The sequence below is a fragment of the Micrasema longulum genome, unplaced genomic scaffold, assembly GCF_059751315.1.
Source record: "Micrasema longulum isolate JH-2025_06_02 unplaced genomic scaffold, ASM5975131v1 h1tg000772l, whole genome shotgun sequence".
In the NCBI taxonomy this organism is placed as follows: domain Eukaryota; kingdom Metazoa; phylum Arthropoda; class Insecta; order Trichoptera; family Brachycentridae; genus Micrasema; species Micrasema longulum.
Genome location: NW_028277966.1, coordinates 12209 through 72354, shown reverse-complemented (window position 1 = coordinate 72354; position 60146 = coordinate 12209). Strand labels below are relative to the sequence as shown.

At 32.7% G+C, this 60146-nt stretch overlaps 3 protein-coding genes and 1 long non-coding RNA gene across 8 annotated transcripts in view; 3 read left to right on the top strand and 1 right to left on the bottom strand.

Annotated features, from left to right (window-relative positions):
• The first annotated feature begins 10987 nt into the window (after window positions 1–10987).
• On the top strand, window positions 10988–15552 carry LOC148279068 (uncharacterized). 2 transcript variants are annotated; one of them, XR_015822991.1, is made up of 3 exons: window positions 10988–11078; window positions 12987–13857; window positions 14578–15552. It is a non-coding gene; the product is annotated as an uncharacterized LOC148279068 (long non-coding RNA). The 2 variants fall into 2 exon arrangements; XR_015822990.1 differs by lacking the exon at window positions 10988–11078 and having other exon boundaries at window positions 13768–13857.
• Window positions 15553–22799: 7247 nt separating this feature from the next.
• Window positions 22800–48321, bottom strand: l(3)76BDm (trafficking protein particle complex subunit 8 homolog l(3)76BDm). 2 transcript variants are annotated; one of them, XM_088230484.1, is made up of 17 exons: window positions 47961–48321; window positions 47717–47878; window positions 45733–46021; window positions 43395–43545; window positions 41549–41761; window positions 37800–38006; window positions 37105–37205; window positions 36244–36492; window positions 35449–35722; window positions 33778–33969; window positions 31680–31983; window positions 30935–31235; window positions 28758–28944; window positions 27018–27222; window positions 25981–26210; window positions 24285–25126; window positions 22800–23221 (listed from the first exon to the last, which is right to left on the bottom strand). In XM_088230484.1, the coding sequence occupies exons 1-17, from the start codon at window positions 48115–48117 to the stop codon at window positions 22975–22977; spliced, it is 4311 nt and encodes a 1436-aa protein (XP_088086610.1). In that variant the 5' UTR covers window positions 48118–48321; the 3' UTR covers window positions 22800–22974. The 2 variants fall into 2 exon arrangements, with proteins under 2 accessions (XP_088086610.1, XP_088086611.1); XM_088230485.1 differs by having other exon boundaries at window positions 41612–41761.
• A 1995-nt stretch (window positions 48322–50316) lies between these two features.
• Window positions 50317–52078, top strand: LOC148279066 (ribosome assembly protein METTL17, mitochondrial). The gene has a single exon (XM_088230478.1). The coding sequence runs from the start codon at window positions 50573–50575 to the stop codon at window positions 51983–51985; it is 1413 nt and encodes a 470-aa protein (XP_088086604.1). The 5' UTR covers window positions 50317–50572; the 3' UTR covers window positions 51986–52078.
• A 2870-nt stretch (window positions 52079–54948) lies between these two features.
• The window catches only part of LOC148279065 (uncharacterized), a 9114-nt gene continuing 3916 nt past the window's right edge, over window positions 54949–60146 (top strand). For 2 of the 3 annotated variants that reach the window (XR_015822989.1, XM_088230479.1), the window contains exons 1-6: window positions 54949–55178; window positions 55669–55823; window positions 56002–56131; window positions 56221–56484; window positions 57573–57743; window positions 58409–59818. Coding sequence is in view for 2 of the 3 variants with exons in the window: in XM_088230479.1 (XP_088086605.1) it covers window positions 56045–56131; window positions 56221–56484; window positions 57573–57743; window positions 58409–59818 (1932 nt within the window). In the remaining variant the exon portion in view is untranslated. Of the gene's footprint in view, window positions 55179–55668; window positions 55824–56001; window positions 56132–56220; window positions 56485–57509; window positions 57744–58408; window positions 59819–60146 lie in introns of those variants that run through there. The other variant, XM_088230480.1, reaches the window with a different exon arrangement.

The window sequence follows — 60146 nt, the reverse complement described above, 5'->3', positions numbered from 1 at the left end:
GCTTATTATGTTATGTTTTGAAAATTAATTAATCCAAGGTGTGTATTTATCGTCTATTTTGTTGCTTCCTTATAGTCTGTGATCGTGATTATTACACCTTCAATCTTCAATTCTATCTTCTCAAATTCTTCCGGCACCGTGGCGTGGATGGATTTATAAACGGTTCCTTGTTAAATTATTACGGTTCGATCTTAGAGTAATAATACACAACTAGCTAAAAGAGTCGCCCATTCGGACAAAAACTATTCTATGATTATCAACGACGACGTTGTTAGCTGCAATTTACAGCTACTCGGGTCGTCTACAGTGGGACTCAGGTCGAGAATACGGAAATATCGCATACTACGAATACTGATTAAAATATATTAAATGGATTCAGGATAATTAATTGTATTTTCGAAATCAATGTAGATATTGTGGAAAAACGTTTTCATACATAAATATAAAAAAGAAATTCAATACAAATACGTTCGTAGAAAAACGCGACGGGTTGTGACTTGGTTGTTGTGACGTCAAGATTCGTGATACTGATTTAAACAAAATTCAATGGCTAGGAACAAATAAACATGAATCGTGACGTATTGGGGGCGTGGTCGAAGGAATGACCGTTTTTGCGGGAATTAAAAATTATAAATTTAAAAATATCTTTTCTACTACTAATAATTATAAAAAAACGTAATATTTCCCTATTGCAACTGAAAACCGAAAGCATCCTTCACTTTTTTTTTTATTTATTTATTTACTGACTTATTCAGTCCAACAATTATAAATACATTAACATGGGCAGAATGGTGAATGTTACACAGTGTGTAAAGTGGCCAATTAAACCAGCCAACGATAGGCCATAAGCCCTGTAGATGCCTAGACTTTTATATGACCTTCTCTTGAATGTTCTTCATCTCCGTTGGAATATGCCAATAGTAAATACATTTGTTTATGATATATACAGGTACAACTGAAATAAAATACAACTAAAGAAAATTGAAGCCAGGAAATGTTTGTTCAGCCCATCACCTTTCAGGCTTTTTTACATTGATAACAGAAGGAATATTGTGGACTGTATAGAAATTGTAGTCACGTTTAAAATTCCCTTTTACTATTGCAAGGATACCGGTATCGTGTAGATTTTGATGAGATGTATATTTTAAGCTGTTTATTTAACACTAGTTTCACTTTGTCAGAAGTATGCAGATGCAGGTATATAATAAGGATTTATCATAGTAACAATTTTCACAATGTGACTTGCTCACAGGAAGGTGGGTATTTGTTGTTAAACTAAAGCCAAAACAGACATTTGAAACGCTTTTGGTCTATGCAATGGAGCTAAAGGGCTTATATTTAAGCAGGGGCGAGTTATTACTCTGAGGGTTTGATGCTGTACGTAGGTTGAACCACACATTGAATAATAAAATGATGCAATGTTGAATTTAATAGGTAATTCAGAAATGTGAAAAAATAACGTCTACCTTTCATTTAATTATCGTCATCATCATAATCCGCACCTGATGTTGCATAGGATACTGTATTTCTACACCAAATATAGCGAATCTCGATCATACATTATTGCCTAAAGGAAAGCTGATCGTTCTTATGCTCTAGGTCGCATTCTAGAAACAGTAAAATGTTGTGATGTAAAACCACCTTTCAAATAAATATATAACGTCGATCTTGCCAGGAATCGAACCCGGAACTTCAAGCATGGCAGGCAAACCTACACATCACGAGACATATGAATCTGCAATCGATTGCGTTTTTCAGAATTTTTACCTGAGGGTAGCCAGCAAGTCGAACATTCGTCCAGGGTTCTGGCTCTTTTTTAAACACAAAATTCTATTTTTCGTTCGCCTGGATACGAAACTATGTAAAAAAAATAAATTATAAAATGTATATCGTATTGTAATATACATTATATTATTTAGAGACGAGTAAAAGTAAAATGGATTGTTTGATTCGACCAAACCATTTCTCTACTCCCGTTAAATTAAGTTTTACTTTTGATTGATTTCTTTTTCCAATTTTTCTAAATTATATTAAATAATTGTTTGTAACACATTGAATGCTGTGAAAGGGTGATGGATCTAGCAACATATATACGGATATGTCTTCTATGCATGTATGTCCAGCTGTCGGTCATTGTTCCATTTTAAAATAAATAAATTAATGATTTTTTTTATTGAATCGGGTTGTGGTCCCGTGGCTAGTGTTGTGGTCTCACGGATCAAAGCTCCGAGGGTCGAATCCGATTCCATCCCAACTTAATTTCCATTTTCTAATAGTGAATTATTTACAACTCGTTGAAAATGGCGCCAAAATGGAAAATTCGCACAAATCATAAGAACGCAAATATTTATTTTAACTCTAAAAAAATGTATAGTTATAAAAAAAATTTTTAATACTGTAAATCACATTTTTAAAGATTTTTTTTTTATATGTTTACAGTTTCAAAACAATATTATTAAATATTTTTTTTTGCAAAGTTACTTTACTGTCGTAGGTCTCTTGTAAGAAAATAAATATATTATAAAGTATCCTCGGCACGGGTTACTTCTGTAAGGGGGCACGTTATTTATTTATTTGTTTATTTATACATAAACGGCATAAAATAATTTTGACACATACTACATTGAACATAAATATATAGAAAAAAAAATACATTTGTACATATAATAATTATAAAACATATAATACAAATAGTACATATTATACTCCCAGGAGTTATTTTAAAAAAAACTCATTTGGGAGCGTACATGTAAAGAAAACATTTTTGTGACAACACATAATATCATACATAGTTAATATATCCGAAATAGTAAGAAAACATTATACAAGAAACAAAACACAGTACTTTACACCATCTATATAAATTACATCAATAATTACCACTATCAAAAGATTTAAGTAATATTTTTTAATTGCGTCACTTTTGGATTTTCTATTCGACTTTTCGTATTTTAGCTCATCGGGCAGTTTATGAAATTCGGAATGGCCAATATTTTCTTAAAACCTTCTGCCGAACTTCGTTGAGTGAAACTTAGACATCAAAGACATAAAAATTCCCCAAGTAACGCGTATTGTAATTGTAAATATCATAACCAAATATGTATTTTAAATTTGCGTGAGCAGAAAACTTAATTATATTCAAAATAGTATGGGTTATGTTATGCAGTGACTTCGCCATCATATTATATAAATGATAAAATTGCATAACTGTAACAATAGTATCAAGTAAATACACATAAGTAACCAAAAATATTAACGAAATGTATACATAAATATGAAAAAGCAGAAAAGAAAAACAATTTTAAACAGAGAGAAAAGTTTATGAATATTACAAGAGAAAAAAAGAAATAAGACTTGTTTTATAACTATTAAGTTCAGAACCAAATATATCAGCCTCAGTTATTCTTTTTCTTTGTGTTCTATATTTTTTTAATATATATTATAAGATATATCTAATATGAAATATTTTTTTTGTGAAAATATGCGTACGTTGGTCATTTTATTTTTATTTAGGTGTAACGATGACGTGTAAATATTAGTAACGATTATTGTAATATCGTGTAGCATACTTGACACCAGTGTTAAATGTTTTGGTGACATAACAAAAAGAAATACACACTGTTTTTCCTCCTTATTCAATCCAAGGTGCAAGTTCTTCAATCAAATGATGATGGTACTAGCTACAATGTTCCGCATTGTAGCCAAATTACCACATTATATCAGCCAACCAGAGCTCGTAAACGAGAAATAAAATACAATAAACTTAAAATAAGTCTAGGCATCCACAGAGCTTATGACCTGTCATTGGCTGGTTTGAGTGGCCACTTTACAAACTGTGTAACATTCACAATTCTGCCTATATTTACAAAGTATAAAATAATATTGAAAAACAATTATAATGAAACCAAACACCCGTACCCAAGTAAAGAAAATATAGATAAGTACATAAAATAAAATCATCAGAAAATAAAGAAATAATAAAGGAAAATGAAATAAGAAATTATACCATAGGTATGCAGCAAATTGACAATAAATAAAGAGTTTTAATATAAAAAGTATTGAAGTAACAGAGGCGATGTATCATAGTATAAACAGTAAAACAAGTATAACACTTGGAACATTTTTATAATTTAGAAAAAAAGTGATGAAAAAGTGATGATTTTAATTTGTATAAAGATAAATAAAATAAATCTAAGTTTCCATGTTTGTTTGCTAACATGTGGAGCCGTGGAGTCGGTGAGTGGAACATTTATATTCCTTCTATTCTTCCATCTATGTATTGACGTTTGTGAAGTTAAATATCTGAAACCTTTGCTGTTGCGGGTGAGATTCATATGATTGAATGTTTTCAATCATATGAATCTCACCCGCAGTTGGATTGAAAAAAAAATTGCTAAGGACCACTTACACCAAAAAATAATTTAAATATTCAAGTCAAATTTTATTGTTGCGTTTTCTTAAAAATCGACTAAATTAATTGCATGAAAAAAGTATAACAAACTGCCGATTTTTATATTATTCAACAGCAACTTTTAAAAAATTCACTGCAACTGGCCCTAATGCAACCCATTTTGATGAAAACTTAACTATTGTACTACCCCTTATTTTTTTTAAAATTTTTGTTTTTTGGAAGGAAATTTGATGTACCTACACTTGGTAAATTAGAATTACTTTTTTTTTTACGAAAAATGTTAAAAACGGTTGACAATACATGTGAACACAAATATTATTTTCTTGAACAGAGAAATATTGTATTACTTAATGACCATCTAGAAACACAAAAATGTTATAAAAACGCTTGGAATGTTTAATTTATATATACATAAATTGATTGAATAAAAGCAATGAGACACAAACTGGTGAGTGAAATTTCAATTAAATACGTAGATAAGTTACATTATTATTCCATAATTTTTATCATCATGATCTATCTGCACCCAGTGGTGCAAACGGTACTGAATTGGTATTTAAATTACAACGTATGCTTTGATGATCAGTTTTATGCTCCAGTTCCAATCCAGCGACTTTAATTCTGCTGAGATAGTTTTAATATATTTTTTAATATGAACGATTTATTATTTTATTTGTTTTTTATATTTACGGTGTTTCAGGTCCAGATCTTGAAATTTCAGAGGTTCATTCCTCATGATGATAAATTTTAAGAATCCAAAAAATTTTATTTTCCAAAAATTCCTACGTTTTTTTAATTAAAAAAAACTATTATTATAATTTGAGAGGGGAGACAATCCTTTATGTCACGGACTAGCATCCCTTTCACACACACCCCCCCCTCTCCCGCCAGGCCCCTTCCCTATATCCTTTGCGTATCACCTTGCTGGTTAAATACGTTTTTAATCTAAATTTAAAAATTCGAACGAAAAAAAAACAATTTATCAACAATTCATTAGGATATAATCATAAAAAAAGTTCCTCTGAAGTTTTGTAACATGAATGTAATAACTCATTTCAAATGTAAAAAAAAATATCGAAGAATTTTTTTTCGTTTGATTTTATTAATTAATAATATGTGTATAGGATATAGGTATATATCCGAAAATATATTAAATTCAAATTACAACAAGGATGGAGAACATTTTAGAGAAGGGAATATGGAAGTCTAGGCATTTACTCAAAAATTTTGTCCATCTCTGTTGTAATTTGTTAATTTTAATAACTCCCTAATCTCTAAGACTCTCCACGCTGATAATACGATTCATAAAAAAAAAATGGCTTAGTTTCATAGGCATTTAACAAATAATAAAAAACCCACTAAACTTCCTCATTGCGACAACAGGCATATTTTTTTAAGTTGCATGTAAAAAAAACCATTATTATTGTACATTAGATCGCAATAAAAAAAAGCTTGGCAGAGACGTTGTATTTTTATGTACAACTAGGTACATTGATTTTGGCAAAAAAGTTGTTTGTATTAGTACTACTAATACTAGTACTAATACTAATACTAGTACTACCAATACAGAGAGGATAGACCCTCACACACGTCTATCCTGACATACATTCCTACATCTTGTCATACATGCCCTTCACTTGTTTCTGTTTTTGACATAACCAGACATGAGATTTTAATTTATCTGATCATGCCACGTCTTTCACGGGAATCAATTTTTTTAGTAGTTATATTATTATTTTAATAAATTATGAAAAATAGATTATTCAACATTTATGTGTTAAATTTTTGTTTCTAAATAACTGCATTTCAAAAAATCTCTTATTTTGCTCATATATATATATTAGGGTGTCCCAGACTATAAGGGCAATTTTTTTTTTACAGATTGAGACACGCATACCCTCTTATTTTGTTCCATTTGACCTTAATAACTGAAATAATAAATATTATTGAAATCGGATAGCGATAACCCGTGCCGACTTGATGTCAAACTTTGAATATAAAAGTTTGTATGGAAACCATAGGGGAATATTTTAACTTAATATTTATTTTGTAAATAAAACAATGGTACTTTGATTATTGTATCATATTTATTAGGTATTATACATATTAATTATTTAAAGGACATTATTAATTAAATTTTCTTTTTAAGGTTTGTTTTTTACAGTCAGGATATACTTTTCTGTGTTCTTGTACGCAACGTAATAAATATTGTTTTTGTTCCTCGTCCACTGTGATTAACTGCTTTTAGTGACTGCACCTTCATTTTAGCGTGTTGAAACGAAGCATTAGCAGGCCACGAAGTAGGACACTCCATGAGAAAACTGTCATCAATTTTGAGTCTCCTGAAAAAGAATCTGCTGTTCATGGAAACAAAGTCATCGATGTTTTTTTCGAAAAGAGGCCCACTAAGTTCTTCTCTCGATGGAATGTAGCGTTTATTGTGGACCGATGGATTTTCTTTGGCCAAATTAGCAACTATTTTTACCTTACTTTCTTGATTAATATCATCGTCAAATAGAGACAAGATAGACACTTCATCTGCTAAAAACCATGTCGACCATTTTGTATGCCTTCACAGCCTTCAAAAAGCATAAGTCCTGGTAGGGCGCTTTTACCGCTAAAGTGCATTGCAGCCAAGGCTTGACATAGGATGTCGCGATAAACAGGCAGACGTCTAATAGAGCTGTTTTGTTCTTATTTGACATTTTGAATTGAGAGCTAAACAACGATATTTTTAATGAATAAATAGCTCTCGCCATCCATCTTGCTTGGTGCATGGCGCCTGGAGGCCGAATTTTAAATTCATTAACTTTATCTCCACCAAGAAATATTATGCAGAGCTCTATTAACTCTCGATAGTCATCTCTTACAATTTCTTTGGTCAATTCAGTTCTGTAATACTCTAAAAGTTTATCAATATTAGAATCGTTCAGACATAATAGCGTTTCTTTGTGGCTTTGTATCTTCTCTACATTGATGTTTTTCCCGTTTGATCGAAAATTTTTGAATAAAGGGATATCGGGACTTGTAGTGACTTGGCTGATTTTGGCCTCAAACACAGCTTTTAGTACCAATTCGTAGATGTGATGGCGGCAAGCAAAAATCAACATTTCTCTGTTCAATTTCTTTTCGAGAAGCACACATGCACCATTAATTCGGCCTGTGTTAGAAGCAGTAGTATCACAACAGAGAATCTGTGCTTTATCTTCAAGATTCCAGTCAACAATAGCATTCCAAACTGCTTGTGCCTGTTCGCTTCCCGATGAGTTTTCTAATTTTGGCACAGCAATAAGTTGTTCTTTATTATCGTCTGAAATAACGATTGGTAGACGTTTCTTTTTTAGATTTGCGTACATCTAAAGCCGGCAACAGTTTTGCATCTCAGTGGACAGTTACAGTATCCGGTACATCGTTTTGAAAATTAAGTTTTATAGCTTCTGCGCGCTGTTTTCGCTTTTCTGTACGAATTCTTCGGCTGGAGGACTTGCCTATAGGAAATTCGTCAGTGTTGTGGCCAAGTGCTTCAATAGTTGCTTCAATAATAAAGACAGAATCTCTCATACTTAATTGACACCTGTCTAATGCCGCCACCAGTTTCGGAGTAACGAAATTTTTCTTCACAGAAGTTTTAATAGTATCGGGCTGTTTCCTCTCAATTGGAATGGACAAATCTTCTTGTAAGTCCGTTACTTCAGAGTCAGAAGATGAAGTTTCTTGTAATGGCTCATGAGAAGACGTAGAGGGTGTTATGGATGCCAAATAAGTGGCCAGCCGCTTTTGCTCCTGGATATTTCCAAGACCCTTTTCCTCCTTTTTTGTCCACTCCAGCTAAATGACCGGGTCGTCCTGGCTCTCTCTGATTTTGTAGGAAAATCTTATCTTCATTTATCTTTATTAATTGAAACGCATCAGCATGTGCAATATCAAACAATTTTTTTGTATTTGTAACAAACTCCTGTCGACGCTGCTCAAACACACCTTGAGTTTTGTTTGCATCTTTTTGCAAATTTCTCTAATCTTGGTATAAGGCTACAAGTTTCTTAACACAGTTAGGTAAAGATTTAGTCAGTATACGTGCCTTTTCCCAATAAATAATGCACTCACAAATAGTAAGATTTGCACTTTCATGAGACGCTTAAATTGACTTTGCGAATATTATAAAATAAAACCGCCAGCACTTGTCCATTAGAGAGAAGTTTAGAACCTGTAATTTGATGTTTTATATCCCCAACCAAAAATATTTCCTTTTTAGAACTGCGTAACTCCACAGACATGTTGACACAACGAAAACAATGCGTTCACTTATAAAAACAAACACGACATAACAAGCACATTAACACTTAGTTCGCGCGCGCCGTACTATGTAAGTTCTGACAAGTTCCGATGCAAGTCGGCACGGGTTGCCGTGATTCAATTTACGTGAAATTTTATTTATAAGTGTTTTGACATCATTCAAACAAAATTAGAGGGTATGCTTTAAAAAAATAAAACTTAAATTTTTCTGGGACACCCTAATATATATTATATTATACTCATAACTTTTTCAGATTGTCTATTTCTTCGTGTGCTTTGTGATGGGATCCATGGCTGCACCCTTCCTCGACTTGGGATTCGAAAACTCTGATGATGAAGAGAATGATAATGAACCTGCCAGCGCCATACCGCAATATTCATCCGATATTGAACCTTTTAAGATTTTAAAACTCATTTTCTTAAAGAAACTATTCTTCGGATAGGAATTCAAAGCAAACTTATTCAAAATAAAATTACTGCTGTGCTCAATAAGGTAAAAAAAATATATTAACTAATATCTCAACAGATATGATGAAATTATAATTCATATCAGGAATTATTAAAAATGTGAAAATCTGGGCATTTATGAACTGTTATTGGTTGTTCAACTTACATACTATGCCACATTCGCCATTTTGGCTAATGTTTGTGATTTTCATGTCTCTTATCATGTAACTATCATCATCATCATACTTCTATCCACATCCAATGATGCATAGGGCACTGCATTGATAAACTAAGTGCAGCGTATCTCGACCATCTGTTATGGAAAGGTAAGGTGGCCAGTCTTTCGCTTCAGGTACCAGACCAAGGACAATGAAATATTTTACGATAAAATCACTTAAATGTTTCTCATTGTTAATATTTTTTTTGCTGTGCTTTTTTATAATTCAGGATGAAAAATAAGTATCCTATTTTACTTAATGTTATTAAATATCTGTATATAATCACTGACCAACTTTTCAATGTCTACTGGTTTCGAAGCGTACTCATCTCTCCGTCAGGATACCAATTAAACCAACATGCAAAACCCACTACATGAGATGTCTTCGCAATAAAAGTTTATCCGAATTCGCAAATCACCCAATGAATTTCAATCATGACTTTAATAAAGACATAGGAGTTGAAATCTTACATACAAATAATAAAGGGTTGAAAGTAAATAATATGAAAACATTTCACATTAAAGAAGCTTTAAAAAAGAATGTTCCTTAGATCAATAATTAAACAACCTTTCAATATAGCCCTTTATACGATGTTCCATTGTAAGGGTTACCCTATACCTATTAAACTCACACCTCTCCCTCTATATTCAACTATTTCTCCCACAACATAAAATGTTTTCATAACCTGATCAGTGCTTGTAGGGGTTGCCTATTAAAATGCACGGCATGTTGGTTTTATACTTTTGTGCTACAACTACGGTGAAGGTTTATAGTGGGTTTTGCATGTTGATTTAATTGGTGTCTTGACGAAGAGACGGGTACGCCTCGAAACCGGTAGACATAGAAAAATCGGTAAGTGGTTGCCTATAAATATTTTATAACATTTAGTAAAATGTTTGATCACAAAGTTAATTCTTTAAATATGTATTAATAATATCCTATTTTACTTCTCACCTCTCCGGCCATCCCTATGCAAAAACTATATCAATCGGTCACTCTGTTGAGACGTGAAGGAAATACAAACAAACACTTTCGCATTTATAATATCAGTATAGATAGAAAATAATATTTTCAAGTTGTAAAAAGTGAATAAAAAATACAAAACTTGTATATGAAAGTGAAAAATTACATTATTTAACAACATTAACAAATTACAACAGAGATGGGGAACATTTTAGAGAAGAAAATATGGAAGTCTAGGCATTTACAGGAATTATAATCTGTCATTATGTAATATTAAATGTATGTGAAAGGTTGGCTTTACATATAATAAGTACATAATTACATACAAAAATAACATGGTGGTGAAAATAACAGGCACAATTCTGGTGATGTCACAAATGTGATGAAACTGGTTAGCAGGATAAGAGTTCATTTTGAAAATAAAATATTCTAGATTTAAAATCAAGAAACTGCGTGGACTCATTGACACATTTTTCATAGATACATTTTCTCCGTTTACTGTCAGCAATTATTTATTTTAAACTTTCATCAACTTGTGATAATTACAAAGACTGCAAATTAACATCGCTACTCAAATACTCCCTCTTATCTTGACACACTGACAATATATTAAACTATATAAAAGACCAAAGTGATCTCATGTTACTTTCCAAAAGCTTGTCATAATTCTATTAATTAATAATTATAATTACCTTGTGCTAATACAAAATCAAATAAAAATGAAATTACATCAGGAATTATTATTGGTATGTTATTTTAATCATTGTTTTTTTATTCAGAAACCCAAATTTCTTATTATTTACAATTACATTTAATATTTTGTGGATGTAGTCACTCCACTGACCCATAGGCAAGTTCTGAAGTGTCTGTGTATTTCTATCCATATAAAAAACTTTGTTAACCTTATTAATTATGCATTAATTTGATTGATCTTGACGTATCGGTAGTCAGAATGTTTAGGGCTACGGGAAATTGGATATTGAAAAAAATCACACGGGGTAAAAATAAGAGCATTTAATTATATGCCGAAGTTTCTTAAAACTAAGTACTTTGAATGACGACACAAGTTCTTGTGAACCAGCCAATCAATTACAGCGTTTATGTGTGTTGTGATAGATTTCTGGGAAGCGATTTATTTCAAGGCTTAGTATATATATTTTGATGGCTACGGGGCTCTACTTTTAAATGTCGCAATAACTTACCGACTAGAGCCAATGAGATCACGGGCGGAATAATTTCAAAATTCCATAACTTTAAAATATCAGAGCAATGAGAATATGATGCATGAATTTTTAAATTTTTTTTTGGCTTAGTTTGAAAGTCTATTAACAAATTCTTTTAAAAAAAAAAACCGCTGAAATTCCTCATTAAATAAAGGAAAAATAAAATAATAGGCATTGTAGAGCATTTTTTTATATTGTTTTGCATAAAATCATAATGCATAAATGCTTTGGTACAGTAAGCGCATCGTATTATAATAATTTGTTTTATGAGGGCAAGATGATCAGTCTTATGCTTTACGGGCCACTCCATGAACTATGTAATATTGCAGTCCTAAAATCAAAGGAGTTTTATGTGAGAAAAATCAGGTTGCAACTTCAAGTAACAACTTTTATAATTATTTATAAAAGTTAATTCCAGAATTTAAAATATTAAATTGATCCTATTTTTTTGATCTTGACGTATTATATTTTCCTGTTTTTAATTTCACCCATTTTTTTTTTTTATTCGTCACTTTTCAACGTATGTGTTACTTTTTTACATTAAAGATTGTTACATCTATTTCACAATTAACTACTATTTTATACTAGGTATTCGAACCCAGTTGGAAATACTCGTACCTTGCAGCTTATGCATTGTTGTAAAATGTGCAAACTGCTATACTACGAGAGCTGGACCAACAATTGGTGTTTTTTCAAATATAAGTGGAAATATAACATTACATTAAAAATGGGCTTTATTTGCAAACAAGCAACAAAAATAAATAAGTATTTTTGTGCTGATTTGGACCAAAATAAAATAGAAAACATAGTATTTTTTTAAAGGGGAAATTGGTAGTTTCGTCTTTCCTTTCTCCATATTTTATATAGTTTAATTGTAATTCATTTATATTGTCGATAATTTATTTTTCATATGGGGAAATTGGCAGCCCCCCTTCAGCCATTTTATTGTAATTTAGTATGTAATTGGTTACAGTGACAACTGCCTTGTCTGCATATTGGTTATTGTGTAATATTCATTAACCCTTTGTTTAACGTACTTCTTCTGGTTTCCTTTCTCTTGTTTACCTCTCTGCTTTCTCAATCTATGTCCGCTGTTTAGATGGACCATACAGTATCCACAAAATCTCCCCTGGCCACTTTGTCAGGTGGCAACTCTAGCGCAACCCCGAGACAAGGTTATGTCCTGTAGTTTAGAGGCGAACTAAGGACGAACTATCAGCCATGTGCTGTGGTTTAACATTGTTAGAAAGCAACCTCTGGTGACGACTGTCATCGAGCAAAGACGATACGTCTGGTTGGGCCAAATACTGCAGATGCCTCCCTCGTGTCTACTTTACAAGGCAACAGGTTCTCACGGTCCTGGACGTCCCTTAATTTAAACATCCATATAAAAAAATGCAAAAAATAAATACAACTTTAAAATCTTTACAGGTCATTCTGGCAACAGTGTACCTGTCAGTGCTGGTTTTGGGAGCTCCATTAGAAGATAGTGATGCCACACAAATAGGCCAACCTCACCCTGACCATACAAGGCCTCAAGATGATGCTCCTTTTATATTCTACAAATTCTTGGGAAAATTTTTCTTTGGATAAACTTGTATAAAATCATTCAAATCAAATATTATTCATTATTATGTAATAAACATATAAAAAATCATCATTCCATGTCCGCTCCCTAGTTGGAGCATATGGTGTTCACGAAGATCCTCCAAGCATCTCTGTCGGCTGCCAGCTCCAGTACATCCTCCCAAGTCAGGTTCGCGTCCCAAAGTTCTGAAAGCGCTGGAGTTCCTACAATTTTCCTCTTTTTTCAACACTTTAAACGGTAGTAGGTACTAACCGCATATTTAAAGTTTTAATGAAAGAAATTTTGATTTGTAATAAAAATTATATTCAAATGTATTTATTTTAAAGTACCTATGTCACTGAAAAAATTTGTTTTATTTTAAATATTTTTTTAAATACTTACCAAAACACATGGAAAAGATAATACGGGTATTATTATATCTGGTTTTATGTTGTAGGTGCTAAGATTTATATTATCTAATATGTAGAAGTTTTTCCAGTATCCTTAGTAAATGTTTGTCTTCATGCCTAGTTTTATTAGTTGTGAACTTTTGTGGGAAGTAAACACTCAAATTCAAATATTGTCACACAAATACTCCCTCTTCTCTACCAACTGCAACAATATATAAAAGAGATTCAAATAGATGTTATGTTACATTAAATACAGTTTTCTTGTTAATAACTCTCTGCTAATACAAAAGTTTTATCATAAAGCTCAATCATGAAGTTTCAATTGGTAAGCGTCTTATTATTTTTTAATTACTTTACTGTAGACTATCAATTTACCTATAAAGACATATACTAAAAAGGGGAAACAAGTACTACAAAAATACATAAATAAACTAACATAATACTAAACTATTAAGTATTTCATATCCGGGCGGATGAAGAACACAGCTCTCTGTGTGAAATAGAGCCAGAATCCTACATAGTGTTTTCGACTCGGTGACTACTTTTAAATAAAAATCCGGAAAAAGAAAATTGAGTTGAGATAAGCATACTTAGTAGCGTAGCTGTTGGCGCTTTTGCAAATCATACTAGAGGTCACGGTTTATAATGTTGCCACATGTGATGAGAGAACAGTAATCCAATTTATTGAATAAGTAGATAGGATTTTTCACAATTTTATTAAGTACATGAATAACAAAACTAACAGCAGCCGGTTAGTACTGTGGATATTTACGGTAACGAGTTACAGAGAAATAAATAATTCTCTATGTGTATCGTGATTTCTCTTTTTTAAAATATTATTGTTAAGGGAAACTATAGGGCAAGGCTTAATATTTGCCATATTTTTTGTGTAGCTAGAATAGAAATATCGTGTTGACATATTATACGTTAGTGCATATTATGATTATTATTTTTTTACATAATACATGATATTTTCATAAACAGTTTTTTTTTTGTGAATACCAAACACTTGAAATTATTTCACATTTTTGTTTTTGTCAAACAGATGATCCTGGCTTTGGTATGTTTTTCTGTTGTGGTGTTAGGAGCCCCCTCAGAGGACACAGACCCTACAAAGTTTGGGCAAGCTTATCCTGACAGCACCAAACCTCAAGATGACAGTTCTCTCGCTTTCCTGAAATTATTATTTGCCAAACTCTTAGGATGATGTCAATTTAGAATGTATATATATATATATATGTGCAATTAGTAATATTTAGGAAGATCAAATTATTATAATATGATGATATATTTACAGGTATAATTAGTCAGTGAAAGAGTTTGAGTTAATAATATTGAGCAAATATGGATTTTGGTGCTCCTTTCTATCAAAATAAATTTAAAATAATAAATATGTGTAACGAAACAAAGTGTTTTAAATCATTTAAAGAATTATTTTCCATCATTTTTTCACACTGAATATGAACATATTATAACAGAGATGAAAAACATGTAATACAAGGGCAATAGAAGTCTAGGCATTGACAGGACTTATGACCTGTTATTGGCTGGTTTAAGTGGCCACTTTACACACTGTAACATCCACCATTCTGCCTATGTTTGAACATCTGTATTCCTTCAATACTTCCATCTGTTGATCTTTGTGAAGTTAAAGAGCTGAAACCCTTATTGATGCAGGTGAAATTCTGACCTAATTATTTCACCTACAGACTAGGCAATGCCTGAAAATATTTTTCATTTTTATACTTCTTCTTGGACCAGCTGGTTTTATCAACAATATTTTGGGTCTGTCCAAATTTTCGCAGGCATGAACTGGATTCAAACTCCCTCAGAAGTTATTAATATGTAATATTACAACCGAGATTATATTGAGTATGTTCTAATGTTTGCAGACAGGTATCGGTTTTCAGCATTAGGGAGTTTATTAAGTTTGATTATAAAATACATAAACGGAGTACATCTTAAATCTGAATTGAAGAAATATGGATATTCAACATAGACAGAATGGTGAATATTACACAATGTGTAAAATGATCACTAATACTGCTGTCGTAAACAAAAAGGCAGATATTTGCAAAAGTCAATTTTGAGATATGACACTTTTTAGTATTTATCAACTGTGCAATTTTAAAAATCTGTGAATAATCATAAATAAAAATACAGTATGTCAATAAGGATGCTCAAAAGTTTTTTTTTTATTTCTTAATAGACTATTTAACTAAGCCAAACTTTTTAAAAATTATTTTTATGTACATATTATTAGCGCTGTGATTTTTTAAAGTTTTGTATTTTTGAAATTACTTCGCGTGTGACATCTTAAGTTCTCTTTCCCTTCTTCACGGTGAGTTCTGTTGATTCGTCAGTTGACTTAACGTAAACGGGAAAATCTATTACAACTCTCTTATCATTGGTTGATTCGGAATAACTAGTGGCATCATGTAAAGTAATTTGTTTTTACTAAAATAATTTTGATTGTTTTTTTCATATATTTTTAAGAAACTTCGCTGTACAATTTAATGCTCTAATTTTTACTGCACGTAAGAATACATTTTTATACCTAATTTCCCATAGGGCTTTGACCTCTTCGTTCTAATTCTCAAAGCACCCTCTTAATAACCATCCACAATTCCTCTTTTTTCTCTAACTCATATAGTGTCCATGCCGCTCAACTGTGGAATCATCTCCCATCCACCATCAAAGATGTTACTACAGTATCTCTGTTTAAATCACATCTCCTTTCTCTTCCTTAATCTCTCCTCCTTTCCTCTTTCCTCTTTTTTCCTTTTCCCTATTGTGTAATGGTATTGATTTCAGGTAATTTATTTACAAATAGAGTTATTTCTATTTTTAGATACGAGTATCTTATTTTCATTTTTTATTGAATATGTTTTGTAACTTCAATTATAAAAATTTTATTTTATCGGTTGGTTGGAATAAATTGGTATTTGGCAATAAGCTCGCCAACGTACAATCAGCATTATGTACAAAAAGTAAAATAAATTTTTAAAAACCTGTATGTGTCATATCTACACTGTGTTTTTGCTTATAAATCTCTGGATATTGTGTTATTACAAAATCTTTAAAACCATTATATCATTTATGTACCTACTGAAATATTTTTTTAATGTTTTTTGCTTTATATCAAATGATTTGAAATTTCATGTAGAACATTGTCAAATATTTATTTCTTTTGTGATTTTTGTCGAAAAGCTGCCCTTGCGCTTTTCTGGGCAGTATACCAGCTATTAAGATGTAGATCATTCTCAAAAATGGTATCGATATCTCGATCCAACATACTATTTAATTAACTTTTAACTAGATTTTAGAGAAATATTATTTTCCTTGAGACTATTTCGTTCCCATTGTTACAATATTTGAACTTACAAAGTTTACTCAAAACTTGTTACAAAAACAAATACTAAAACTCCCAGCAATATTATTTATTTACCAGATATCAGTCATGGTTCACTCAAATATTTATTCTTACACCTTTCTTAGTATACTGATATAACTAGAATGACAATAATAGCTAAAATGATTCATCAATGTTTGCAGCACCCATCTTTAATAGCAAACATTTCAGGAATCCGGCCAGTGCGACGTTTTGATCTGTCCCGCGGAAACGTGGAGTTTTGATCATACCAAAACAAAACTCATTAACATTAACTCAAAACATTGAATGTGTGTGTGATTTATTGATTTTTTCATGATACCAAGATAAGTAATATTATCAACAAGCTTGGGTTAATTTTTCACAAATATGGTTCTTAATAAATTATCCTTTATTATTATCATCAAAAGATACCATATCATATTCAATAAAAACAAGATACAGCTTTTAACTAAGGGCCTCAGAGAGTGTCAGTATGTGTGATGTTAAATATAATTTTACTGAACTAGGACTGCAGTATCAAGAAAATGATTTCAATCATGTGAGCGTGTCATGTCTTTTTAATTTTTGTTAAACCTTTCCCTTACCCTTTTAAAAACATCCGTGCGTTACGGTGCCGTGTAGTCATTACACATGCAAAAAATGAGAGATTCTAAATATATATTAGGATTTCTCTTTTAGTACATACCCAACATGCGACACATTGGTAAACTTTCTATTGCATTGGTGATTTATGTCTGATTTTCGACAAAATACTTTTTCTGTTCACAATTGGCATTAATTAGTTTATAAAAAAATATTTTAACTGTTACGTAAATGTATAATGGAGAAGTACCAAAAATCTTAACCCATAATTTATTATATTTATGGCGATGTACATGTTTTTTTTGTGTGCATGGTTATTTTGATATTCCAGCCCGCGACTCAAAGAAAAACTAGCAATCTGGACCGGAGCCCAGACTAGAGAAAAGTTTCCCACGCCTGCTCTAAAGGGTGGAATCCAGTCTTATTATTATTATTATATTCATTTTAAGCGAGCAACTTTGCTTAAGGTGATATGCTTAAATCTATTTTAACGAGAGTTAGTTGCTGGCGCTCTTTAACTTTTCCGAAACAAATCTAGTCCATTTTTGAACCCATTGAGATCAGCTCCTGTGGCAGCTTATTCCAACCATCAACAACCCTATTTCTCAGGAAATGCTTCCATGGATTTAGATTGAATTTAGTTATCTCCAGCCTGAGACTGTAGCCTCGAAGACGAGCGTCTTGTTTAGGCCTGACAATGAAATCCAAATTCGGGCAGCTATAACTGTTGAGTATCTTGTATGTCTCTATCAGGTCACTCCTTTCTCGCCACTCCTGCAGCGTTGTGAGACTGAGAGTTTCCAGTCTCTCCACATATGGAAGCCGTTTCAGGCTTGACTACAACTTTGTAGCTCGTCTTTTAACTCTTTCCAACAAGTTGATATTCATAACAAAGTATGGATTCTATATCTGAAACCCATATTCGAGAGTAGGTTTTTTTTATCAAGTAGATAATTGAATTGGATTTTTTGTAATGTTTAATATGTGACATTCCCATTCCTTGTTATTGTTATTCCGAGGTCTTTTTGGTGTTTCACAGCTTTCAAATCTAGACACCATTTAGACTATATATAAGTTTGGGGTTTTTCGAGCCAATACGAAGAACTGTAGATTTGTTAACATTGAGTGTGAGAAGCCATTTCTTGGTCCATTCATGAATACTGTCCAGGTCTTGCTGTAGTTAAGTTGAGCGAGTAAGTGGGTTAGCATACAGCTTTGTATCATCTGCAAAAATTTTGGACTTTGATTGGTCTGCAAACGTTTGGACATACTCGAAATAATGTATTTTTTTGGCATGTCGGACTCCTCAATTATTTTTTATTTAATGAATGAATGCATACATATTAATTTGTCACTTAATGTTTAATTGATTTATAATATAATCGCAATTGCCGACATAAAAATGTATAAAAATTTATTTATTCTTAAAACTATACATTCCTTATATTTTTTAATACCTACCAAATGACTACCAAAAAAATTACATTAAAATGGAGTCACACAATAAATTTCTAGAGCTTAATAGGCATTGCATGAACTATTATCATAATCATAGATATAGTTATAATACAGAAGAAAAAAAATCAATAAATGAATTTATTTATTATACATAATTAATATTTATTTTACAGATTTGTTAATTAAAATTTATGGTATGATAAGACAGTAACTGCCTAATATGTTAGTTGATTTCACATAACATTATGTTAATTAATTTGCTATGTTTTATAATACATTAAATACAAGAAACAATAATATTGCATTGAATTTTTTACTTAACTCACTAAAAAGCCTTTACAAGGCACGTCTTTGCTTTTAAGGTATGTCATATTTATTTTGGAAAAATTTATTATGCTAGATAATTTGTAAAAAAAATCTGATTATTTTGGTAATCGCGGAACAAGATGCAAAATAAAATTATTTATACAATCTGATAATTAAAATGTTATTAATTGAGTTTCTCAATACGTGTGATAATAATGTATCAATAAAAGCCTAGCAGGTGCGTAGTACAAAAACTTAGAGATAGTGGACGAAATTAATTATTGACTTAGAAGGTACATCATTTATCTGCCTCGTGTTATCTGCATTTGCCCACGATTCCTGACATGGCTTAATAAACTAAGTTAAACATAGTATAGTTTCATTTTTGTATTTTTTAACTTAGTTTATTAAATGGCCTCACGTTTACGTGAAATATTTATTTGAATAGGTGTTTTTACACCGCAATATTTTGTAGTCTCTGGACTGACCCCAGAAACATAAAACTGATCACAACAAAAAAATGATCGAGCATGCTGGGATTGGTGTGCCAATTCAGTACCCTATGCACCATTAGGTACGGATAAGGGGATGATGATGACATCGAAGTTGTTAAAAAGGGTGAATAAATACCCACCAAACTTCATAATGTAGATGTGTACCTATGCAATACCTACACATTAAATTTGTCCCAAAGCCCATTTTACAATGGAAAGATAATGTGCTTCTTCAATTTTATCTATAAAGTAAAATTAAGTTTTCTGTATGAGAAATATAATACGCATACATTTTTTTTTCTAAACGTGTTCAATTACAGGTTACCGGCGAAGATACTTAAATTTTCATACAAATACACACATTTTCGTATGTAAAGATCAATTGTACTTTATACCGTCTCGATATGTGCCGATGAAGATAGCGTTTGTAATTGCAGCCCAGGTTTCTCTTGCTCTTAAAAAAACTATAAAAAAAACAGACAATAAAATATGTTTGTTGGTCATAACTAATAATAGAAATAATATTAAACAAATTGATACATGAATCATATTGACAATCTTTACATGTTTCCTCATCTAATTAATTTCAAATTCAATATACTAATACTATATGGAACCATTAACATAGCACCTATTTAAATATTTAAAAATACAATAATGAAAAAAAAAGAAATAAAATAAACATTTCTTACATTTAAATAACAATAAATAAATAAAAAAAAGTGAGGGTATTTTAATTGAAGGGTTTACAATAACACTAATGAATTGTGAAATAATGTGATGCTAATAACGCATATTAGGACCTTAGTCCGGTGTTTTTAAAGTTTTTTTTTCTCAATCTGTAATTTAAAACAATAGGTCCCTTTTAAAAATGAAAATGTAAACATTTATCTGATAGTCAAAGTGCACATATTGCATTAATGAATAAATGCAGTTCATTTTGGAAGTAAAAAAAAAACACTACCTACTTACAATATTTTTCATATTTAAAAAAGTACATTCGAAAGATTAAATATCTATTAATTCTAGATAAATAATTACAATAACGAGAAGTAATTAATTATTGGTAACCTAGGTATTCATTATAAAACAAAAGAGTAAATGAATGAACTGTATGGAGCGTAAAAATTTCCGCTGAATACTTTACAAGTTAAGAGAGTTGCAGTTGTACAAAGGGCTCCAGACTGATGATGGATATTCCGGCTGTGATCGCATCAGAGTACAACACAGGGATTTTATTGAAACAAATTCTGTTGAAAAATCATCGCTAACACGCTGTGATTAGAGCCCGATTAGGTGCGGATAAGAGAACGGATGATGACACTGATTACTAACTAAATATATAGTAATTGTAACGGGGTTCCTAAATAATTTTACTCTAAGTGTGCACATCCGGAGCAATCATATTTGTACACATATAAAATTTAGACAATATATAGATATTACTGATGCAATGAAAATAAACATAAATATTTATTATCTTAGCTAAAGAAAACCGTCATGTTGAGGATGTGATAATTTTTCTAAAAACCTTATTCAAATTAAATTAATTTAAAAAAACACTTGACACCAATATAATTCACAGCACTTGTAGCACAGTGGTTTAAACAATGTAAATAATTTAACTTTGGTTCATTTTCAGCAACAAAATTAATATTTCCGCTTAGTTGATGAAAAATTAAGTGACTTGCATTTAGTCAAAGAAACTAATATCTGTTTAACGGGCGATTATCCCATAGTTAAAATGGTACCTTGAATTGGCACCTGTGGAGTAAGCATAATCAAGATGATGCACCATTATAATATTATGTTAAAAGAAAATAGGAATTCTTATTTGACATAAATTTAGTGATATATGTTAATAAAAATAATATAATATATAACTACTTGAGGGCTGAGTTATAGGGGATAATATCAAAAGTGGGGATAATCAGTGTGCGTGTATTAGGACTTTCAGTCTCGACACAAATTTAAGTCTCGAGACCGAGACTGGCTCGAAATCATGAGACTTTTCTAGACTACGAGACTATTCGATACTAACGATAATTTGTATAAAAAATAGTAAATGTAGTTCATCATACCTCATACCATACTAATCACATCATACCATACTATTAATCAAACTTTTTATTAAAATGAATACAAAACATACCAAAAAACTATCCCGTATCACCAAACACACATAGATCACAATAGCCTAGCTAAAATAATATAACAGAAACATTTTATCAAATCAACAACTAGTTACGGGTGAAGTCGGCTAGCAGCCAGCAACCATCGTTCTCCAGACAGAGCTACGAGATCTAGCCCCATCATCATCTTCATTATTCCCTTTCCGCACCTAATGGTGCATAGGGCACTGCATTAGTGCAACAATAGCGGCATATCTTGATCATTTTTGTTACATGATGGCAAGATGATCAGTCTTACGCTTCAGGTGCCAGTCCAAGGACTATGATTCTAGTGTGAAAACACCCTTTTAAATCAATATTTCCAACCATGTCAGGAATCGAACCCGAGACCTCTCTCATGGTGGCAAACGCGCTGGCCATTACACCACGAGGCCGATCTAGCCTCAGTCTAATTAAAATATTGCACTAAAATAGCAAATGCGTGAGTTAAAAAAATTCACAAAAACACTTACTCGTCAGAGGTACCGTTTATAGATAATTTGATCTACGTTATGTAGACCTATCTAGCTAAACTATTAGTTTTGCCATGAAGATGGCTCCTGCAATGGTAACCGAAACATCGGAACGAGTCCAACTTATACGGAATAACCCGAAAAAGAAGATAAATATTGATAGAAATGCGTTTTCTACCCTCTAGAGGCGTTCAGAATCGTACTGCCGGTCTCGAAATTTGTATACTAGCATCTCGCAAGTCTCAATATCGAAAATGTCTCGAGACTTAGGGAGCCCTAGCGTGTATGTTTGAAGAATAAAGATAAAGTGGGAAGGTGTTCTTTTCTCTCTGTTTACCCCGGCTAAAGAGAGACGGTGCTAACAAGATGGCTATTAAATCAACATATTATTTTACTTTGACAAACTGGTAACGACTTATTGAAGAAACCACAGAGGAATTGCGAGTTCTATGCCTAGTAGATAGGTTTACCTCAACCAATCTCTTAAAAATAAAATCATGTAATCAGTTATTTTGAATTCTCACTTTATTTTTCATCAACGTTTGCGGAGTGGAGTGTCTAGGATTAATTTCCTTGTATGACTATAGTAGATGTAGCGATGTGTGTTTGTAAGATGGGAGTTGTCTCCTGCGCCTGCTGCAGCCGGCAGGAGACTCGCAGAATATTCCCGAGAGAGAATGTGCCGGGGTTGGTGCAGGCCATTTGCAGGCTGACAGAGCCACTCTGGAGAGCCCCCAAGGACACCTCGACTCCTCCAGACTCATTCCCGCCCGCGCCCACCCAAGACATCCCGGAATACTTAGATGAAGAACTGGAAAAAAACAATATATATAACATGCTCACCAATTTTGTTTACATACACAAACTTCCTTAGTGATTTCTTTAGAAAATGGTACTTTACAAACTAAGTGAAAAAGAGAGATCTATGCTGAGGATCTGGGTTATAGAACATACATTTTTATTTAGATATTTCAAGGTCTTTTAGAGAATTTTTTTTCTTTTAATTTTACTATTCACATTAAACGTATTAGTGAGTAAGAGACTGTTAAAAATTGTATAAGTTCTGAATATGTATACCTATATTTTATTTTTATTTTATCTTGAAGTAGGGTGAACTAACGAACTAAAAATACGCAGTGCAGTAGGACTTTAATAAAAAATTGTTAATATGCATACATTATTTACAAAACTCTCCTCAGACCGATCATTGCATATGGTGCCGAATGTTGGGTTACGGGAATTTTGAATTTTTCAGTACATTAAAAACACAGTTTTACGTTTTTTCTTGCAATTAACGTCAGAGAAATTTGTCATCCGCACTGAAAACTGACAGCTCAAGAGTCTGAAGTTGGTCTCTAATCATTATACCAACTTTTTGGTCGGAAAAATATGCAATCTCCACTGAAAACTGACAGCACAAGAGTCTAAAATTAGTCCGTATAATTTATTTCACTATACCAACTTGGTAAGTTAAATCAATAATCTAAATTGTTGCCGCCATTTTCGTGTTTTTTTTTATTGTAATTTTGCAAACAGTTTATTGTGTTTTACAAATATTTATTGTCGCCATTTTCATGTTTGGATTGTAATTTTAAAGATGGTTTATTATGTTCTACAAACATTTATTATTTATAAATATGATGTTCAAAAAGTCGCAATAAAAAAATGGTCCAAACATTGCTACATAATTTTTTTAATAAAAAATAATTTGCTGAATTAATTTTCTTCACTACCCTCCATTTACATTTTTTTATGTCGGTCCCTTAAAAAACGTAATTTAGGGGTTATACTGTATATTACTATTATTAAAATAGCATGACAATTTGAATGTCAAATAACAAAAATTAAAATAAGTAAAAAATTATCCAACTTACTTTTTAGGACTAGAAGTATTTATAATAGCTATGACATCTCTCGTAGAACAATTGACTAAATGCATTTTCACTGGTACAATACACACATATATCTTCTTAAAGTCATGTGTCACTTCTAACTGATGCTCCAAACGAAAAGTAACCAACTTCTCGCTTTCCATACTTATCCCACGATTCGTACTGGTTCCACCACTTGCTAAGGATTCACTTCCAAACTTGATGGGTTGGCTCTCTACTCCTCTTGAGAAGTCTGCTACACCGATACTGGATACTTTAACATTCAATTTATCTAAATTTAAATGGTGTTGTCCTATTGCTGCTCTCCGGCTGCCGCCGATTTCTACAATGTCTGCCTTCCATCTGATAACAAGTGTGGAGTTGATGGATTGGGTATCTACTGAGACACTATTGTCGTAATTTGATATTTCACTCGGTGAATCGCTGTCATCGAAAATAGAAGAATAGTCGGTTACAAAGCACGAGTAAGGTTTTTCTCTCACAGAAACAATTTTATCAGAATCCGTTGAATTTATTTTAATATCAGAGGCTACAATATCTTGCGTTTTATCCTTAACGGCACTTCTCCGAGCTCGCATTATAAAGTGTAATGTTTCTTGTCGCTGCAGAACTTTTTTATCTAGGTGGATGGGAACTAAGTCCTGTAGAGTCCAAGATTGACTTAGTAAAGACACCTGCTGTACTTCGATGGCTGTCGTAATTCCATGATGTACTTGATTGCTGTTTTTGACCTCAATAGCCAAGTTCAAGGCTTCCTCGAACTCTTCGCAATTTTGTTTCGGTCTTAATGTGCGTCTCGCCACAGTTGAAAGTTGGACCGAATCCTGAAACATATAATGCACATATTAGACTTCGATTTTTTAGCAAAGTTCAAGTTTATTTATAAGCATAGTGTAAATTAATTTATGTAATACTTTATCGAACGTTTGACCTTCATGCTTTTGGGAATATTTTAAGAAACCCTTGAAGAGTGTTTTCAACTCAACGGCTACTCTAAGGTATAAATCCTGAAAAAGAAAATTGAGTGGAGATTCAAGATTAAGTTTGCCTTTAGGTGTATTGGTTAGGGAGTTTTCCTACCGTGCTTGAAGCCTCAGATTCGATTCCTAGCAGGGTCAACATGGTATAATTTTTAATGATGATTTTCACAGTAATGCTTCATGTTCCATGGAAACGATGAAGAAGTACATATTGTATTTATTGTAAATGCAGTGAGTTGATAGAATAATATACAAGAGAATATTATGATGTGGTGTGTTTTGTCTTATAAGGACATTGTCAAACTGTTGTCTTATTAGAAAATTATCAAAATGTCTTCTCATAGGACACTATCAAAATGTTTGAAAGTGTCCTTATAACATAAAACGCAATTCTAAATTCTCACCCCAGTGAAACTTTATTTTGGAAACCTTACCAATAGATAAAATGTATTGTTACACTATCTTGCAATAAATAAGGATGTCAACCAGACAATGAAAACCGGGTTGTGGTCCCGTGGCTAGTGTCGCAGACTCATGCATTAAAGGTCCTACCGCAACTAAATAAATAAACTTGATTTCCATTTTCTAATAGCGAGTTATTTACAACTTGTTAAAAATGGCTGCAAAAATTGAAATGTTTGAGAAAATCATAAAGACGCAAATACATACTTATTTTATAAAAAAAAAAAATATTTTACCTGCACTGATATGGTCCAGGAATGGCGCAGCAAACGGTGTGCAGGGGGAGTGTCAGGCTGCGTGTGCTGGTAGTAGCAGAGTGCGTGCATGCCGTGTACGCCCGCTGCTCCAGGAGCACGCAGCCACAGCACGCCCGAGTGCGCTTGTCCCACGTCCAAACTATCCAGCACGCGCACACAGTGACGGTCTCTTACACGACGCTCCTTATCTAAACGAAGTTGTCGCTCGTCTGTAATGCATAATATCCTATTTATAATTTGCGCAATTAAAATTTCACTGCCCCAAAGTCACTAATATAATGCTGCCAATGAAATAACGACAAAATATCTACAAAATAAAATTTAAAAAAAAAACAAGATTTTCGTAATAACAAGAAGACCCAAAAAAAATGTCTCATTACTCATTACTGTAGTATATTATGGATAGACAAGGTTAGACCAAGAAATTTTAGAATGCATAAAATGGTAAGAATGAAGTGTACAAAGTATATGAGTACATAATATAATATGTACAAAATAAGTGAAATCTCTTTAAAAGTCAACTGCCATATTTGTAATATTCGATAATCGTCACTTCTATGACAATTTTTTTCCATATATTTGTCAGTATTTTCCGTATTTGTCGTCACTTTCACTACCAGCACTGGCGCTGCGACCCCATGATCAGAATTGTAATTACTATTAGCTGTTTTGTTTTAATTGATAGCAACTCTTGTTCTTACCTTCTATTTCTTCCAGTATTTTTATTATAATTACTGTGGATAATTTCAAAAAAATCACCTCAAGGGCGCTGTAAAATAAAAATCCCAAAATAAGAAAAAATATATCTATTTAGTACAATAAAGTCAAAGTTTAAATAAAAAAGTTGTACTATTTTTGGAAATAGATTAATTGAATTTCAGTAATTTCCTATTGGAAAAAATATTTATATATTTGCTAGACCACCAGAAACAGATTAATGGCGAATATAGAGGTTCCACTGTATCAATAATAAATACATACAATACACAAGAATTGAGTTAATTAAAAATGCCAACCTTGAATTACTTGCGGCTCGAGATACTTTGTGTCTAGTAGGGCAGTAAAGGGGTTAGCCGCGTCCACCGCCAGACACAAGTACTGCGGGTGGGACACGGCCATATACAGGGACTGGAGGGGAACCCGCCCCACATTGCGGAACTCTACCTTCACCTTCTGCATCTCCCCACACACTAGCACCGGACTCACATCTGTGAATTGCACCTGCAAACAAATCAAATAAAATTGTCACAAATTTACCTGTGAACTTACCCCTCTTAAAATAAATTGTTAGCTTAATCTGTTATGTACAAGTTGTATCCCGTATTTTAATGTTCTCTCCTCATATTTTAGCTAGTAAATAAAACTTGATCTCAATTTAGTGCAAATTTTGAGAGAAATGAAAATGAAATTTGAAATGAAAGAAGTGAATCGGGCTGTGATTCCGTAGCTAGTGTCGCGGACTTGTGGATCAGAAGTCCAACGATTTAACCCTACTCTATCAAAACTTGATTTCCATTTTCTAATAGTGAGTTATTTACCACTCATTGAAAATGGCCCCCAAAATTAAAATATCTAGGTAAGTAATGAGACCCCAAATACAGTAAAACCTCATTTTTACGTTCCTCAATTATACGTTTTTCCGCTTCTTACGCCGAAATGTTTAGGTCCCATTTTTTCCCATACTTTCTTATTCAAATATCCCCCCAATTAACGTTTTACATTGAAAATTTTTCGGAACTTCTTCGATCTGTCAAAAGACGCCGAGCCGCGCGCCGCCGCGTTTGCCCAAAATGGTGAATAATATCAAGGTAAATAAAAAAATGTGTAAATTATTGTCTCAAACTAAATTCAGTAGTAGGTTCAGTGCATTGACCTTTTTGTTTAAGTGTCTAATTTTGACCTTTTACTAAATTGTGACATGCGGTTGACACATGTTTAGGAAGAATAAAGTCTTACATCAATAAATTACGATGCAGAAAGTTGAAAAATTTGGCAATAGAAATATTATTTGAAGTTATAAACATAATATGGAAAGAAGATAGTTTAAACAGTTATCGTAAGGTGTGAAACAGTTTTGCCGCGATGTAAATGACAGTTGAAATTCTGTGGTGCCATACTAAAAAAAGTGATACGATATAAATAAAATTTCCCAATATTTAGGGAAAAAATCATTACATGCATTTTATGCAAATTCAAAACTTTATTTTTGTGTTTTTAAGGTTAAGTACCTACATAAAATTATTTAAGCATGTTTTTTTTTTTATTTAATAAAAAAAACACATTGTGGTATTGATTGAAAAAATACCAAATATTTTTAATGAAATCATAGGTAAATATGAATAATACTCAATTATGGCAGTTTTTACAATTTTTCTGTAGTTTTTCATTTCCTCACATTTAGCGTTTAGCGTTTTCCTCAGTTTAACACTTTTTTTGCCGCTCCCTTAAAAAACGTAAAACAGGGGTTTTACTGCATTTCATTTTTAAATAAAAATATTGATTCATTAATTATTCCCTTTCCGCATCTAACGGTGCATACAGCACTGCATTGTTACACCAACTGCAGAACTTGATCATTTTTACTACATGAAGATAAAATGTTAAGCCTTGCGCTTCAGATACTAGTCCTGAGACTGAAATATTCTAGTGTAAACGCCTTTTAAAAAAAAAAATACTTGTCGACATTGCCGATGTTTAAAAAAGTGAAAAAGAGAAGGAATAAATAAAGTATTGAGAACATTTGAATGATTAATTACCTGTAAACACGGTGCAGGGGGAACAACAATAATGTTAAGTCTCTTGTCCACTCCAAACTGAGGCTCTCCGCCCACTTCCTTCACTCCCTTTAGTTTGGGCCCTCGAATTTCAAACATCTGCTTTCCCAAAACTGATAACCTCTCCACGGGATTGGATTTTTCACTTGCCGGAACTGGGTTGCATAACCTAGATGACACATTAATCTATATAGCGGGTAAAGATTATGCAGAAACCATCAACAAATTAAATGACGACTTAAACAGCATATCAAAATGGCTTAAAATCAACAAGCTAAAACTGAATGTCGGAAAAACGAAATACATGGAAACAGAAAGAAAAAAATCCAAGCATAATGATGAATGTATGATGGTGAACTATTGAGAAAGTGGATGAAATGAAGTATTTGGGTATAATATTAGACTCAAAATTAACTATGAATGCTAACTTTGAACATGTTTTTAAAAAAATATTTAAAAAAAAAATATTTTTAGGAAGATTGAGAAATAAATTAGATAGAAATACTGCAGAACTCATATATAAAACTATAATCATTCCACATATAGATTACTGCTCAACAGTATTTTTTTTAGCCAATCATGGAAATTGAAATAAATTGGAAATACTTCAAAACAGAGCCATGAGAATAGTGCTAAAGAAAAGTAGGTACAATAAAATAGAAAAAATGTGAGAAGATCTTAATTGGATAACAATAAAAAAGAGACTGATATACTTTATGCTTGTTTTTATATTTCAATTCTTAAACAATCAAATGCCCAAATACTTCATTAATAAGATAGTGCTAAATAAACATATCCATAATTATATTACTAGAAATAAGGATAGAATATGGCTGCCATTTAGAAAAAAACAGAATCTTAAAATTGTATTATGTATAAAGGTTTGAAAATGTATGAAAAGATGCCTGAATGTATGAAGACTGAAAAAAGTTTGAATGAATTTAAAAAGAAATGTTATGTGTACTGTAAAATGATGTAAATAGATATGTAAGTAAAATAAGCGTAAATTATAGTTTATATACTATGTATTGTAATAAAAGCTAACTTAAGAAAGAAATAAATAAAATATTATAGAGAAATTATTAGTTCAAGATGTGTAGTTCAAAAATAAATATTGCAACCAGAGGTAGTTCATTAGTATGTGCATAACTGCAGTGCGCTGCCAAGTACGTGCATAACTGCAGTGCGCTGCCAAGTAAAAACATGTGTAAACAAATTATTAACAAATAGTAAAAATATGTGATACAAAGAAACAGGGATTTATTGCACCATTAATGATCTCAAAACAGTCGTAAAATCTCAATCGAGTATCTTTGCAGATGACACCAAACTGTTTGCAAACCCCTTTCTATACTCTGGACAACTTTTTCAGGATTTGGACCACATCAATGAATGGACCAAAAACTGGCTAATCTCGCCAAACGCTGAAAAATGTACCGTTCTTCACATAGGCAAAAACAACTCTATGTATACTTATACTTTGGGTGGTGTCCAAATCAAACCCGTAAAGCATCAAAAAGATCTCGGCATAATCATATCAATGTATTTAAAATGGGAAGCTCACATCACATCTATTGCCAAGAAAGCCAAGTCAATAATTTATTTGATTAAAAAGGCATTCCAAAATATTACTCCAGAGATATTTCTTAAAATATACAAGACCTATGTGAGACCTTTATTGGATTATGGCTATCAAGTATGGAGCCCCTACTTTATTAAAGACATCGAGCTATTGGAAAAAGTCCAAAGATGTGCTACAAAAATCCCTAAATTACTCAAAAGGGTGCCTTACCACGGTAGATTAAAAGCACTAGGACTTACATCATTGGAAGAACGACGGGAGAGGGGACTTAATAGAAACTTATAAGACACTCAATAATTTTCTGTCGCAGTTCTGTGGATGCGTGCCAGGGGAAAACGGTGGGTGAAGTTTGTCCTATTGTATTCACACTATGTGATATCATAGCCACACAAGAGTTAAAACAACGATAGCAAGAATCAAATCAGGGACATTTACTAATTAAGATAAGAGGGAAAACATTTTTTCCCTTTTTCTATAAAATTAGATGAATGTGGATTACAGCATATTGCATTACAACTGTCGAAATGGAAATCACATTGTGAGAAGTTTTAAAATGCGCGTTAATAAAATGATTTACCTGTAAGCCACGCCAGCGAGCGTCAATTCTCCCGGATGTAGCGGTGTAAGGCCAAGTGACACATCGGTGATCCTGTCGCTGTGCAGCACTACTAGGGGAACCTTCTGCGTGACCACAATGGACTTATCATACTCCCTGTTGGTGGTGACACAGCTCTCGTTGGAGAATACGGGCTCCTCACCGCTGGGCCCCCCTGCCAGTTGCGACGACTGGGATTTGAAGTGCCACAGGAGCTGAACATCCAAGATGGTAACATCGATCAGAAGCGGGTTCTGAAGGGACACCACTACTTTAATAGGTTCTGAAAAGAAAAATCACTTATAATAAATTATTGAGTACAAAAATATTCAACAAAAGATATCTTGCACTGGAAAAAATTTATGTAAATATATTTTAAGACAATTTATAACAGCCTCCCTGGTGTAATGGCTAAGACATTTTACTTTTTGCATCACAGGCAAAGAGGCCCAATTACAGCACAAAACACCCAGGCCTGAGAAAAACCACAAGTAATATTGTTTGCAGATTAAGCCATCGATGTTAGACTTTATGATAAAATAATTGTCTTTTGGCTTTATAATAAAATAAAATGGTAATTTTTTTCAAAAAATTCATGCAATTAGCAAGTTCACAGGCATAAGCCGGTCCTGGCTGTGTCACTACAAGCTTTACATTGTTTGTATTTTTGTCATCTTGTGCTAATACATATAAATTTTTAAATGTTTTTAAATAAAATAAAAATTACCTCCTTGCGGACTGATAGGATTAGCGGAATTATCCGAAGTATCGCAGAAGATGGAGAGTGTTGGCTTGAACAACATAGGGGCCTTGCCCTTGGCCTTGTGGAGCAGCATTTCTTCCAACGGGGCCCAGAGGTTGGCCTGGGGAGCCCCAGCCGCCGGTCGGTTTCCCGGCGGCTCGGTCCCGAGCGTGGAGGGAGAGGCGCCGTGTGTGGCCCCACACCACACCACAGTGGAGTTTCCCAGCACAATGGGAACTGGCAGAATGGGAAGGATGTTTTGCTGCTCTGGGTCATTGACCAACCATTGCTTGAAAACATAATCAAAATATTTTTTTATAAATCATTACATAACGAAATTTCAAAAAAAATCTTCGTCAGGATAGGGCTAAATATTTTACCACTTATGTATTGAATTATTTAAATATATATCTATACCTTAAAGCTGAAATGCTGGAAGTCTCATTTGGTAAATTGTTCAGGAGAGCAATTTAAAGCTGTAAAACTGTTAAATGTATTTCTTAAAGTTTGCCTAGCTTGGAATGGGGTATGTACCCTTGTTAGCTGGGCAAAGTGAACATAAAATTGTATTTATGATAAAATATATAAATAAATAAATAAATAAAAAAACAATTTATTGTTGTTTTTTTGGATTCATAGGCTTTTGATAAGAAAATTTAAAGAAAAAAAACATTTAAAATATGGACTATAAAATAACTATGGGACTTCAATGTTTTATGTTCTAACCGCCCAGCCCGCGCCTTGATTCCTCCTCAGACTTTAGTATAAAAAGTAATGTAGAATATTGAATGAAAAACAATGCATTTATAAAACTTTCTTCAGGCAAAAACATTAAATTACGTGCCATTAATTGAAACATTAATTATTTATGAAAATAACAGGTAAATATAAACTAAATGACATGATATAAATAGCAATAAAACAGTAATTGAAAGTAAACAGTGTGTGAAAAAAACCAAAGTAAAATAATGAAATTAACGGCAAAAGAAATGACATAATGGTTAAGTATGGTCGATTATGACAATAAGACTTAATCTTACGCAAAATCTTTCGCTGCGTCAGGGGTAGTTTGTTATAAAAATTGTGGAATTTATTCGGTATCCACTGCTTTAATACCAGCAAACTGTTGAATTTTGTTGAAAGCATGAGTATTATTACTGCACTACTGGTGTTTTAGAACAAACTATTTCGGTAGTGGTATACCGGAGGACTCCAATATTTTAAGCATTAATAGAATCTGAATGTATGAACAAATGACATTCATAACTCAATTTCGCAAAAAATATTACTTCCGGCCTTTCAGCTTTAAGGTACAGATATTATTCTATTGAATATATTATTATTACATCACTTTTATTTCAGTTTATTTTAGTTTTAATTTTCAAATTAGATAGTTTAATATGTTATGCTAGTTTTATGTAGTTAGAATGTAAGTTTTATATTGAAGTATAAAATTACAGATAAAAATACCCTTGAGGTGATTTTTCAAATCGAACTTTAATTATTAATTAAGGCCATGTTATGATGTAATAACTTATATTTACATATAAGTTACTAATTAAAAATACTTTACATACTGTAAATATTCAGATTTCCTTTCCAAAAATGTTCTTCGTCATAAGTTGGTTGAACCAGAGATCATTTTGAACAATTTTCGCTTGGGGGATTTTCGACAGGAAAAATTACTTTTTAAATATATCAAAATAATGCTACCAGGGTAGGTCCAAAAAAATCATGGAATAGAAGGGTTGCCAGGGGGGTGTCAGCAATTTCAGCCTATTTTTAAGACAAACACAAAACATTTATTTTTTTTGACATTATAAATAAATGAATTCAAAGATCTTAGGTACTTAAGAGGTTATTTTGAAAAGGAAAAATCCCATGCTTTTTCATCCACCTCATTCCACAAAATTATGGACCGCCCCTCGTATGCTAAGCCTTTACGGATAAATAATGTACAACTTAAGAGTTCTGTAAAAGTATTTCCGATGTAAAAAATAATTTATGGTGTTTAAAAAAAAATCCACATTGAAATGGGTTGCTGATAATAAGACTTGAACATATAAAAGACATTGTTGACTACCTGTCGCACATTGAGGTACTCTCTAAGGAAAGCGTGTTGCTGCGCGGGGCTCTGCAGCGAGCGCGGCGCCAGGAGCGATGACAGGGCAGAGCACGCCGCGCTCCACCAGCCGGGGCCCGCCTGGCCGGCCAAGCGCCCCACTGCAAACTCTATGTGATCGCTGGCTAGTCTCCACCCGCCGCCTCGGTACACCTGACAAGCAATCAGAAATACTTTAAATATTATCTAGTCACAATTACATACAAAAATTAATTGTAGACAATCTTCATAACCCATTTTCGGGTAATATTTATTTTATTATTTATTTGGTGTTAACACAAGTTGTCTGCTTTTTTTTTCAAATTTAAAAAAGTATAACAAAATGGTTAAAGTCATTCAAAATAAAATGTTTTGTCCTACGATATATCGTGTTCGCTTTTAAGTTACATATATTTGATTACAAGCCTTCAAGTTGGGATGCCAAGTAGACGAATGTGAGGATTTTGGATACCTTGTTCTGTTCACGTTCAATTTATTTATTTATTCATTCAAAATTACTCTAGTTTAAATATAAATGAACTTATTAAGGCTTTTTAGACTATGCCTGTGTCAAGCCATAATAATTAACAATAAAGATACAGAGTAAAAATCAATTAGATTAAATTTTAATGACATGTGATGCAATAGAATAACAATCTAGAAAAAAAGGTATAAGTAATAAATAATAAAATTCCAAAGAATACAATGCAAACAAGATAATCAGAAATAATTTTTAAAATATAAATTATACAAATTTAGATTCACACATAATCAAATATACAAAATAATGATATCATTAAAATCAACGAAATTGAGGGAATAAAGGAAAAAACAAATAAGGAGAATACATTATTGGCTAATTTCTTGTAAAATAATCAAGTATAACAGGTGCCATGGCGCAGTTGGTTATAATAATTATCATTGTTGATAATTTACATAGCCTGATTTTTGTCCAAATTGTCTGGTACGTTTGTCTGTCTGGTTAGACGGCTAACTGTGAAACTGGCGTCCCGGGTTCAATCCCCGCCAGTTGCAAGAAAGAAATTCAAGAAATATTTTTTTGACATTCGGTCTGGGTGTTGTGGTGTATTTTTCATAACTTCCTTCCATATCCTCTCTTTCCCACCTACCAACAAGCCTCTAAAATAGAGGCATAGCGTGCTATTCTATTTTTTTTTAAATATTATTTAATATTTAACAAAAGCCGTGTGTTGAATTGGGATACAACATAATGGAAAAAGAAAGCATACATCGGTAATCAGTTTTTCCATTTTTAGTTTTCAATAATTTGAATAAATATTTCAGTAAATGCACATATTAAAAAAAAGAAGAAAAAAAACGACAACAATATATATATTTTTTTTATTAATTATTGAAAACTAGACAAAACACTAAGGTATTTTAGTTTGTATATTTATTCAAGGTTTTATTTCAGCTCTCCTGAACATTTTCAAAATACAGATGTTACCTTCTGCCATCTGACTATTGAGTCATATTCACAGCAAATCAAACAGATAATTCTACTCGGAAGCTATATTAATGTTGGAGCATCGCAGGATGCATACAAGTCCAGGTAGACTATGCATAAAATAAGGAAGAAAAACTCTTTCTCATTACAGTTGTTTCTTAAGCCTAAAATATTTTTAGTTATACCTGGTACGCTTGTCTGTAGCACCGCAGCGAGTGCCTCCTCTGGCCGGCCTTGGAGTAGCGGTGGCCGGCCAGCACCATGTGGAAGGCGTACTTTCGCGGCAGGGTGCGGCCCTGCAGGAAGCAGAGCGCCGCCTGCTCGAGCAGCAGGGCGCTGCGGAGGTCGCACTCCTCCGACGTCATGCGGATCAGCTGGCGGGCCGCCTCGCCGTGCAGACCGCGCCCCGACAGGCACTGCGAGGACAGCAGGCTCGCTCGCACGGCGTACACTGGCATTCTGGAAAGTCATTTGCAAAAATCAACAGATGGAAATATAAAATATATATGTTTAAGATATCTTATAGAGGTACATTTATTATTGATGATACTATTAGATACTATTCATTAGGAAAGTGATTTGAAGTGTATGTCCTGTTAATGCGTTCAAAAACCGACTGGACGAACACATACATTCATCATATTTTCTATCGTATAGTACAGGATGTTCGAAAATCGTTAGTATTTGTAATATTAGCAGCTTTATGAATTTTATGTGAAAGATTTATAACTCATTTGAGATTTAAAGAAATGTGTTTTATTGGCATGTAGAAAGAGATATCTTTAAACTAAACAATCACATAAACTGGTTGGCATAGGGATGTCACCTGTCCATCAAATGTCTGGCGTCCATAGGGTTTAATACTATTTAAGTACCAATCAAACCTCTCGGTTGAGTATTACTATTTGTTACTTACCATCGAGGGTTTTCATATGAACAAGCAACTTTATGAAAGTTCACAGGTCTGACAGAGTTCTCACCTGCAGGAGTTGAGGTAGGTAAGGATGCTCTCCTCCATGTAGTCCAGAGTCTTGCGTGACGCCTCCCCGGCCATGAAGGCGCTGAGGGCGGCCATCTCCAGCGCTCCGGCGTACAACAGCCACGCGCCGTCCGCGCTGTAATCACGCTTGGCCGTGTGGTAGGTCTGGTAGGCCTGGCCCCACTGGCCTAGCATGAACCACACATCCGCCAGCCGCCGCAGCTGCAGCTCCGGGCAGTCTCCCGAGTAACTGTAAATGTCGATAAGTAAGTTAACTACTCCCTGAACTAAGTTTGGGTGCGCGTTTATTTAAAAACTTTCAATACAATGAGATCTACAGTGAATATATATATAAAGGCAAGTATATTGCCTTAAGCGGCTCGCGAGCCGCATGAAGCTCTTTGCATTGACGTTTGTGGCTCTTCAGACATAAACTCCTATTTAACCTCACCTCAAGAGCTAAAAGTATGACAGGCATAAACAAAGGAGTAGTTTTAATTATGGGGAGAAAAATTGACCACAAAATCCTCACGTTCCACTGCATAAACATTTCCTGAAGAATTGGTTACGATAATGAACTTCATTATTAAAGTGACAAACAGCATCTTGGCCAAACCACTCTATCATCGTCAATATAAGGTACACTCGGACGAAATGAAACGCTATGTGTTATTTACACTTTGGCAGAATATTAACTGTCATTTCATGCCTAATGGTGGAACTTCATGAAGTTGGCTATAGTATTACCCGATGTAAAAAGGTTAAGTTAACACCATCTGTTGGGAAACAGCGAGAACTTATTCAAGTCCCTATTAATAATAATGATATACAATTTCAAACTATTCTACATATTTTAACTTACACGACAGAGTTGACGGGAGCATTGGTCCCCGGTTTATTTGTTCCGAACCACCGTTTTGTAGCACTCAATAATGATCTACTAACACCTTTTTTATTTGATACCTGTAAAAATAGCACATTTATAAATATAGGTTTTAATAAGAGAATAAAAGAATTTCAAATACATTAGAAAAAAAATCATACAATTTAAATAATTTAATTTGGAGGCTGTTTTGAAATTAACTACTGTTTATATGTTTTTATTTATTCAATTAAAAAAGAAAAACATAGAATGTTTCATCATATAAAACATATTATACAATAATTATCAGATAATATTGCTACCTCTCTAGTCGAATAAGATGATCTCATAAAGGGCGACAGTATATTTTAAATGATAAGAAATGATGATTACTTGTAACTAAGTTTCTAAAAATTTAATCCTTTTTTAGTAAAATCATTTACATGTTGAAATTAGCAGAAATGGAATATTTGTGTATATCTAAGGAATCCAAATATTTTAGTATTCATACTTTGAATAAAACATTTCCTTTATCAAATTTACATAACATTTTCATTCACAGGGTAGAAAATTAAGAGCAAACATTAATTCTTAAATTTAGCCGAGAATGTTTTTACTATTGCTTAGTACCACTTTATAAAGCGGTAAGTAAAAAATATTTATTAAAGGTATGAAAACAATATCATTTTTCTTACGGCATCTTGTAACTGATATATTTGTCTCTCGAAATACGGCAACAGCGCCTTCATGGCAAAGTCTTGTACGAAGTTCTTAATGTTTTCTATATCTTGGGTAGTTAAACTGCTTCCGTGGACAACACCACCATTCACCGATGTTGGCTCCCAAACATTTGGATTTATCAATCCAATATCACTTTCCAAACTTGTTGTCATTGTTTCATTCTGAAAACAGTTAGATTAAACTTTAATAAGACATAAATTACATTTAACAAATATTTGCTAAAGAATACAGACTAAAGATATGCTTTTCCCTCTTTTTTAAAAAAATAACCATTTATAAATGTTTCAATTATGGGTAATAATCGATTATTAAGATCGAAATTGAATGTTTTTTGTACGTTTGTTTTGCACCCGCTTAGTATTTTTGCTCAAAAATCTATTTTTAAAAAGCCCTTCAGATGCCTCAGGTGTTGAGTTATTTGAGGGATTCGGGATTTTAGATATAAGGCAATTATATATTTATAGAATTTTAATGTATGTAAAAGTAAAGTATTATTATAAAAATACTAACAGAAGTCAAACTAGAGGATGAGTCATGGGGTCAACCACAAAATCTGAATTCGGGCAAACAAATTTCAGGTTTTTGGATCCCAAAATATTCAATGTGTTACCTGAACATTGAAAAACCATGACCCGGATTCAATGAGGAAGTTAAGTGCTACAGGAAATTGGATATAAAAAATGTTTTCTTATGCGCAGTAAACAATTAGATCATTCAATTATACTGCAAAGTTTCTTGAAAACGTATGAAAAAAATAACAAAAACGATTTTGATAAAAACAAACTACTTTGAATCGCGTAACTATTTCTTCCGAATCAACCAATGATAGACTGTTGATAGATTTTACCTACCAGTTTACCTACCATTATTATTAGTGAGATTGAAGGGGCAAAATTTGTACTATTCTAGCTGTCAGGTTAAAAAACACACCTTTTTACAATAAAACTTACCTAAAATATATTTTAATCCTGCAAATATTGTAAAACAACTGACTCGCCTATTTGTTTATATGTATTTATTATTTACAGTGAATAGTTAGTTCAGCAATGTAAAAATAAACACATTTTTACTAATCGTAAGTATTTTCTATCATACATAATATATTTACAACTTTACTAAAAATGAGTTGTATGGCATGTGGCAATTCCTTTATAAAATGGGGAATTTTTTTTGTTACTTTTTACAAAAAACATTCAATAACAAGTGTATGAAATAGCAACTGATAACCTTCATATTTTCAATAGCCGTTTTAGCAAAATGATAGTGTATGAGATGAGACACAAAGTACATGTATATTAATTGGTACAAAGTACATTTTAACAACATTTATTACCTACAACATTTCCAACAAATATAAAAATAAAACTACATACACAACAATTGAGTATATCATAATATAAATAAATATAATTTATATATGTGAAAATATAAATTATTACACTTCACATTACATTTTTTTGATTTAAAACATTAATAACAAGCTTTGTATGAGAAAATTACACAGCACAACAAGTTAAATCATAAATTGACATTAAATAGTATAAATTGAGAAAGACAATATTTAAGCAATAATGTATATTCACAAATTGAGAATATCGTTAAAAAAATACATGTTAAATATTTAGAGTGGACTTTTATGATTCTAATGATACAACTATCATGGCACAAATTAACAGTTATTCTGTTATACTTTTCTGGTTTAAAATTGAGTACATTCAAAATGGCTCACAGTTGGCGAAAAAAAATATACAGTTACCATTGTATTTTTTGCTTATTTAAAAGTAATATTTGAAAAAATGTGATGAGACAATTATTTTTTATTTATTCATACAAATACATATATATTACAAAAAAATACAATAAAAATGTATCCCAAACTCTATGAGGCCAAGGGCCCTGTGTGTCAAACATTTAAGTAAGTATGTAATTAACACGTTGTTTGCCGTGTCAGCCACCGGTGGCCGACACCGAGGTATTCCAATTGGGCCGTGTCGGCCACCGGTGGCTGGCACCCTCATCTCCTCAAAAATCTCTTCAAAAATACCTCAAAACAAATTAAATAATTATATGAAGAAATCAAAATTCTTTGTTATTTTTATCAAACAAACAGTAGTAGTAGATAAGGACATGCTAAAAAATCTCATGATTAATTATTAAAAAATAATATTGAGTTTTGATCTTGGAGTAATAATGTGTTACAGCTATAGAGACTCCATTTCGCTCTATCGCATACAACATAAGCGTTGCAATTTTTTATTTTGTTTTTTGTTTAATGACATACGGTTTCGTCGCTGCGCTTGTGAATCTCGACCTGAGTACCTACGGCCCATTGTTTTGCTGTAAACTATAGCTAACTTCGTGATTAATAATCCTAGAATGATATTTGTCAGTATGAGTGGCTCTATAGTGGTAGTGCGTTAGTACTCTGAAGTGCTGATCCTGTTGCTATTATGGAGACTTCGTATCCTTAAGGACCTTAGGTTAGAATCCTATTCTAACACTATTCGATACAATTTAATTTAAAAAAAATAAATTAACTTTTTCTAAATTATTGTTATTTTGGTTGGTTGAGTTTAAATAAATAATGATTAGTTATTTACTAATAGTTGAGAATAGCCAACGCTTTATTTAGTTTTTCAGGTTTCATCGTGACTGACATCTTCAGACTGGTGCGAGACTTAACAAACTCTTATGTTATTTACAAGTGAAAGCAGGATTTGTTAATCCTAATAATGAGAATAAACTTAACAATATGATGGAATTAAATAAAAAATATTTAGTCAAATCTGCAGAGCCCTATGTACCATTAGGTGGGGAAAAGAAATAATGAAAAAAATAGTATATTTATTGAATTATATAAGTTAACTTTAGTGAAATATATTTCAAACTTTCCTTAAATATCATTATCAGAAGGACAACAGGAGTTTGTTCCGAAACAAAAACCAGCTGTCAAACTAAAAAACTACCGCGAATTGTTTACTACAAACATAAGAAGAAAAATTAGAGAGGTTCTTAGAGATACTCAAAATTAAAAAATAAACTCGCCACTTTTTGAATTCGGTAGTTACGTGAGAAAATAAATCATCAATTTCTTGCAGTGCACATGCAGTGTGATTCTGAACGCTCTCTCGGGAAAGCGTTGCTAGCTTAATAGTATTACATTACGTGCTAGTAACCCATTCTCTATATCCGAGAGAACATTCAGAAAATCAACCCAGGGCTGGAAGTATCACATTCGGGTGCTATTAGTATTAGTTAATTTAGTTGATTTTAATTAAATTATTAAATCAGGTTGCGGTGGCTAGTGTTGCGGACTCACGGATCAAAGGTCCAAGATTCAAACCCCACTCTACCCCGACTCGATTCCCAATTTATAAAAGTGAGTTATTTACAACTTATTATACCATATACCAACAAAATATTTGGATAAATTACAAGAACGTAATTATTTCTTTTTACTAAAAAAAAATTTCAGCGTAAGTCTGTCACAATTGATCTTCACAGGTTGCAGTGACGTCAAGAGCTTATATAGCACTGACCCCCATTTCAAGATGTTACTTAGATCAGTGGGAAAAAAAACAAAATTATTAAAAAGGATATAATAGATGGGAATACACATTTATGAACTAACCGTATATATATATTTTTTTATATAGAAAGATAGAGCAGCGAAGCATGTTATAAGCGGACATTACAAACAAACCTGCAAGCAATTATTTTGAAAAGAACTCGAGTCTGCCTCCTCGGAGGGACTGAGAGGGTGAACCTGAACTGTCACAGCACCGCCTTCTCGCTCCGGGTGATGTATAGCCACTGTCTCCGGCTGGGGGGCTTGGGCTACGTTCGTCGGCATTCCCGTCACGGATGTAACGTCGGCGGGAGTGCGAGGGAGACTATCCTTCTCGGAACCGCCATCCTGAAGAATGAAAATAATACAAATCAGACGATGTGCATTTAACTTTAAATATCAAAATGTGAAATAATATTTTTGGTACTGTATTATACAACTGAATAAACGCAGTCTTTTATCATAATAACAAGTTGTCTTCTTTCAAACGATCACTGATTCTAATTCAATTATAAACACCTCTCTCCCGCTTCCACTCCCACTTTCTACTTTCTTTTATAATCATTTTATATGTCCTTAAAAATGCCCATTGGGCGTATATATAAATGAATAAATGATAGTTTCCCTATCTGCGCCCAGTGGTGATGTACTGCATTGGTACAACAAATGAAGTTATGCAGAAAGCAGCCAGTCCACAATTTTTGAAAAATGAGTTATTGGTGTTATCGGGTGCAGTAAGGTCAATTCTAAGTTCTGCTAAAAACAGCCAGCTTTCATACAAAAAAATGTAATAACCACCTTCTGAAAATAGTGTCGATCACAAAAACACCATTTCTCAATTTGCAGAAAACACCCACAGCACTAGAAAAATCTTACGGTATAGATGCTGATGGGAAGATTAATGCCTCTAGAAATGTAGTTCTCTTAAATAAATTGAAGTGGATTTTATAAATTAATTAATTTGAAAATACCTGTAATAAAAAAATATGTTTTCATGCAGAATGTCACCTCATATGTTCAAAGTTTGAACGCGGTATCATTCAATATTAGATCAGGCCGTTTTGTGCAAACTGCACTAGTTGTGTGGTCAGCCAGACTTTAAAAGATCGCCAAAATTGCTTCAACACATAGTAAATTATTTTCAAAGTTATTACAACAAATTAATTAAGTGATTCTTTACAATTGAGTACATTCCAACTGCTGTGTGCATTTTATTATTAACTCTTTTCACAAAAATGGTATTATCTCAGTTTCACTTTTCTACGGCTGGCTGCATTCCGCATTACTACATTCTATTGCAGTGTATCTGGATCATTTTTGCTACGTGTAAGGTAACGTGATCGGTCTTACGCTTCGGGTGCCGGTCCAGGAACAATAAAATATTGGTGTGTAGAACCACCTCTAAATCCACCCTGCCAGGAATCAAACCTATGACCTCGAGCATGGCAGGAAAATGCGCCAACCACTACATTACAAGGCGGAAAATATCTTCACTCTATTTTCTTTTTCAAGACTTGTACCCGAGTGTAGCCCTTTTTTTTACAGGACTCACCAAAGTCGGTAAAGATCCGTTAGAATTAATCATATGATAGTCCTACATAGTTCTATAATAATAATTACTACTAACTTAAATATAAGGAGCGAAAAAAAGTACATGTAATTTATGCTTTCAAAAAAATATTTAGAAAAGATGTAAAAAAAAGCAAAAAATAAGTGAATGATAACGCAATTTTAAGATAAAAAATAAATAAATACAGAACCGGAGTACCAAAATTTAAAACAGAACAAAACTTCAGTCGGATAAAAAGTAATGTGAACGTATTTAAGAAGGATCGGTTTTTGACAAATTGCTTTTATGCTATGTAAATTTTTTATTTATTTAACTTTCAACACAATAATGTTTAAAATTATGAATTCGGCGGATGTTGTCACAAGTGCAATTTTGTGTGAAAAAATAACAAATAAACCTGAAATATCTTACATTATTTTCCACTCTTCGAATCAGGAACTTGCTCCATGGATCGGGAAGAACGGTGCTATCTCCTTCAGTCGGATTACGGGAATTAATTGACAAGAAAAAACAATTCCCAGATCCATACGTGTTCTTGATAGATTCATAATATTTTTCTGCCCTGTAAATCATATAGTTCAACTAAATAAAATAACACTGGTAATACAAAAACATGTGTTTAATAATTCATTTATATAGTACATAATGTAAGTTCACCGAATAAAATAAATATTGAAGGGATTTATAAGATAGAAAAAAAAAAATTCTTTTAAATAAATAACACCACTAGGGCTGGTATTCTGAACTCTCTCTAGGGGATAGAGAAAGCGTTGCTACTATGAAATAAGTACGTAAATTATGTGCTAGCAATCCATTCTCTACCACTGAGAGAGTGTTCAGAATCACACTCAGGTTCACATAAATGCTATGAAACTGTCATTTTTGCAAAAAAATGTTTTTAATGAAGAATATGTATTTCGAAATATATGGATATGCACATCGTAGCAAATTCATAAATTGATAAAAATCCAAGTACAAGTAAACGGCGTTTTGCAACGATTTACAATTACACTGGTCGGTGACAGCATGGGATTCCCCGGTTCGGCCGACACCAGACGGCATTAGGTGCCACGATTCTAATAGCAGACACACTTTTACACAATATGTTTCTTTTTTGGGTGATACCGTGTGTGTTGGATTTGTTCCGACGTTTTGGCTACCATTACAGGAGCTATCTTCAGGGTAAACTAAATTTAACAGTTTGTTAAGTTTGAACATCCATATTTCTTCAATTCTCCCAATTGTTGATTTAAGTGAAGTTAAACAGCTAAAATCTTTATTGTTGTGAATAAATTTATCTGAATGAATTATTTTACATATTAGGCAACGCCTGAAAACAATTTTCTAATTTTTAAACTTCTTCCTGGACCAGCTGGTTTTATTACAATATTTTAGTTTGTTAAAATGTTTACAGACAAATGAAGAAATATGGATGTTCAAACATAGACAAAATGGTGAATGTTACAGTGAGGAAAGTGGCCACTTAAACCAGCCATTAACAGGTCATAAGCCCTGTAAACGCCTAGACTTCCATATTCCCTTCTTTAAGGTATTCGCTATCCCTGTTGTAATTTGTTAAGACTAATTTGTTATAAAACGATGAAGGAGAATACATTATTGACTAATTTGTCATAATTTGTCCTCTTGTTCTCTTCATTTGGAAAAAAACGGACACAACTTATGTTAACACCCAATATGTAAATTTTACTAAATGACGATTATTTGTAAAACAAATGATAGTTTTTTACAAACAAATCTATCTATCTGTTGTGTATATATCTTACTGACACAAACATATTATTATAAATATGAATAAAAATATGCGGACACCGGTCCGCGTAATTCAGGTTTCTTCCTAGTTGTCGCATGGTATTAGAGTTCTATATTCTAGATTAAGTCTTAATTCATTGTATAAAAAGTAAACAGAGTTTTAATTATTTAAGTAACCAAAAGTAATCACTTGCACCTGTGGTGGTATTCTGAATCTTCGCTATCCTCTAAAGAGTGGTTAATTTGGAAATTTTTATTTTTTGCATGCACCTAAACTTGGCATCTTTTATGGCCACAGTGATGATAAAACTTCAAACAAATACGAACACGTGAAAACTAAATATGAAAATTTTAATTTAGACCATTATTGCGACCTTAAGCATTACCCAAAACAATTAAGTTGAATTAAACCGTATCAGTTTTTTAAACAGTTTTATACATCATTTGACATTCGATCATCAGTGTGGCCATTTTCTGAAGTAAAGTGTTGTTGCATTCAAAAAATGAAAATCCCCAAATTAACCACTCTCTAGGGGGTAGAGAAGATTCAGAATTCACATTATTCATCAAGTGAATTTGGTTTTTTAGTGAATCAATCCTATACATAATTTACAAAATAAATATAACATTTTTCAATGAAGAAGTTCTGTGTTTTTTTATTTATTTATTAATAGACTATTAAACTTAGCCAAAAAAATAAAATAAATTTATGTCGTATTATCAGCGCTATGATTTTTTAAAGTTTTGTATTTCTGAAATAACTCCGCTTGTGATGTGAGAGGTTCTTCTCGCTTGTGATGTGAGAGGTTTTAAGAAACTTTGCTGTACAATTTAATACTCTTATTTCTACCATGCGCAAGAAAACATTTTTTATATCGAAATTTACATAGGGCTGAAGTTCCTCATTATATTAAAAAGGATCAGCGAACAATTTAAAATATAAAGGAATAGTTGTGTTATTGTAGCTATAAAAACATACTTATCAATGTTTCCTTCCAAGGTATCATGAAGAAGTACGTAGCATCGGAGAACATTGGAGTTAAACCATTTAGGTAACTTGGGCGGTGTGACATTCTGCAGTTGCGATAGTTGCTGAGCCATGTGAGCCATAGTCTCTGTCGGGTTAGCTTCCATAGTGGACACGACAAGGAGACATGATACAAAGTGTTTGGTATACTCGTGATCGGACGGGAATTGGACATGGAAGAATGTTTCTCGCCAGGCTTCAAACCACGGAGTCGATGTGGGAATATCTATGTTATAATTACCTGAAAAAAATGTATTTAAAAAACTCCCCAAGGATTCATAGGAACATTATGATAGTAAGATTGCAGAAAATCTAAACCACAGCAATTTTTTTAAAAGTCCACAATAACTGTAAAAAAAAACACTTTTTTGATTTACACAGTGATCATCATAATTATTTCCCTGTTCACACCCAGTGGTACATAGGGTACTTACTGCATTGGCACTCCAATAGGGTATTTTTACGTTTTTTATTATAATTTTTTTAATAAAAAAATTACAATGATAATGGTACTGATATTATTTCATGCGATATTGGTCAAATTTTCTGCAAGGGTTTAAAATATGCATATTTTGAATTATCCAAAAACCAGACATTTCACATGACATTTTGGCACCAAACTTGTATGCAATGTTTGTTAGAAGCGCAATCTGCAACCATAACGCATGACATCAAAATGACGGGATGACAACTGCAAATCGTTTTGTATGTGCTCATTTTTAAACCCGAAAATTATAAATGAAAACTTTTTTTGAATACATTGACATTATTAGAATCATAAAAATTCACACTAAAAACATTTTTATTTTTAACATTATTCACAATTTGTGAAAATAACGTATTGCAGCGCATCTAGATATTTTTTGTTGCATGGAAGGTAAGGTGATCAGTCAAACGCTTCAGGGGCCGATTCAGGAATATTGAAATATTGCAGTGTAGAACCACCCTTAAAACCAATATTTCACGTCCACCCTGCCAGGAATCAAACCCAGGACCCCAAGAATGGTAGGCAAATGCACTATACAACGAGGCGAACTTATCCCCACTATTTCATTTTTCAGGATTTAACCTGTCAGAAAAGATATCGAGAACTTAGTTGAAAATAACTCCACGGGAATCATATTAATTATATCTTATTTCACCTCACAAAGAAGAACATAGTGTTTAGGCAGATCAAATAGTTAATATGATTATTATGAAATGTTAGTCCTATAAATGCACTGACAAACATTCATCAAGGATTGATCATAATTGTCTAAATAATAAATTTAGTATAATATGCCTCTCTTCCCGGTGATATGTAGCGAGTACACATTGCATATAATAACTTTCGTATCTCTGTAAATATAATAAATGCTGACTAAAGATTTTCAGTATTCCTTCATTATACATTTACGTATCGGTTGAAATATTTTATTATTAAATAATAAATAGTTATTGGGCACAGAAAAAGCATTTTATCAGAAATCAGAGATTAAAAGCTTTCCAATGTGTGGTATTATCACAGCAATGAAATTTTAAAAACGAATTACGACTGTCTCGAACACTCTTTACATCTCATACTCGATGCTATAGATATATGCTGGCGAGTGAGGGAGACAATTTCACACGTGATGCAGGCCAGCCTGTACAACTGCTGCAAAATGCTCAGTTGCTCTCAGAGCTCCGGTAAGGGTGGACCGTTTGCTCGCGTTGTGAGCGTTAGCAAATGGTTTTTTTCATGTTTTTAGTGATTATATTTAAAACAGATTTTAAATCCCTCATTTGAAGTGTATTGACTACACAGCTCTTTTCAGCACAGTAAGGGAAGGGTTAATATACCCTTAGCTACAACACTAATTAAAATTCTAGCTCGTTTACAGTTGAAATTGATTAAACAATTTGAATGTATCCCTAGTCAAACTTATTTACCGGCATAAATAGAAATGTAACATACCAAATTGCAAATTAACTGTTTTATCATTATAAGAATTACTGACTGATTCATTTAAAAATTTACGAGCCAAAATAGGCTGTGGTGGTCGTGTATTCACATTACATATCGTCAGCTTAAGGTTTCGCACAGAATAGTGAATACCAGCTGGATCTTTTATGTATCCTAAAACAAACAAAAAAATAATTTGTTAACATAAAATCAACAATGCAAAGATTAAAGGCACTCCATAAATAAACAATGTAACCTTCACAGCTTAACCGACTAAACGGTTGAAGAAGTTCGACAAAATTAAGATTGTTTTTCTGGGTTATCAAGTCCACTGAAGGACTATTCATAACAGCAACCATAGGCGAGAAAGCATTTTGAATAAACTCCTGAGGAGTTAGAGTTGATTGAGCCATTTCTAACACATACTATTATAAGATTAGCTGTCAAATAATTTTATTATTTATATCAAATGCAGCACACATACGAATTCCGCGAACACTTAAATTAATAATTTTCCATGACGCATATAATTTGGAAAATTAGAAGTAAACATAATTTCAATTAACTAAGTGACAGCCGTTCGCCCAACATGTCCGTCAGCTGTTATTTCGTTATTTGTTCATGTTCAGAAATGTCACTACCGATCGTAAATGATACACAAAACTAATATGTAAAATTAAAATGTAATTTAGTACTAATATATTATGACAACATTGTTTTATCTGTGCACGCAGAAAGCACTTCCTTTAGATACCAGAATACCGTTTAGGATTTAGAGCTTAGAGTAATACCCTAAGGTTTAGAATTTTCCTATCGGCTTCGCCAATACCTACTAGTGGTGTTGGTTTCGCTCATAAACTGGGTTTTTTATTATATTGGCTTCATAGCCCCTTTCGCAGAGAGTTTGACAAATTATATGAAGGGATTTTGTCAAATATTGTCATTCCTCCTCATGACTCTCAATTGGAATTTATTTTTTAGTAACCTTGTCTGTACATTTAATGGGGACAGAAACGCAATTTATAAAGACACAATCAGGAACGACCCATTATCGCGGAGAGAATACATGGAAAAATGAAAAAAGACGTATTTTTGTGGGGTAGTCTGGTTATTTTAGAGAGTGTGGCGACGAGGTTGAGAAAAATTAAGATGAGATTGATTATCTCTGAGGCTGTAAAAAATCAAGTTCCGCGTTCGCGCGTATGAATAGAAGGAAGCTGTCCATCTCTCTGCTAACTTAGAGAAAGCGGAAATATCTGTTGAATGGAAACTTAAATAGAAGATCGCGCCTTCCTGGTGCCATATCGAATATGTGTTATAGAAGTTACTTCGCCATGTGTTTTTTTCTATTTTAATTCCCCGTTACGATAGTGTTGTTCTAATTAAAGTAAACTCCATTTAAAGCTTCTATTTTTGCCCCAAGTATTGAACTCACATTTGGAGTCGAAAGCCACCTACAGCCCCGGCGTACATTCAACCGTATTCGGTCGTCAAGATGGATAGGTTGGAAAATTATTTATACTGACGGATCTCGGTCAGATTCGCTTACCCGTACGGGTGCGGCTATATATTTTGAAGACAACAACTTTCAAAGATTGTACAAATTGCGCAAGAATGCATCTGTATTTAACTCGGAATGTATCGAAATCCGAGAAGCTGTCAAGTACGCCTTAAGCACACAATATAGCAAGTTCCTAATCCTGTCGGATTCCTTGAGTGCCTTACAAAAAATCAAATCCCCTCCATCCTCTTATTCCGAGGATGAGCTCTGCGTAGAAACTCGATTTCTTCTTTCTTTATCAGAGCCATCTAATAAGAGCATTGTTATGTCATGGATCTTTAGCCATTGTGGTATTCCTGGGAACGAAAAAGTGGAAGCGTTAGCAAAGGAGGCGGTCCACTCCGGGGATTCTCCCTATATAGTAAAATTTACCACCACTAGGTGATCTCCTTGTTATGACGAAGGAGAAGCAACTTCACACATGGCAAGAATATTGAGTAGCCTCCTCCCAAGCCAAGGGTAGATATTTTTTCCAACTGAAGCCAAATGTAACAGAAAAGCCTTGGTTTCCCAAAGTGATTCTGAACAAGTTTAAGACATCCTCCATATGCAGAATGCGCATTGAACACTGCTTCAATGGTTCTCACCTGTTCAGAATCCATGTCCGGGACTTTGCCATTTGCGAATGTCAGCTAGATAAGGAAGATTGAAATCAATTTTTTTTGGAAGCCCCACAAATAATTGTTTTCCTTATTTCCTATACGACCTGTCTGATATTAATATCCCATTCCCTATTCATATTCTAACTTTCCTGTCCCCACCCAATAAACGTGTATTTAAAATCCCATATAAATATCTAGTTATAAATGGTGTAAAGCTGTAAATATGTCATAGTATTATATGTATATATTATATTAAATACTAACATGCTAACTTGTATATATAATATTACCAACACATGCGTAAATATGTAAAAAAAAAAAAAAAAACACTCGACACTGGCCAGAACACCCGAGTTGAGATGTGAAAGGCCATGAAAAAACGAAGAAAAAGAAGAACATTTTCTCTGGATTCTATACATCACAGACTACAGATATCTTCATTATATGTATTCTATGGACCTGTCTGTCAAGAGTCAAGACGAGACAAGTCTGAAATTTTAGAGGTTATATTTTTATTTAGATCGGCGTTTGACACGAATTGACATTTCAAATTTAATCTTCAAGCGCGTTTATTGAGTTTATTCCTGTATCGATCTGTGAATCTGTATGTTTATTCAAAAAAATGTTATGACCCTTTAAAGTTGAAGTCTTCATTCCCTTGTATGAATCTATTTCAAGTCTACTTATTAGGTTATTTTATACATTATGAAGAACGCAAAGATTTTTTTTAATGGTTTTTACCGATGTTATGTTACTAAAACGAAAATTTCTGTTCAGTTAGAGGAATCAGTTGATTGTAATGTATTAAAAGGTACACTTCATCCAAAAAAACATCCCGGAATTATCATATCCAACAACATAAGTCTTCCTCCAAAAATTACGGATGCAATAATATGTGCATTGAAAGATACACCAATAAAAACAATTTTAAATGACAGTTTGGATTTAGTAAACTACCTTAAAAGTCGTCACCCGCCTGCTGAAGAAAAGCAAGCACGTAAAAAAAGGGATGAAATTATCGAGTCATTGGATGAAAAAGAACAATTAGATTTCACCGGTAAAACTGATAAAGAAATCGAAACACTTATCACGAAACGTGAGAATATAGTTAACAAGTTGATTAAAGAAAAAATGTATACTTGGAAAGCTGTTCCGTATGACAAATACATGTCATTAAAATATTTAGTTGGCCGAGCAGCTCCTGAATATGCGGTCATTCATAGAATATTTACAGAAATTAAAAACAGAGATCCAAATTTTCACCCTAATAACTTTTTTGATTTTGGATCCGGAGTGGGGACTGGGACATGGGTAGCGCGGCAGTTCTGGGAAGATTCTTTGCAAGAATGCTTTACTGTGGATACTTCACCCGACATGAACGACTTGGCAAGGTTAATATTGTGTGATGGCAAAGAAGATGGGGTTCTCCCACTGAAAAAGTTTTTCCAAAGGCAGTTTTTACCTGCTACTCCTACTTCTTATGACATTGTGCTGAGTGCTTATTCTCTCTTCGAACTTCCATCTGCCCAAAACAGATTGCTAACTGTACTGAATTTATGGAGGAAAGCCAAAGACTTCTTGATTCTGGTGGAACAAGGCACCAATGCGGGATATTCCTTGATAAATGAAGCCAGGGATTTCATTCTTGAGTATAAAGAAGGTCCTCTCGTTGGACACGTGTATTCACCTTGCTCTCATGATCTACAATGTCCGAGATTCCTGCAAGATAACACTCCGTGCAATTTCTCTACATCTTACGAAAAATTAAAACTGTCTTTTAAAACTATACAAGAGAACGAATTGTTTTCCTATGTTGTTCTTCGCAAAGGTAATCGTCCAGCGGAAGATAACGCCAACTGGCCCCGAATCGTCAGACCGGTATTGTGTCGGTCTAAGCATGTCATTTGTAGAATGTGCTGCGCTGATGCCAGTTTATCTGAAGTTATTTTAACTTCAAGAAAACATGGAAAATCTTTATATAGATGTGCCAAGAGTAGTAAGTGGGGTGATAGATTACCTATTCGAATTTCCAAAGAAGATATTGTAATAGATGAACTTCATGAAAATGACACACTAGAAGAGGAAATAAAACCTGACGAGAAAAACTCCAATTTATAATAATATGAATTCTTTAAATTATTCAATATTATTATTGAGTGTAGATATTATGTATATTTAGGAGAACAAATACAAATAAAACACTTTATTACATTGGTTGTATTTCATTACTATTAATAATGTTATTTTAATATTATTAGATGGTCATCAACCTGGTTTGTAGTACGCAGTGCACATTAAAAAGTCTGAAAAAAGATAAATGATCAAAACTAGTAGATCTCAAAGTCTGTACATGAAGGTCTAGATATTTGCAGGGGTTATGATATGTCCATATGAACAATATCAGATATAGGTAATAATTAAACATTCAACACTTAGTTAATTACAGATACAGATTATAGTGATATGACCAGGAACGACCCATGCCAGTGAACCTGGTACGACTCCATGCAGAGTCAGGGCACTTAATAGTTATATTTTGGACAGTCAGGAAAGTAGGTATGTTTAATCCCAAATTTCAGTTTTGTTTCTAGATGAATATATTTATATTTTTAAAACCAAGAAAATAGATCCCTGGAAATTATTTATTCCAACTGCATTTTTCAATTCAATTCAATTATTTAAATATAACATATACATAACAAACATATATTCAATACGCACATATTTTTTAAAAAATACATGAATGAGACTCATGTCAAATTAGTAGGAGAATCCTGCTCCAGAAAACCCCTTTGGATACATGGAACAGATCAATATTCAGAGCGATCCATTGAGAGGTAGTGCAAAATCCAACCAGCTATATCATAAGTACGTACAGGTACATAAAGAAAAATATTAAAACATTATTTGTATAAAAATAATACATAAATAACAATAATAAATTAAAGTGTATTTTAAGGTAGTAATAGATTAAAAAGTAAAATATAAATTAAGACTTGTGACACTTTAGCATCATGGACTTATTTAGTCCATTCAACAATGGCAAACACATTTCCTTATAATACACACAGGTACAATTGGAATAAAATTAAAGCTAGGACAAAAAAATTATATCATGGATGGAGTAAAGCTCGAACGAGCTTCGACATCCAGGGATCTCGGGGTGCTGTTTGACACCAAGTTATCAATTAATCTACATATAATATCATTATGCAGTAACTCCCTTAAAATGCTTGGATTTGTTCTTAGAAATGCCAAGATTTTTTCAAATATACAGGTTTTGAAAACATTGTATAATTCCTTGGTAAGAAGCCGCTTGGAATTAAGTTCCATCATTTGGTGGCCAAATGAAACCACATATTCCTCGATGATAGAGAGAGTGCAGAAAAAAAATCTGCGTTATCTGTATCTCAGGGAGTATGGATATTACCCGTGGCTTTTCCCGACTGACTTCTTACTAGGAATGCTGGATGCTGGGCTACTCATCATTGTTGGGGAGAAGGGATATCTATTTGAGTGTTCACTTTTTTCAACTCATTGGTAGTCGCATACATAATTCCGATATTCTGAATGAATTCGGTCTATTTGTCTCTGAAAACTATCTTCGACAAAGGCAACACAGGTTGTTCTACCTACCACGATGCAGAACCAACCTGTCAATGGTTATGCCAGTAGGTAGAGCAATCGTTTCACCTCGGATATCGATATATTTCATGACAGTCGGATTTCCCTTAAGAAGGCGATTTCCAAATTGTAAAATGTATGTCCATTTTACATGACTTTTTTTTCTCTCTTTTCTATTTGTAAATCTGATGTGTATATTTTGAAATGTATTGAGAATGAATTGGATACTCTGTAATGTTCTCCATGTAACTAAAAAATAAATAAATGAAATGAAATAAATAAATGAGATCTTACTCCAATGCTGCCACAAACTAAATTCCAGTAGTGTTTCACAAGTTGGTTGATTACAACATTTAGGCTTATCCCCAGCCTTTCTCTTGAAGCCTGCTATATGATGCTGCACCAGTCCATCCAGTGTGGACGTCTTACAGCAGCAAATATCCCATTTACGTTGCAGTGTCTTGAAAGCTTGGGTAGGGCTCTATAACCATTATTATACTAAACTTAATAAACCTAACAAATTTCCGCCACAGCTCGCTGGTGTATTGCTGCATCCATAGACCTGAAAAACTTGTTTTTCATCTCCAGGGAACATAAAAAGAATCTCCTTGACAACATGTTGACTGGTGTACAATAAGCTCAATATTTTCTCCTAATACCGGACTCATTTTCACAGTTTTCATTACGTATATAGCATAAAGTACTCCCCTGTTCCTGTTCAGTTCTTGAATTAACCACAGTAGTACATGCGGCCCGGCCATCAATCAAGATTTCAATTGTAAATCAGAATGTTCAGGGTAGTGAGTGTTGTAGTCGGCATGTTTTGTACAAAAAGTAATGGCAAATTGTATTCTTTCATCACCGCAATTCTTTAATTGTATGTTGGGTACAATAGTTAATTTATTGTACACAGTTTTATTTATTGATCAAATATTTTCTCAAGCCTGGTTGTTCTGTAATGTAATTCACCACTGTAATTGGGCCTCCTGGCCTGTTGTGGTGCAAAAAAAAAAATGAAATGAAATGAAATTGTTACAGTTAATTAATTGTATGTTGGGTACATTAGTTTGAAAGCAGTTGTGTTTGACTCCCACGCGCACAAGCGACCTCGATGATCGTATGGCCCCCAAAGAGAATCTACCAACACTAATTGCCGACCGCTGGCCTAGATACTTAAAACGACTCCCCTCTTGACTTGTGTACCGTCGATGAAGTTCAGAGTCACATGTAAATTTTAGCATTGTAAATCAATCCGCGTTCCTCTCGCGTTTATTTAAATATAAATACATTTTTTGTATTATGCATAAATCAAATACGTGGGTACCTTATTTTGTTCTTACTTTGAGCTAGGTAGGTACTGCACTATCATAATATTTTCAAAAGTATATTCCATTTTCAAATTGGCTTATTCTTAAATAATATTGTTTTTTTTTTATTATGATTTGAAAATTATTATGTACCTTTACAGACAAGAAAATAATTATAAAAGTTAATGATAAACAATATTCAATTTAATCATTCTTAAAATTGGTTAATAAATTTGATAACAATGAAAAACTGTAATGGAGGAGTTAAAGTATTATAAAATTATTCATAAAAAAATATGATCATGCACAAAAAGAATACCCTACTGGTAGTAATTACAACAAAATGGTGAAGATAGGATTATAAAGATAGCAAAATACTGGTATTAAATCATTTTATTTGTACTAACTTCATTACCTTAAAAAAACTTTTGGTATCCATGGGGTAAAACTAAACTATCTAGGGGTTGTTAAAAAAATAGAATGCTACATTCTACTCAAGACAAATGCGTTTTACATATTTTTATACATCTCATGGTGCACACTGAGCCTTATTCTATCACAATTTCGGTTCATAAGTTTGTTTATTTCTCATATATCCATCTCACGCCATCAAACTCATATTTGGCTCTCTTTCCCGCTACATACGATACAAATAAATTTACAAATCGAAGTAGTTACAGAATCAGAGTTCGGTTTTTTAATATTTTTCCATGATATCACCAGCTTTTTGCAATCTAGAAGTACCTAATGGTCAAAAAATCATCTGGGCTCGATTTTAAAAATTGATTGTGCTTGACAACATACCTTATTTTAGTTTCAGAAATTAAATACAATGCCTACTATCACATACTACCTTATATTATATTTCAGAATTATGGATAGCAAATTTGGCTAAATAAAAAGTACAAATTATGTTTGTTCACCTTTCCCACATAACTGATGACATCACACGTACGAAATTATGGTGGAGATTTATAATAGAAAATCTTTAAAAATCATAGTGGCTTCAAAATAATGATAAGAAGGTACTTACTTTCTGTTTGTTAAGAGTAAAAAAAAACAGTCAACTTTTTTGTTAAAAATCATTTTCTCTTATAAATAAATAATTATCAAAAATATAATATAATACAAATATCAAAAGAGATTGGTAGGCACTCAAAATATTGTCGAAATATAAATGTTAATTTTTTTATTGTATTGCAGTGTATTTGGTGATTTTCTACAAATAGAAACATATTAAAATAATATGGAACTGTGCCCAGAAGAACGGAAGAAAAGTTGTACATATATGAGATTAAGAGGTGGATGTGATGATATTGATGACTGTGAAGGGGTATAAATATTAATTAAATAATAAAAACTCTACAAAATGTGAAAACAGAGTTAGGCATTTGTGATATATTTTTTAATCTGTATTTTTAGGAGTTGGGTACTTGTAAATGTCAGCAAGTTGCAATAGACCATATAGAAGGTCTAAAACTAAACGAGCTAAAGTTGAAACATAAAATTCATGAACTGAGAAAGAAAGAAATTGCCTTCCTCGCTACTCTTTCCAAGGCGGATGAGAAATGGGCAGCAGTAGAAAAGGCTTTTGTGCAAAAGATTTCAGAAAGTGAAAAAATTACGGATCATCTAGAAACTGAACGAAAGCAATGGAAATATATGTATGAACAACTAAATACAGAAGTGAGTTTTTATAAATGCTTGTGTTTTTCTTTGCTACTAACTTTATTTCCTTTTAATACACCAGGAACAAGTTGATCGGTTTTCAATTTTTTTCAAACAATATTTAGAGACATGCAGGCAACAGTCGGCTATCGCTGACTGTTACTTGCTAGAAAATTCAGCCCTCATGTTATTGCTTCTGTGGGCTTCGATTTATCAGCCATATGGTCCTCAGTTGATCGGCCTTTCGGTCCTCGGTTGTTTAGGTTCTCGGAAATAGAAATATCGCCTCTTTAGGCTTCATATATTTTTTTGTTGTTGTTCGGAGTAATCTAAATGAAGGTAATAAAGAATAATCTGTCACTCGAAATAATGTTACCAAAACAACACAAATTAAATAAATATATGAAATATCTGGCGAAACATTGAGTTATTAAGCTATTAAAATTGAATAGTGAAAATTCTGTAATTTAAAATATTAACAGTCAGCTGTTGGTGACAGTAACCGGTATCCGGTATAAATTCGGCTCTTTTGGTCTAAATTAATCTGTCCTCCAAGCCTGCCAAGGCCTTATGAAATCAGCCTTACAGGCATTAATGAATCTGTCCTCTTGGCCTTATTAAATCGGCCCAACAAGCCTCAGTTAATCGGCTTTTTGAGCCTCGGTTGATTAGGATTTCGGATGCGCTATTATAAGTTATCCATAATACAAATTAAAATCAGTATCCATATGTATTTGTAAAGCTAATTATTATATTATGAAAATGGCCCTGTATTAGTTATCCATAATGTTGGGCCTACAATGATAAGTAACATTTTTTTAAATGATGGAGATAATTTAAACAGTGAACCTTTTGATGGTGGTTTTTTTTTACGTGTTTTTTTTTATTGATAACAAAAAGGAAAAATACTGAAAATGAAAAAAATTAATCAGTTTAAAACATACAGTTATGTTTATTTCAGTTAAATATAAGTTGTTGCATTATTTTTAAAGTAAATCATTTTTTTAATGGCCTATGAACTGAAAGAGTGATATAAATTATAGGAAATTACACTTACACAATGTCATTTTCTTGTGTATTCTTGCATGTGTAATTATTGCATTTAGAAAAAAAGTGAAACGCGAGAGCAGATGACGGAGTGCATTCAAGAGGACTTAACAAAATGCGAAACAATCAACAAAGAATTGGACAGTAGTTGCGCTTGTGCAGTTAATATGTTGAATAATAATTTGACTCCAGCTTACCAAGAAGCTGTCAAATGTGAATTGATGCGAGAGGTAATAATTGTCATTTAATCATTTAGTCACCTATCTGACATAATTTTATCCCATTTCCGCTTGGAAGTTCAAATTACAACATCATTCAGCCATCTTTCAATAATTTTTCTCCAACTCCATGATTTGCTTCCATGCATTAGAGTTGATTCCACTGCATGAACTATTAGTTTAACCACCTGTGATAAGCATCTATATGCTAGGACATTCAGTGGCTAGGACAGATGTTAGACTCCCACAACATAAAATATTTTCAAAAACTATAATCAGCGCATGTAAGGGTTGCCTACTAAAAGCATGTAGTTTTAAATCGGCATGTTGGTTTTACATTTTTGTGCAACAACTATGAAGACGATTTATAGTGGGTTTTGTGTGTTAGTTTAATTGATGTCTTGACGAAGAGACGGGCACGTCTCGAAACCGGTAGACATAGAATAGTCGGTCTGTGGTTATATACAAATATTTTGAAACATTTACCATTCACTTTATTCACGGCACTTACCCTTTTCTTCATTTTCCATACTATCATCCTTAATAATAAATCTTGTTTTTCCAAATGTGTAAAATATTAATTTTTTTGTATGATTAAACTGTTTAATATTTCCAATCATTTACATATTTTTATTTTCTACATAGTAAAAAACACGCACTTAATATTTTTTAAATAGGTTTTCATCCTGGAAAAACAAATAATAGAAATATCAGATGTATTACTAAAGCAGAAAGTTCGAGTTGACGAACAAAATATGTTGCTTCAGGAACAGGTTGTCAAGAAAGACCTTGTTCTGGAATCTCTGCAGAATCAATTAAAAACTCAAAGTTTATTTAATGCATCAGAAGATTGTACTAAAGTTAAACAAATTGGTAAAAAATGTAAATGCACACACAAACAACCAGGAAAGAAATCTGAAGTAAAATTTTGTTGTGATAAAAAGTTAGAAATTCCAAAAACAGAACTACCTGTTATAAAAACCTGCGAATGTTCAACAAAGGAGAACTCTGATTTGATGAAACGTTTGGATGAAATAAAATCTCGTCATCAAAATTTAAAAGCTCAAATTGATTTGAAACCAATCGTAGAATCAGACATCAGAAATCCCAATCTAAACCAAACTTTGAGTAGTAAAGCCTGTACTTGTAACACACTGGATGAAACTTCTTGCTCTATACCAAGTGCACCTGCAGAACAAAGTACATCCACTGAACCTAGTCCAGTTTCTGAGACAAATCAAACCTCAAGCAGTTTACCCATAAATGAATCTACAGCCCCTAAAAACATTGTTGAAACTGCTCGAACATCTAAAACGGAAGGAAAAAAAACTAGCCCTTATAAAAATGCAGGTATAAAACAAGAAGAAAATGCAAAAAATAACGAGAAAAATACACCGGTTGCTGAAAAAGAAAATAAACAAAAAATATCAAATGAAGTGAATAAACCTAAAGTTGAAAATGGAAGTAAGGATATAAAACCTACAGAGATTAATAAACCCAAAGGTGAAAAAGCAGACAAAATAAAATCAAAAGGGGATAATAAATCTCAGAATCAAAAGGGAGATAAACAAGTAATATCAAAAGAAGACAATAAATCCAAGGATGAAAAAGGAGATAAACAAGTTATATCAAAAGTTGACCATAAACCCAAGGATGGAAAAGGAGATAAACAAGTTATATCAAAAGAATACCATAAACCCAAGGATGGAAAAGGAGATAAACAAGTTATATCAAAAGAAGACCATAATCCCAAGGATAGCAAGGGATATAAACAAATAACACCAAAAGAAAACAATAAACCTAAGGATAAAAAAGAAGATAAAACAATAACTCCAAAAGAGGTCAAAACCATACAAGTTGAAAAAAGAGATAAACAAGTAAAAACAAAAATATCTCCAAAAGATGGCAAAACAGTAAAGAAAAATTCCAAACCAATTGATATCAATTCTAAAAATAATGTATGTCCACCCCTCAATCTTAAAGATAATGGATGTTACAAGACCGAACTGGAAAGTAATATTTGTCAAATGCTAGTTGATTCATTGAATTGCTGTCTAAACAAGTGTCTAGTTGACATCTGTAGTCAGGTAATGATTACTAAAAGTTTTTGTTTGTGTATTTTTAAATTATTAAGTTTATTTTTCCTTTATACAATTCATTGATTATTTTCAATTACATTATGAAAGTTATTTTAACAGACAGAAAATCTCTTAGAGAGTGAAATATGAAATTTTAGGCAATTACGGAGCTTATGATCTCATATTAGTAGGTAAATTAATTTATTGAACACTTCGTTTGAAATTCACTATTCAACCCATGTACAAAGATCCATATTTTTTCAATTCTTCCATACATACATAAATTTTAGTATTCTGAAGATATTGTCATATTGAGGATCTTGGCTATAAAATCTAT

Excerpts from the sequence above, each read along its gene's own strand:
- LOC148279066 (XM_088230478.1), top strand. The coding sequence starts at position 50,573 with ATGAAGAACGCAAAGATTTTTTTTAATGGTTTTTACCGATGTTATGTT.